This window comes from Poecile atricapillus, chromosome 33 (assembly GCF_030490865.1).
Source record: "Poecile atricapillus isolate bPoeAtr1 chromosome 33, bPoeAtr1.hap1, whole genome shotgun sequence".
NCBI lineage: Eukaryota > Metazoa > Chordata > Aves > Passeriformes > Paridae > Poecile > Poecile atricapillus.
In genome coordinates this window covers 1934398-2004046 of record NC_081281.1, presented here as the reverse complement: position 1 = coordinate 2004046, position 69649 = coordinate 1934398, and the positions used below count along the sequence as shown (strand labels likewise).

The window sequence follows — 69649 nt, the reverse complement described above, 5'->3', positions numbered from 1 at the left end:
CCCCAGTTGCCCAGTGCCCCCCCCATAGGCCCGGCCCCGCCCCCCCCCCGGTAGCCCCGACCCCGCGGTCACTCGCCCGCCCCTCCCCCCCGGGCGGACAAAGGCTCTTTGTGCCTCCGGACCGGCCGGGACAGAGCCTGGCGTGGGGCTGCCACGGACACACGGACACACGGACACACGGACACACTGACCCGCCACCCACGGACACACGGACACACGGACACACGGACACACTGACCCGCCACCCACGGACACACGGACACACGGATACACGGACACACTGACCAATTGACCCATGGACACACGGACACACGGACACACTGACCAGCCACCCACGGACACACGGACACACGGACACACGGACACACTGACCCGCCACCCACGGACACACGGACACACGGACACACGGACACGCTGACCAATTGACCCATGGACACACGGACCCACGGACACACTGACCAGCCACCCACGGACACACGGACACACTGACCAATTGACCCATGGACACACGGATACACGGACACACTGATCAGCCACCCACGGACACACGGACACACTGACCAATTGACCCACGGACACACGGACACACGGACAGACGGACACACTGACCAATTGACCCACGGACACACGGACCCACGGACACACTGACCAGCCACCCACGGACACACGGACACACGGACACCCTTACAGGTGCCGGTGCCCGGGGGACCCAGCCGAGCCCCCCCAGTGTCCCCGTTGGGTCCCCAAGTGACAGCGCCGGTGCCCGCACAACCCCACCGGGACTCTCCGGTGACCCCGCTGGGACCCCCAGGGCAAGTGCCAATGCCTGGACAGCCCCACCGGGACCCCAAGTGCCGGTGCCGGTACCCGGGGGACCCTTCCCGACCCCCCCGGTGCCCCTGCCGGGACCCCCAGCGCCGGTGGCAGTGCCCGGGGGACACCGCCAGGACCCCGGGTGTCGGTGGCCATTTCTGGACATCCCCCAGGGTCCCCCCCGGTGCCCCCACCGGGACCCCCAGCGCCCGTCTCGATGCCCGGACATCCCTTCATTCCCCCCGGTTGCCCCGCCGGGACCCCCATTGGGTGCCGGTGCCGGCGGGCGGGGTCCCCCGGCCCCCCCCCCGCCCCGTGCCCGGTAACGTGACCCGGTGCCGGCCGGCTCCTTTTCCACCCCATTAACCCCCGGCCCGCCCCCGGCGGCTCCTCCCCGCCCCGGGCCCCCCCGGTTCCACGGCGGGGGGGGGGGGGGGGACCCGTCCCGCCGCCGCGGCCCCGCCGAGCCATAAAGCCCATGGGGAGCCGGCCGGGCTGAGCACGGCAGGACCCGCGACCCCCCCAGCAAGGTAAGGGCGGCCGGGGGGGGTCCCTGGGGGTCTCCCGTTCCCTCCCGGGGGGTCCCGAGGGCTGCGGGCACCGGCCGGTGGTGCTGGGATGGCACCGGCACTGCAGAGGGGAGTCCCGTGCCCCCTTGTCCCCCCACCGGTGGCACCGCACCCCCGTTGTCCACATCTCTGTGTTGCCATCACCCCACAACCCTGTGATTCCGTGAGGCCACGTCCGTGTGTCCCCGTGTCCCTGTGTCCATCCATCCCTGTGTCCCCACATCCCCGTGTCCCCAAGTCCCTCACCCCCAAACCCTTGTGTCCCACATTCCCATATCCACATTTCTCTCTATCCCCGTGTCCCCATGTCCTGATGTCCCCACGTCACGTACCACCTGTGTCCCATGTTCCCACATATCCCAGTGTCCCCATATCCCCGTGTCCTGTTCCCCTATCACCATGTCCCCATGTCCCTGTGCCCCATAGCGATGTGTCCCCGTTCCGCTGTGTCCCTCTCCCATGTCCCCAACACCCTGTGCCCCACGTCCCCCATCCCCACATCTCCATGTCTCCATGTCCCATACCCTGAGGTCCTATGTCCGCAAGGCCCCTGTCTCCATATCCCATGTCCCTGTGTCCTCCATCCCCATGTCCCTCATCCCTGTGTCCCCTGTGTCCCACATCCCCATCCCATGTCCCTCATCCCTGTGTCCTCCATCCCCATGTCCCTCATCCCTGTGTCCCACATCCCCATCCCATGTCCCCATGTCACATATCCCCTATGTCGCCAAGGCCCCTGTCCCTTTATCCCCATGTCCCCCCACTCTTTTATCCCCTGTCCCTGTGTCCCCACATCCCCCCTCCCCATGTCCCCGAATCCCTGTGTCCCCCCCATCCCACTGATCCCATTCCCTGTGGATCCTCCCCTCTCCCGGTGCAGGGACCTGGGGGGACAATGGGTGGGGGGAGGGGACACACAGCAACCCCCAGACCCCCTTGGTTGTCCCCCAGGCCTGGCTGGGATGGCCCCTCCCCCAGCTGAACTGGGATGTGGGTTATGCCAGAATTTGGGTTATCCCAGGTGTGGGTTATCCCAGGTGTGGGTTATCCCGGAGTTCGGGTTATCCCAGGTGTGGGTTATCCCAGAATTTGGGTTATCCCAGGTGTGGGTTATCCTGAGTATGGGTTATTCCAAGTGTTCCAGGTGTGGGTTATCCCGGAGTTTGGGTTACCCCAGGTGTGGGTTATCCTGGAGTTTGGGTTATCCCAGGTGTGGGTTATCCCAGAGTTTGGGTTATCCCATGTGTGGATTATCCCAGAGTTTGGGTTACCCCAGGTGTGGGTTATCCTGGAGTTTGGGTTATCCCATGTGTGGGTTATCCCAGAGTTTGGGTTATCCCAGGTGTGGGTTATCCCGGAGTTTGGGTTATCCCAGGTGTGGGTTATCCTGGAGTTTGGGTTATCCCAGGTGTGGGTTATCCCAGAGTTTGGGTTATCCCATGTGTGGATTATCCCAGAGTTTGGGTTATCCCAGGTGTGGGTTATCCCGGAGTTTGGGTTATCCCATGTGTGGATTATCCCAGAATTTGGGTTATCCCAGGTGTGGGTTATCCCAGAGTTTGGGTTATCCCAGGTGTGGGTTATCCCAGAGTTTGGGTTATCCCAGGTGTGGGTTATCCCGGAGTTTGGGTTATCCCAGGTGTGGGTTATCCCGGAATTTGGGTTATCCCAGGTGTGGGTTATCCTGAGTATGGGTTATTCCAACTGTTCCAGGTGTGGGTTATCCCAGAGTTTGGGTTATCCCAGGTGTGGATTATCCTGGAGTTTGGGTTATCCCAGGTGTGGGTTATCCCGGAGTTTGGGTTATCCCAGGTGTGGATTATCCTGGAGTTTGGGTTATCCCAGGTGTGGGTTATCCCGGAGTTTGGGTTATCCCAGGTGTGGGTTATCCTGGAGTTTGGGTTATCCCGGAGTTTGGGTTATCCCGGAGTTTGGGTTATCCCATGTGTGGATTATCCCGGAGTTTGGGTTATCCCAGGTGTGGGTTATCCCGGAGTTTGGGTTATCCCATGTGCGGGTTATTCTGAGTGTCCCAGGTGTGGGATATCCCAGGATGTGGGTTATTCCAAGTGAGGTTTATCCCGGAATGTGGCTCATCCCAGGTGTTTGGGTTATCCTGGAATTTGGGTTATCCCAGCTGTGGGTTACCCCAGGTATGAATTTTCCTGGGTCTGAGTTATCCCAAGCGTGGTTTATCCCAGCTGTGGGTTATCCCTGGCATGAGTTATCCCAGATGTGGATTATCCTGGATGTAGGTTATCCCAGGTGTGGATTATCCTGAATCCAGGTTATCCCATGTATGAGTTATTCCAGATGTGGATTACCCTGGATGTAGGTTATCCCAGGTGTGGATTATCCTGGGATGTGGGTTATTCCAGGTGTGGATTATCCCAGGTGTGGATTATCCTGGGATGTGGGTTATTCCAGGTGTGGATTATCCCAGGGGTGGATTACCCCAGGTATGGGTTATCCAGCTGTAGAATTATCCTGGGTGTGGATTATCATGGATGTGGATTATCCCAGGAGTGGGTTATCCTGGGTTATCAGGCGTGGGATATCCTGGGTGTGAGTTATTGCAGGTGTGGGTTATTCCAGGTGTGGGTTATCTTGGGTGTGAATGATCCCAGGTGTGGGATCTCCCAGGTTTGAGTTATTCCAGGTGTGGGATCTCCCAGGTTTGGGTTATCCTGGGTGTGGGTTATTCCAGGTGTAGAATATCCCAGGTGTGGGTTATTCCAGGTGTGGGTTATCCCAGGTGTGGGTTATTCCAGGTGTAGAATATCCCGGGTGTGGGTTATTCCAGGTGTGGGTTATCCCAGGTGTGGGTTATTCCAGGTGTGGATTATTCTGGGTGTGGAATATCCTGGGTGTGGGTTATCTCAGGTGTGGATTATCCCAGGTATGGGTTATCCCAGGTGTGGGTTATTCCAGTTGTGGGTTATTCCAGGTGTGGGTTATTCCAGGTGTGGGTTATTCCAGTTGTGGGTTATTCCAGGTGTAGAATATCCCGGGTGTGGGTTATCTCAGGTGTGGATTATCCCAGTTGTGGGTTATTCCAGGTGTAGAATATCCCAGATGTGGGTTATTCCAGGTGTGGGTTATCCCAGGTGTGGGTTATCCCAGGTGTGGGTTATTCCAGGTGTGGGTTATCCCAGGTTTGGGTTATTCCCAGGTGTGGGTTATTCCCAGGTGTGGGTTATTCCCAGGTGTGGGTTATTCCAGGTTTGGGTTATTCCAGGTGTGGGTTATTCCAGGTGTGGGTTATCCCAGGTGTGGGTTATCCCAGGTGTGGGTTATCCCAGGTGTAGAATATCCCAAGTGTGGGTTATTCCAGGTGTGCGATATCCCAGGTTTGGGTTATCCTGGATCTGGGTTATCCAGGCATTCTTTATCCTGGATATAATTTTAGGGTCATCCCGGTGACTGTGAGGGGGGTCCCAGGACCCCCATCCTGGGGGGCACCCCCGGGGTCACCATGGGGATGGGGGGCATCCCCCAGGATCCCCAGTGGGGCCATGGTGGGGACAGGGGTCCCCCAGGACACACAGAAGGGCCAGAGGAGGGACCTGGGACCCCCGTGGTGACCATGACAGTGACAGGGGACCCCTGGGACCCCCCATGGTGACCATGACAGTGACAGGGGGTCCCTGTGCCCCCACGGGGGCCATGGCAGTGTCAGGGGACCCCCGTGGTGACAGTGGCATTAACGATGGCGGTCCTGGTGCCCCCCACGCTGGCTCTGCTCATGTAGGTCCCTGTACCTCTGTGGTGACAGTGACAGTAATGAGGAGGGTCCCTGTGCCCCCCTCGGTGGCAGGGGCAGTGACAGTGGGGTCTCTGTGCCACTCTTGGTGGCCCTGGTGGAGTCGGGAGCACCTCAGGGCCCGGTGGTGGTGGCAGTGGGGGTTCCTTTGTCCCTTTCGGTGGCAGTGGGGGTCCCTGTGTCCCTCTTGGCGGCAATGGGGGTCCCTGTGTCCCCCTCGGTGACAGTGACAATAACGATCGGGGTCCCTGTGTCCTCCTCGGTGACAGTGGCAGTAACGATGGGGGTCCCTGTGTCCCTCTCAGTGACAGTGACAATAACGATGGGGGTCCCTGTGTCCCCCTCGGTGACAATGGGGGTCCCCGTGTCCCTCTCAGTGACAGTGGCAGTAACGATGGGGGTCCCTGTGTCCCCCTCGGTGACAGTGGCAGTAACGATGGGGGTCCCTGTGTCCCCCTCGGTGGCAGTGGGGGTCCCCGTGTCCCTCTCAGTGACAGTGGCAGTAACGATGGGGGTCCCTGTGTCCCCCTCGGTGGCCCTGGCGGTGTCGCGGGCCCCCCGGGACCCCCGCGCTGGCGGTGGCGGGCGCGCGGGGCTCTGCATCTTAACGAGGGCTCCGTCAAAGCGCCTTTGTCCCCCCCGCCAGCCCCATTGAAACCTCGGCTCCGGCCGCACAATGGCCCCACTGTCCCCTGTCCCAGTCCCTGTCCCCCCCCCCGCCACGGCCACCCCACCGCCACCCCCCGCGCCAACCACGCCGCACCCACCCCGCGTCCCCCTCCTCAACTGGGGGACCCCGCCGTGGGGTTGGGGGGGCCGGTCCCCCAACCCAGCCCCCCTCTAAATCCCAGTTACCCCAGTACGGAGCAGCCCCCGCGCCCCAGTTCGGGGGCGGGGGGGGCGCGGCTGGCGGGGAGCCCGGGCACGCCTGGCACCGCCGTGGCGTGGGAACGGTGCCCGCGCCGCCGGTGCCAGCGGGACGCAGGGAACGGGGACGCGTCCCTTGGGCCACCCCCCCCCTCCCCACCCCCAAACCCGCTTGGACCCCCCATGTAGGGCCGGGCCTCTGCGGTCACCCCCAAAGTAACCAGAACCCCCCGAGGGGAAACTGAGGCACGGGGGGGGGGGGGGTGTGTCGGGGGGGTTAATGGGTAACCGGTTGTGCCGCGGGCACCGGGAACAAGCTGCGGCTTGTCCCGAGCCGTGTCCGGCCACCGGAGCACGGCCGGGGGCCACGGGGGGCACGCGGCCCCCGAGGGGCCCTCGGAGAGGGTGGCGACCCCAAAAATGAGGCGGGGAAGGGGTGGGGACACCAAAAAAAGGGTGCGGGGAGCAGAAAGGGGAGGGGGGCGTCAGGAGCCAAAAGAAGAGAGGCAGAGCCCCAAAGAGGGGGGTCAGAACCACCCTAGAGGGGGGCAGGGGAGCCTGGGGTGTGCAGAGACCCCCAAAGCAGGGGGTGGGGGGCGTGGTGGCTTTGGGGACACGGTGGCTTTGGGGACACGGTGGCTCTGGGGACATGGAGGGGCCTTTAGGGGGCACAATGACTTCAGGGACATGGGAGGCCCTGGGCAACCCTGGGAGCTTGAGGACACGGTGTGGCTTTGGGGACACCTCGGGGCTCTGGGGACCCCCAGCAGCTCCAGGGACGTGGGGGGCTCTGGGGACACAGTGGCTCCAGGAACGTGGGGGGCTCTGGGGACACAGTGGCTCTTGGGGACACAGTGGCTCTTGGGGACACAGTGGCTCCAGGGACATGGGGGGCTCTGGGGACATGGAGGTCTCTGCAGACATGAGGGGTTCTGGGGACCCCCAGCAGCTCCAGGTGGTGGCTTTGGGGACACCCAATGGCTCTGTGGGGACACCCAATGGCTCTGTGGGGACACTCTGTCCTAACAGCCCATCACGGAAGGAGCAGCTCCGTGTCCTCTCTTTGGGGACACCGGTGTCCCCTCTGTCCTGGCTGTCACCATCCCTTCCAGGACCTTTCTCTGTGAGGGGACACGGCGCAGCCAGGACAGTGGCAGTGCCACCCGTGTCCCCCAGCTTTGGCCGGCACAGGGACACCAGGCTCCAAGGAGACCTCCCGGTGTCCCCGTGTCCCCGGCACGCTGCCCTTCCGCGGCGGAAACGGTGGCGGGGCCAGAGGCTGGCGGGGGCTGAAAGGGCCTTTTTTGGGATGGGGACACGGGGACATGGGGACACCGGGGACACCGGGGAGGCGCCTGGCGCTGCCCCCGGCCATTTGTCCCTGTCACCTCCCATTCATCCCCTTCCTCTTCCTCCCGGACGCCCGGGACACTTCCACGGCCACCGGAGCTGCCAGGGGACAGGGGAGGACATGGGCGGGGGGGACACGGAGGGGACACGGAGGGATTTGGGAATGGGGGTGGAGCACGTGGAGGGATGGAGGGACAGAGGGATGGACAGAGGGATGGACAGAGGGATGAGAGGATGGACAGAGGGATGGACAGAGGGATGAGAGGATGGACAGAGGGATGGACACAGGGAGATGGGGGTGGACAGAGGGAAATGAAGATGGACGGAGGGATGAGGGGATGGACAGAGGGATGGACAGAGGGATATGGGGAGGGACAGAGGGATGAGGGGATGGACAGAGGGATGAGGGGATGGACAGAGGGATGGACAGAGGGATGGACAGAGGGATGAGGGGATGGACAGAGGGATAGGGGGAGGGACAGAGGGATGGACAGAGGGATAAGGGGATGGACAGAGGGATGAGGGGATGGACAGAGGGATGGACAGAGGGATGAGGGGATGGACAGAGGGATAGGGGGAGGGACAGAGGGATGGACAGAGGGATAAGGGGATGGACAGAGGGATGAGGGGATGGACAGAGGGATGGACAGAGGGATGGACAGAGGGATAAGGGGATGGACAGAGGGATGAGGGGATGGACAGAGGGATGGACAGAGGGATGGACAGAGGGATGAGGGGATGGACAGAGGGATAGGGGGAGGGACAGAGGGATGGACAGAGGGATAAGGGGATGGACAGAGGGATGAGGGGATGGACAGAGGGATGGACAGAGGGATGGACAGAGGGATAAGGGGATGGACAGAGGGATGAGGGGATGGACAGAGGGATGGACAGAGGGATGGACAGAGGGATGGACAGAGGGATGAGGGGATGGACAGAGGGATGGACAGAGGGATGGACAGAGGGATGGACAGAGGGATGGACAGAGGGATGGACAGAGGGATGAGGGGATGGACAGAGGGATGGACAGAGGGATGAGGGGATGGACAGAGGGATGGACAGAGGGATGGACAGAGGGATGAGGGGATGGACAGAGGGATGAGGGGATGGACAGAGGGATGGACAGAGGGATGGACAGAGGGATGAGGGGATGGACAGAGGGATGAGGGGATGGACAGTTACGGGGATGATCCCCAGTTCCCTCTCCAAGGTGAAATGAGTCCGTCCAGCCTCAGCCCACACCAGGGAGGGAGGGGGTGTCCCTCACCTGTTCCCATGTCCCTCACCTGTCCCTCTCCTGTCCCTCACCTGTTCCCATGTCCCTCTCCTGTCCCTCACCTGTTCCCATGTCCCTCACCTGTCCCCATGTCCCTTTGATGACCCCCTCCACCTGTCCCTCACCTGTCCCTCACCTGTCCCCTCACGTGTCCCCGTGTCCCCGCAGATGACGTCCTCCACCAAGGTGTACTACAGCCAGACCACGCAGACCGACAGCCGCCCGCTGATGGGGCCGGGGCTGCGGCGGCGCCGGGTGCTGACCAAGGACGGCCGCAGCAACGTGCGCATGGAGCACATCTCGGACAAGCGCTTCCTGTACCTCAAGGACCTGTGGACCACCTTCATCGACCTCCAGTGGCGCTACAAGCTCCTGCTCTTCTCCGCCACCTTCGCCGGCACCTGGTTTGCCTTCGGCGTGGTCTGGTACCTGGTGGCCGCGGCACACGGCGACCTGCTGGAGTTCGAGCCGCCCGCCAACCACACGCCGTGCGTGATGCAGGTGCACACGCTGACCGGCGCCTTCCTCTTCTCCCTCGAGTCCCAGACCACCATCGGCTACGGCTTCCGCTACATCAGCGAGGAGTGTCCGCTGGCCATCGTGCTGCTCATCACCCAGCTGGTGCTCACCACCATCCTGGAGATCTTCATCACCGGCACCTTCCTGGCCAAGATCGCGCGGCCCAAGAAGCGCGCCGAGACCATCAAGTTCAGCCAGAACGCGGTGGTGGCGCAGCACGACGGCAAGACCTGCCTGATGATCCGCGTGGCCAACATGAGGAAGAGCCTCCTGATCGGCTGCCAGGTCACCGGGAAGCTGCTGCAGACCCACCTCACCAAGGAGGGCGAGAGCGTCCGGCTCAACCAGCTCAACGTGGACTTCCAGGTGGACACGTCCTCGGACAGCCCCTTCCTCATCCTGCCGCTGACCTTCTACCACGTGGTGGACGAGGCCAGCCCGCTGCGGGACGTGTCCCTGCGCTCGGGGGGACGGCGACTTCGAGCTCGTGGTCATCCTGAGCGGCACCGTGGAGTCGACGAGCGCCACGTGCCAGGTGCGCACGTCCTACCTGCCCGAGGAGATCCTGTGGGGCTACGAGTTCACGCCGGCCATCTCGCTGTCGGCCAGCGGCAAGTACGTGGCCGACTTCAGCCTCTTCGACCGCGTGGTGAAGGTGGCCGCGCCCTGCTGTCACCACGAGGCCGTCCGGTTCGGGGACCCCGAGAAGGTGAAGTTGGAGGAGTCGCTGAGGGAGGCGGAGCGGGAGGGGGAGGGGGCCCCGCTCAGCGTCCGCATCAGCAATGTCTGAGGGGGGACACAGAGGTGACATCGGCACCGGTGGCACCGGAGCAAGGGGTGGCAGCGGGCCCTGGGTGGCACCAGAGCAAGGGGGTGGTGGCAGGTGCTGGAGGTGTCGCCGTGTCTGGAGGTATCACCAGATTCGAGGGGACGCCAACATCTGGAGGTGTCACCAGCCCTGGAGGTGCCACCAGCTTCAGAACGTCACCAGCCCTGGAGGTGACACCAGCCCCAAAGGGACACCAACAACTGGAGGTGCCACCAGCCCTGGAGGTGTCACCAGCCCCAAAGGGACACCAACAATTGGAGGTGTCACCAGCCGTGGAGGTGCCACCAGCCCCAAAGGGACACCGACAATTGGAGGTGCCACCAGCCCTGGAGGTGTCACCGGCCCCAAAGGGACACCGACAATTGGAGGTGCCACCAGCCCTGGAGGTGTCATCGAGTCTGGAGGTGTCACCAATGCCTGTTACCAGCCTCAGAGTGTCACCAGCCCTAGAGGTGCCACCAGCTTCAGAATGTCACCAGCATCTGGAGGTGTCACCAGCACCTGGAGGTACCACCACCCTCAGAGTGTCACCAAGTCTGGAAGTGTCGCTAAGTTTGGAGTTTTCACCAGTTTTAATGGGCCACCAATGTCTGGAGGTGCCATTAGCCCCAAAGTGTCACCAATGCGTGGAGGTGCCACCAGCCCCAGAACTGTCACCAGCTCCGGGAGGTGTCACCAGCCTCAGAGTGTCAACAAGACTGGAGTGTCACCAACACCTGGAGGTAGCACCATGTGTGGAGGCATCACCAAGTCTGGAGGTTCCACCAACCCCAGGGGACACCAACGCCTGAAGGTGTCACCAACTCCTGGAAGTGTCACCAACATCTGGAGGTGGCACCAAGTCTGGAGGTTCCACCACCAGCCCCAAGAGCAAACCAATGTCTGGAGGTGTCACCAGCCCCGAAGTGTCACCACATCCGGAGGTGTCACCAAGTCTGGAGGTGTCACCAGCCCTGGAGATGCCACCACCCCCAAGGGGATATAAGTGTCTAAAGAAGCCACAGTCCCCAAATGTCACTGGTGCTGAGATGTCACCAGCCCTGGTGGTGTCACCAGTCCTTGGAGGTGTCACCAACATCTGGAGGTGACACCAGCCCCAAAGTGCCACCAGTGCCTGCAGGTGCCACAAATCCTCCAGTCCCCCGGGGTGTCGCCAGTTCCAAGGTACCACAAGCCCCTGGAGGTGCCACCAACGCCCGCAGGTGACACCAACCCTGAGGAGACACAGTCCTAAAGTGTCACCAATGCCCAGAAGAGCCACCAGCCAAGATTCCACCAGTGCCTGGAGTTGCCACCAATGCCTGGAAATGTCACTGACCCCTGGAAGTGCCACCATCTGCAGGTGTCACCAACACATGGAGGTGCCACCAACCCCAAAGTGCCAGCAATGCCTGGAAGTGCCACCAGTACCTGGAAGTGACACCAGCCCCGATGTGCCACCAACCCCTGGAGATGCCACCAAGTCCTGGAGATGACACCAGCCTCAAAGTGCCACCAATGCCTGAAAGCATCACCAATCCCTGGAGGTGCCACCAGTCCCAAAGTGCCACCAACATCTGGAGGTGCCACCAACACCTGGAAGTGCCACGAGCCCCAGAATGGCCCCAGTCCCTGGAGGTGCCACCAGTCCCTGGTGGCCCAAAGTGCCACCGTCCCCTGGAGGCAACATCAGCCCTGAAGTGCCACCAATGTCTAGAATTGCCACCAACCCCTCTGGAGGTGCCACCACCCCAAAAGTGTCACCAACCCCTGGAGATGTCACCAATCCCCAGGGGGCTGCTGCTCCCCCCTTCCCTCCCAGGGGAAACTGAGGCAGGAGACCCCCCCCCCCCAACCCCCCCCCTCAAGCGCTGGACCCCCTTCCCACCCCACCCCACTCCGGGCAGTGTCGGGGGGTCCCCCCGGGGTGTCACCGATAATCGGCCACCGTGTCCCCTCCCCCCCGGGCCGGGGTCCCCCCCCCCCGCCCGTCGCTGCTGCTTAACGTAGACCCCGCAATTAACGCGGCCCCCCGTGCCGGGGCAATTAGTGCCACTAATTAAAGGTGTCGGTAATGAGGAAGGAGCGGGACCCCCCCCACGGGACCCCCCAAAGCTGCCCCTCCCCCCCTCCCAGCGGGGGGGCTCGGTTTGGGGGCGGGGGGGGAGGGGCAGGAGTTCAATAAAGGTGACGTCGATGGTGGGGGGTGTCCCCGATGTCCCCGCAGTGTCCCCAATGTCCCCGCAGTGTTCCCAATGTCCCCGCAGTGTCCCCAATGTCCCCTCAGCCCCCAGGGACCCCCCCCCAGTGTCCCCAGAGGGTTCCAAATGTCCCCCCCCCCCAAGGGTCTCCCAATGTCACCAAGGTCCCCTCCCAGCGTCTCTCAGGGTCTCCTTCAGCCCCCAGGGTCCCCTCAATGTCCCCAGGGACCCCCACAATGTCCTCCCAATGTCCCCAGGGTCCCCTCAATGTCCCCAGAGACCCCCCAGTGTCCCCAGGGACACCACAATGTCCCCAGGGACCCTCCAGTGTCCCCAGGGACACCACAATGTCCCCAGAGACCCCCCAGTGTCCCCAGGGTCCCCCCAATGTCCCCAGAGACCCCCCCAGTGTCCTCAGGGACACCACAACGTCCCCAAAATGCCTTCTCATTGTCCCCAGGGATCCACCAATGTCCCTTCAATGTCCCCAGAGACTCCCCAGGGTCCCTTCAATGTCCCCAGGGACCCCCCCCAGTGTCCTCCCAATGTCCCCAGTGACTCCCTAATGTCCTCAGAGATCCCCCCAGTGTCCCCAGGGAGCTCCCAGTGTCCCCTCAATGTCCCCAGGGATCCACCAATGTCCCCTCAATGTCCCCAGAGACCTCCCAGGGTCCCCCCAGTGACCCCACAATGTCCTCCCAGTGTCCCCAGGGTCCCCTCAATGTCCCCAGAGACCCCCCCAGGGTCCCCTCAATGTCCCCAGAGACCCCCCAATGTCCCCAGGGACCCCCCAGTGTCCCCTCAATGTCCCCGGAGACCTCCCAGGGTCCCTTCAATGTCCCCAGGGACCCCCCCCAGTGTCCTCCCAATGTCCCCAGTGACTCCCTAATGTCCTCAGAGATCCCCCCAGTGTCCCCAGGGAGCTCCCAGTGTCCCCTCAATGTCCCCAGAGACCTCCCAGGGTCCCCCCAGTGACCCCACAATGTCCTCCCAGTGTCCCCAGGGTCCCCTCAATGTCCCCAGAGACCCCCCAGGGTCCCCCCCAATGTCCCCAGAGACCCCCCCAGGGATCCACCAATGTCCCTTCAATGTCCCCAGGGACCCCCCCAGGGTCCCCCCCAATGTCCCCAGTGTCCCCCCCCAGTGTCACCAGGCCGGGTAAAGGACACAGGTTTATTTCCAGTACCCTTCCCCACCCTCCCAGTACAGGGGGGCCACTGGGACCAGTGGGACACGAGTCCCCACCTGGTGGCACCAGCCCTGCCCCCTTCCAGAGCCCCCGGGGACAAAGAGGGGACAAAGAGGGGACAAGGAGGGGACAAGGAGGGGACAAGGGGGGACAAAAGGGGACAAGGAGGGGACAAGGAAGGGGGGACAAGGTTGGGGGGACAAAGGGGACAGGGAGGACGAAGGGGGGACAAAAAGGGGGACAAGGAAGGGGTGACAACAATGGAGGACAAGGGAGGACGATGGGGGACAAAGGAAGGGGACAATAGGGGGGACAAGAGGTGACAAAGGGGGGCACAAAGAGGGGACAGAAGCAGGAGGTGAAGGAAGTGGGGACACGGGGACCCCCCAAGTCCCAGAGGCAGCGGTGGCAGCGAAGGCACCGGGTGAGGCTTTACAAAAACCACAGCGAAAATCCCGCCGGAATTCCGGGAATCGGGAAAAAGAGTCCGGGGGGCGCAGGGAGCGCCACGTCACACCAGGAACGAGGAGGTCTGCTTGAACTCACCCTGTGGGGACACGGGGACAGCATGGGGACATGGGGACAGGGATGGGGACATGGGGACAGGGATGGGGACATGGGGACAGCATGGGGACACGGGATAGGGACACGGGGACAGCATGGGGACATGGGGACAGCATGGGGACATGGGGACAGGGATGGGGACAGGGGGACAGCATGGGGACACGGGATAGGGATGGGGACAGCATGGGGACACGGGATAGGGACACGGGGACAGACATGGGGACACGGGGACAGGGATGGGGACATGGGGACAGCATGGGGACATGGGGACAGACATGGGGACACGGGGACAGCATGGGGACATGGGGACAGGGATGGGGACAGGGGGACAGCCATGGGGACACGGGGACAGCATGGGGACACGGGATAGGGACACGGGGACAGCATGGGGACATGGGGACAGCCATGGGGACACGGGATAGGGACAGGGGGACAGCCATGGGGACAGCCATGGGGACACGGGGACAGCCATGGGGATAGCCATGGGGACATGGGGACAGCCATGGGGACATGGGGACAGCCATGGGGACAGCCATGGGGACATGGGGACAGCCATGGGGACACAGGATAGGGACAGGAGGACAGCCATGGGGACATGGGGACAGCCATGGGGACACGGGGACAGCCATGGGGACACAGGGACAGCCATGGGGACAGCCATGGGGACAGGGGACAGCCAGGGGGACACGGGGACAGCATGGGGACACGGGATAGGGACAGGAGGACAGCCATGGGGACACGGGGACAGCCATGGGGACAGCCATGGGGACATGGGGACAGCATGGGGACACGGGGACAGCCATGGGGACAGCCATGGGGACATGGGGACAGCCATGGGGACAGCCATGGGGACACAGGGACAGCCATGGGACATGGGGACAGCCATGGGGACAGGGGGACAGCCATGGGGACATGGGGACAGCCATGGGAGCACCAGTGGGGACAGGGAAACCCATGAGCCTCCTCCCTTCCCCCACCATCCCCAGGGACACTGGGGACATTAACAGGGACACAGGGACACCAGTGGAGACATCAATGGGGACATCAGTGGGGACATCAGTGGGGACATCAGTGGGGACATCAGTGGGGACACCATCACCCCCCATCCCCATCCCCACCCCCTCCTGCCAAGGGACACTGGGGTGTCCCCACTGTGACCCTCCTGGGCGGTGGCAGGTCCTGGTGTCCCCGTGGTGTCCCCGTGCTGTCCCCAGGGTGTCCCCAGGGTGTCCCCAGGGTGTCCCCAGGGTGTCCCCATGTCCTCACCTCGCTGCGCCGCGAGGGCTGGCTGTAAATCACCTTCTTCCCGCCGGCACTGCGGGAAAATCGGGATTGGGACGTGCCACCCCCTCTGTGTCCCCTCTGTCCCCACCACGGGACACCCCAAGGGACCAGGGGGACACCCGGGTGGCACCAAGGGGACACCAGGGGGGTGGGACCGCCCAGGATGAGGAGGTGGCTCTGGTGTCACTCACTCTGCTTTTTCTGGAAAAAAGGGAAAAAAAAATAAATCAGGGATCAGGGGAGGGGACCCGGGGGGAGGGGACACGGGGGGGGAGGGGACACGGGGGGGGGAGGGGACACGGGGGGGAGGGGACACGGGGGGGACATGATCAGGACACGGGGACATTCATGGGGACACATCCAGGGACACGGGGCCGTTCCCAAACCATCCCAAACTATCCCAGACCATTCCCAGGACCATGGGGCCATTCCCATTCCATTCCCAGTCCATCCCAGTCCATTCCCAGTCCATCCCAGTCCATTCCCAGTCCATTCCCAGTCCATCCCATTCCATTCCCAGTCCATTCCCAGTCCATCCCAGTCCATCCCAGTCCATCCCAGTCCATTCCCAGTCCATCCCATTCCATTCCCAGTCCATTCCCAGTCCATTCCCAGTCCATCCCAGTCCATCCCAGTCCATCCCAGTCCATTCCCAGTCCATTCCCAGTCCATCCCATTCCATTCCCAGTCCATCCCAGTCCATTCCCAGTCCATCCCATTCCATTCCCAGTCCATTCCCAGTCCATCCCATTCCATTCCCATTCCATTCCCAGTCCATTCCCAGTCCATCCCATTCCATTCCCAGTCCATCCCAGTCCATCCCAAACCACCCCAGACCATCCCAGTCCATTCCCAGTCCATTCCCAAACCATCCCAAACCATCCCAGGCCATTCCGGGGCCATGGAGCCACTCCCATTCCATTCCCATTCCATCCCAGTCCATCCCAGTCCATCCCAAACCACCCCAGTCCATCCCAGTCCATCCCAGTCCATTCCCAGTCCCTCCCAGTCTATCCCAGTCCATTCCCAGTCCCTCCCAGTCTATCCCAGTCCATTCCCAGTCCGTCCCAGTCCGTTCCCGGTCACTCACTGCCGAAGTAGCCGCGCCTGTGGGCGAACCAGATCCCGAAGCCGGCGAGCGCCAGGACCAGGAGCAGCAGCACCACGGCGGCCACGATCCCACCCACGTTCACCTCACCTGCGGGAAAACGGGATCGGGAGGGATCCCACGGGATCGGGAGGGAAAACGGGATCGGGAGGGATCCCACGGGACCGGGAGGGATCCCACGGGATCGGGAGAGAAAACGGGATCGGGAGGGATCCCATGGGATCAAGGAAGACCCCACGGGATCGGGAGGGATCGGGAGGGATCCCACAGGATTGGGAGGGATCCGAAGGGATTGAGAGGGATCCCACGGGATTGGGAGGGAAAACGGGATCAGGAGGGACCCCACGGGATCAGGAGGGACCCCACGGGATCAGGAGGGACCCCATGGGATCGGGAGGGACCCCATGGGAGCGGGAGGGAACCCACGGGATCGGGAGGGACCCCACAGGATCAGGAGGGACCCCACGGGATCGGGAGGGACCCCATGGGATCGGGAGGGATCCCACAGGATCAGGAGAGACCCCACGGGATCAGGAGGGATCCCAGCACAGACAGGGGAGATTTTGGGGTGCTCAGCTCCAAATAAGGCCGGGATTGGGGATGGATCCCAGCAGGGAGGGGGATCCCAGAGGGAATTTTGGGGTTTCCAGCTACAAATGGAGCAGGGATTGGGGTCAGATCCAATTGGAGAGGGGCTGGATCCCAGCAGGGAGCGGATCCCAGCGGGAATTCTGGGGTTCCTGACTCCAAGTGGGGCTGGGACTGGGGTCGGATCCACCTGGAGAGTGGCAGGGAGCGGATCCCAGCGGGAATTCCAGGATTCCCACCCCTGGCTGGGCTGGGATCCAGCCTGGCTCCCATTCCCTGTGGGATCCGCTGCGGTTCCTCCCTCATCCCCACACTCCCGCTATGCCGGGGCTCATTAACATAATTAATGAGGTGATAACGAGGGTGGGGCTGCTCCAAAGCCCAGAGGGGCCTGGAAAAGGGCCGGGAATGGGATCGGGGATGGGATCGGGGATGAGAATGGGATCGGGGATGGGATCGGGGATGGGATCGGGGATGGGATCGGGGATAGGATCGGGAATGGGATCGGGGATGGGATCGGGATTGGGATCGGGGATGGGATTGGGATCAGGAATGGGATCGGGGATGGGATTGGGATCAGGAATGGGATTGGGATCAGAAATGGGATCGGGGATGGGATTGGGATCAGGAATGGGAATGGGATTGGGGATGGGATCAGGGATGGGATCAGGGATGGGATTGGGGATGGGATCAGGGATGGGATCGGGAATGGGATTGGGATCGGGAATGGGATCAGGAATGGGATCGGGAATGGGATCAGGAATGGGATCAGGGATGGGATCAGGGATGGGATCAGGGATGGGATCAGGAATGGGATCAGAAATGGGATCGGGGATGGGATTGGGATCAGGAATGGGAATGGGATCGGGGATGGGATCAGGATTGGGATCAGGAATGGGATGGGGATCGCTCCTTACTGGCTTCCATGCGGAACACGTCGGATTTCTGGGGGGTCCCCACGTTGTTGGAGGCCTCGCAGTGATAATCGCCCGTGTCCCAGCCCCCCACCGGCTCAAAAACCTGGAACGGGGCAGGGATCAGGGAAAAGGGGGAAAACGGGAGAGAAAGTGGGGGAAATGGAGAGGAAACAGGAAAAGGGACAGGAAAAGGGGGGAAGGGAGAGGAAAATAGGGAAAAAGGACAGGAAAACATGGGAAAAGGGAGAAAAGGAGAGAAAACAGTAAAAAAGGAAAAATAAAAATATAATCAAAAATATAAATTTAATAAAATATAATAAAAAATTAAAAATAGGGAAAAGGGGCAGGAAAACATGGGAAAAGGGACAGGAAAAGGGGGGAAGGGAGAGGAAAACAGGGAAAAGGAACAGGAAAAAGGGAAATTGAGAGGAAAACAGGAAAAGGGACAGAAAAAGGGGAAAAGGGAGAGGAAAAAGGAGAAAAGGAGAGAAAACTGGGAAAAGGGGCAGGAAAAGGGAAATTGAGAGGAAAACAGGGAAAAGGGACAGGAAAAGGGAGAAAAGGAGAGAAAACAGGGAAAGGGGGAAGGAAAAGGGACAAAAGGAGAGAAAACTGGGAAAAGGGACAGGAAAACAGTGGAAAAAGGACAGAAAAAGAGAGGAGAGAAAACTGGGAAAAGGGGCAGGAAAAGGGAGAGAAAAAGAGAGAAAAGGAGAGAAAACTGGGAAAAGGGACAGGAAAACAGGGAAAAGGAGAGAAAACAGGGAAAAGGGAGAGGAAAACAGGGAAAAGGGGCAGGAAAACAGGGAAAAGGGAGAGGAAAAGAGAGAAAAGGAGAGAAAACAGGGAAAAGGAGAGAAAACAGGGAAAAGGGAGAGGAAACCAGGGAAAAGGAGAGAAACCAGGGAAAAGGAGAGAAACCAGGGAAAAGGGAGAGGAAAACAGGGAAAAGGGAGAGGAAAACAGGGAAAAGGGACAGGGCAAAGGGAGAGGAAACCAGGGCAAAGGGAGAGGAAAAGGGAGAGGAAAACAGGGAAAAGGGAGAGGAAACCAGGGCAAAGGGAGAGGAAACCAGGGCAAAGGGGCAGGAAAAGGGAGAGGAAAACTGGGAAAAGGGGCAGGAAAGCAGGGCAAAGGGGCAGGAAAAGGGCAAAGGGAGAGGAAACCAGGGCAAAGGGGCAGGAAAAGGGGCAGGAAACCAGGGCAAAGGGGCAGGAAACCAGGGCAAAGGGAGAGGAAACCAGGGCAAAGGGGCAGGAAAAGGGCAGGAGCACCCCCGGCACTGACCAGCTCCCCGGTGCGCGGGTCCAGGCTGTAGGAGGAGTTGCGGAAGGCGGGGCTGGATTTGGGGTCCGCGGGCAGCTCGGTGCCGTCCTTGTACCAGCGGAAGGTGGGAGGGGGCGAGCCCTGAGCCTCGGAGCAGCGCAGCACGGCCCGGGAACCAACCGTGGCTGAGCTGGGAACGTGAGCAAGCGGCTTCCCGGGGGGCACTGCGGACAGACGTGGGGACAGACGTGGGGACAGGGACATGGGGACAGGGACAGACATGGGGACAGGGACAGGGACAGATATGGGGACAGACATGGGGACAGACGTGGGGACAGGGACATCGGGACAGGGACAGACACAGGGACAGCCATGGGGACAGACGTGGGGACAGGGACGGGGACAGGGACAGACATGGGGACAGACGTGGGGACAGGGACAGACATGGGGACAGGGACAGACATGGGGACAGGGGTGGGGACAGGGACAGGGACAGCCATGGGGACAGGGATAGGGATGGAGTCATGGATGGGGACAGACGTGGGGACAGGGGTGGGGACAGGGACAGACATGGGGACAGCCATGGGGACAGCCATGGGGACAGGGACAGGGACAGGGATGGGGACGGGGACAGGGACAGACGTGGGGACAGACGTGGGGACAGGGACAGACATGGGGACAGACGTGGGGACAGGGACAGGGATGGGGACAGGGACAGGGATGGAGTCATGGATGGGGACAGACGTGGGGACAGGGGTGGGGACAGGGATGGAGACAGGGATGGGGACAGACACGGGGACAGGGGTGGGGACAGGGACGGGGGACGGGGACAGGGACGGGGACAGGGACAGCACTGCCTGGAGCCACCCTGGGGACAGGGACAGGACCTCCTGGAGCCACCCCCAGGACAAGGATGGGGACGGGGACAGGGACAGTGACAGTAACCAAGGGACAGGGACAGGGACAGCAGTGCCCAGAGCCACCCAGCCAGGGGACAGGGACAGGGATGGGGACAGGGATGGGGACAGGGGGTGGCCTCACCTTGGACGATGAGGTTGACCTCGGACTTGGTGATGTGGCTGCCATCCCCCACCACCTCGCAGATGTACTTCCCGCTGTCCTCCCGCGTCACCGACTGGAACCGGATCGACGTGCGGGAGAACTGCACCCGGTCCCGGTACGAATCTGGGGGACACCGGGCTGGGACCTGGCACCGACACCCCACAGGGACCCCCACAGGGACCCCCACAGACCCACAGGGACACCAGGGACCCCCACAGACCCACAGGGACCCCCACAGGGACCCCCACAGGGACCCCCACAGACCCACAGGGACCCCAGAGGGACCCCCACAGACCCACCAGGGACCCCCACAGACCCACAGGGACTCCCACAGGGACCCCAGAGGGACCCTCACAGACCCACAGGGACCCCCACAGGGACCCCCAGAGGGACCCCCACAGACCCACAGGGACCCCCAGAGGGACCCCCACAGACCCACAGGGACCCCAGAGGGACCCCTACAGACCCACAGGGACCCCCACAGACCCACAGGGACCCCCACAGGGACCCCCACACACCCACAGGGACACCCCAGTATGGCTCTGGGGGACACCAGGCTGGGACCTGGCACCAACACCCCACAGGGACCCCCACATGGACCCCCACAGACCCACAGGGACCCCAGAGGGACCCCCAGAGGGACCCCCACAGACCCACCAGGGACCCCCACAGGGACCCCAGAGGGACCCCCAGAGGGACCCCCACAGACCCACAGGGACCCCCACAGGGACACCCCACACCCCCATAGGGACAGCCCAGGGACCCCCACAGCCCCACAGGGACACCCCACAGGGACCCCCACAGGGACACCCCACAGGGACACCCCAGGGACCCCCACAGCCCCACAGGGACACCCCAGGGACACCCCACAGCCCCACAGGGACACCTCAGTGTCCCCCCAGTACAGCTCTGCAGGACACAAAGCTGGGCCCCACAGTGACACCTCCATGGCCCCACAGGGACCCCCCAATGTCCCCACAGGCTCAGGGCCCCCCGATATCCCCTCAGTGGTGTCCCCCCGGTGTCCCCTGATGTCCCCCCGGTGTCCCCGGTACCTGTGAGCTTCCCCTCGTAGAAGATGAGCACCAGGGAAGAGCCCTTCTGGAACTTCCACTCGATCCGGGGGTTGCTCCCGCTGGAGCGGAACGCGGCGCAGGGAATGTCCACGGCTGCAGGGAACAGAACCGGGATCAGCCAGAACAGAACCGGGATCAGCCAGAACCGGGGTCAGCCAGAACCGGGATCAGCCAGAACAGAACCGGGATCAGCCAGAACCGGGATCAGCCCAGAACCGGGATCAGCCAGAACCGGGGTCAGCCCAGAACCGGGATCAGCCAGAACAGAACCGGGATCAGCCAGAACAGAACCGGGATCAGCCAGAACCGGGATCAGCCCAGAACCGGGATCAGCCCAGAACCGGGATCAGCCAGAACAGAACCGGGATCAGCCCAGAACCGGGATCAGCCAGAACCGGGATCAGCCCAGAACTGGGATCAGCCCAGAACCGGGATCAGCCAGAACCGGGATCAGCCCAGAACCGGGATCAGCCCAGAACCGGGATCAGCCCAGAACTGGGATCAGCCCAGAACCGGGATCAGCCAGAACCGGGATCAGCCCAGAACCGGGATCAGCCCAGAACCGGGATCAGCCAGAACAGAACCGGGATCAGCCCAGAGCCAGGATCAGCCAGAACCGGGATCAGCCCAGAACCGGGATCATCCCAGAACTGGGATCAGCCAGAACCGGGATCAGCCCAGAACCGGGATCAGCCAGAACCGGGATCATCCCAGAGCCACGATCAGCCCAGAACTGGGATCAGCCAGAACCGGGATCAGCCAGAACTGGGATTGACCCAGAACTGGGATCAGCCAGAGCTGGGGTCAGCCCAGAACCGGGATCACCCCAAACCAGGATCACCCCAAAGTGGGACCACCCCAAACTGGGACCACCCAAAGCAGGCTGACCCCAAACCAATCCCAATCCCAAACTGGGACCACCCCAAAACCAGAATCACCCCAAACTGGGACCACCCCAAAATCAGAATCACCCCAAACTGGGATCACCCCAAACTGGGACCACCCCAAAACCAGAATCACCCCAAACTGGGATCACCCCAAACTGGGACCACCCAAACCGGGATGACCCCAAACCTCCCCCCTGGCTCGGGGGTGTCCCCTGGGGTGACGGGGCCGGTGACACCGTGGGGACCTTGGGGACACTCACGTTTGTGCTCCGGCACTTCCTTGTCCTCCGATGTCACCTGGGCCGTGCCCAGCGCGGCTGCCGAGGGAAATCGGGGCTGAGGCACCGGGAGGTCACCGAGAGCCCCGGGCACGGTCACCGGGCACGGCCCGGGAGCCGGAAAATCCCGTCCGGGCACCTCCGGCCCTGCCCAGTTTCTGCCCAGTTTCGCAGGAAAGCGGCCGGGAATGGCGCAATTCCCCCAGCTCGGCGTGGGGACACCCCCGTGTCACCCCCGTGTCACCCCCGTGTCACCCCCGTGTCCTCCCGTGTCCTCCCGTGTCCCCCCCGTGTCACATCCCTGCAGCCGGGACATCCCCGGTGCCGCTTTGGCGCTGTTGACTCATTCCAAGCGGGAATGTCACCGGGAATGTCACCGGGAATGCCACCGGGTGATGTCACCTCGGCTCGGCCGCCACCCTCCTGCACCACCTTTGCACCCCGAGCCGCTGCCAAGTGAAACCCGGGAGGGAAAATGGGGATTTGGGGGGGAAAAACCGGGATTTAGGGGGAAAAACCGGGATTTGTGGGGGAAAAACCGGGATTTGTGGGGGAAAAACAGGGATTTAGGGGGAAAAAACCGGGATTTGTGGGGGAAAAACAGGGATTTGTGGGGGAAAAACCGGGATTTAGGGGGAAAAAACCGGGATTTGTGGGGGAAAAACCGGGATTTAGGGGGAAAACTGGGATTTGTGGGGGAAAAACCGGGATTTAGGGGGAAAACTGGGATTTGTGGGGGAAAAACCGGGATTTAGGGGGAAAAAACCGGGATTTGTGGGGGAAAAACCGGGATTTAGGGGGAAAACTGGGATTTTGGGGGACTAATCGGAATTTGGGGGAGAAAACCCGGGATTTGGGGTGCAGAAATAGGAATTTGGAGTGCGAAAATTGGGATTTAGTGGAGGAAAATCGGGTTTTGGGGGAAAAAGGGTGGAAAAATAGGGATTTGGGGTGTGGGAATGGCGTGGAAACCCGGCCTAGAGTGGATCGGGGGAGCGGGGATGGAATTTTGGGGGTGTTTGGATGGATTTGGGGAATTAACAAAGGATGGGAATATCCCGTGGGATGGGGACAGCGGGAGGGAGTCGGGGCCTGCCAGGACCGGGTCTAAATCTGCCTGGATCGGGTTAATCCCGACCCGATTTGGGTCCAAATCAACCGGGATCGGGTTAATCCCGACCTGTTCCGGGTCCAAATAAACCGGGATCGGGTTAATCCCGACCTGTTCCGGGTCCAAATAAACCGGGATCGGGTTAATCCCGACCGGTTTCGGGTCCAAATAAACCGGGATCGGGTTAATCCCGACCCGATTTGGGTCCAAATCAACCGGGATCGGGTTAATCCCGACCGGTTTTGGGTCCAAATCAACCGGGATCGGGTTAATCCCGACCTGGTTTAGATGGAATCATTTGGGATCGGGTTAATCCCGACTCAGGCCGGGTCCAGCCCGGCCGGGATCGGGTTAATCCCGGGATTGTTGAACACAATGGAGGGACAGGAAAGGCACCCCCGCCACTCCCGGGGCCGGTCCCGGTGCCTCCGGTCCGGATGCGCCGCCGGAACCCCCCGAATTCCCGGGATTTGGGGGGCCCGGAGGGTTCGGGACCGGCTCATCCCGGTGCTCCCCGGGAATTCAGGGGGTTCCGGGGGATCCCCGGTCCCGGTATCGGCACCTCCCACCCCGGTACGAACGGGGAACGGTCCCGGGGCGGAAACACCGAGACCCCCCCGGTACCGGCTGGGGGGGACCGGGGGGTCCCCATCGCCTCTCGGTACCGGGACCGGCCCGGGTGCCCCCCCAAACCCTCCCCGGTACCAACACGGTCCGTGAGGACCCCCCTGGACCGGCACCGGGACCGGCACCGGGACCGATCCAAGGGACCCCCCCCCCTGCCCGAACCCCCCTCCGGTGACCCCGGCCCGGTCCTGCCCCCCCCCCCCCCCACCCCGGGCCGATCCCGCTCGTTCCCAGACCCCTCCCCCGGTACCGACCCCGGTCCCCACGTGCTCCCCGGTACCGGCCCCGGTCCCCACGTGCTCCCCGGTACCGACCCCAGCCCTCGCCGGTACCCACCGACCCCCAGCGGAGCCCCCATTTTCTTCCCCCCTCCTTTCTGGAGCCCCCTCCCCATCTCCCGCTCCCCCCGGTTCCTCCGAGCCCCCTCCCCAATTCCCCCCCGGTTTCCCCATCGCCCCCTCCCCAATTCCCGCCTCCCTCGGTTCCCCGAGCCCCCTCCCCAATTCCCGCTCCCCTCCGGTTCCTCCGAGCCCCCTCCCCAATTCCCAGCCCCGGTTCCGCCATCGCCCCCTCCCCAACTCCCCCCAGGACCCCTCCCCAATTCCCGGCGCCCTCCGGTTCCCATCGCCCCCTCCCCAATTCCCCCCCGGTTCCCATCGCCCCCTCCCCAGCTCACCGAGCCCCCCCAGCAGCAGCAGCAGCAGCCCCAGGCCGCTCCCGGGGTGCGGGTCCCGGTAGCCCCGGTGGCCCCGGTGGTCCCGGGGGTCCCGGCCCCGCTCCGCTCCCGCCATGGCGCCGCCGCCCCGCGCCAGGTGCGCCCGCCCCGCCCCCACCGGCCCCGCCCTCACCGGCCCCGCCCCGCCCTCACCGGCCCCGCCCCGCCCTCACCGGCCCCGCCCTCACCGGCCCCGCCCCGCCCCCACCGGCCCCGCCCTCACCGGCCCCGCCCCGCCCCCACCGGCCCCGCCCCGCCCTCACCGGCCCCGCCCCGCCCCCACCGGCCCCGCCCCCGCCGCACCCACCGGGCGGGCCGGCCACGCCTTCCCCGCCAGGTGCCGCGAGGCCCCGCCCCCTCCGCGCTGTTATTGGTTGTCCTGACTGTCAGTTTAAAGCGCTGCTCGCTGATTGGCCGGGAAGGTCCCGCCTCTGTGGTTTGATTGGCTGAGAGGACGGGCGTGGGAAGGGCGGGGAGCGGCGGCCAATGGGAGAGCGCGCTGCAACTTCTGGCCAATGGGAGCGCGCGGGGGGCGGGGCCTGGAGTTGCCATGGCAACAGTGCCCCGGCCGGGGCTCCCAGTTCGGACCAGTGACCACCAGTGACCCCCCAGTGACCATCAGTGACCCCCCCAGTGACCACCAGTGACCACCAGTGACCACCAGTGACCACCAGTAACCCCCCAGTACAGACCAGTGACCCCCCAGTGACCACCAGTGACCCCCCAGTGACCACCAGTAACCCCCCAGTGACCACCAGTGACCCCCAGTACAGACCAGTGACCACCAGTGACCACCAGTGACCCCCAGTGACCACCAGTGACCCCCCAGTGACCACCAGTGACCACCAGTGACCCCCCAGTTCGGACCAGTGACCCCCAGTGTCCCCCAGTCACCACCAGTGACCCCCAGTGACCCCCCAGTTCGGACCAGTGACCACCAGTGACCACCAGTGACCTCCCAGTGACCCCCCAGTGACCACCAGTGACCACCAGTGACCCCCCAGTGACCACCAGTGACCCCCCCAGTGACCACCAGTGACCCCCAGTGTCCCCCCAGTGACCCCCAGTGACCCCCCAGTACAGACCAGTGACCACCAGTGTCCCCCAGTGACCACCAGTGACCCCCCAGTACAGACCAGTGACCACCAGTGACCACCAGTGACCACCCCAGTGACCCCCCAGTTCAGACCAGTGACCACCAGTGACCCCCCAGTGACCACCAGTGACCCCCCAGTGACCCCCAGTGTCCCCCAGTGACCCCCCAGTGACCCCCCAGTAACCCCCCAGTGACCACCAGTGACCACCAGTGACCCCCCAGTGACCCCCCAGTGACCACCAGTGTCCCCCAGTCACCACCAGTGACCCCCAGTGACCCCCCAGTTCGGACCAGTGACCACCAGTGACCACCAGTGACCTCCCAGTGACCCCCCAGTGACCACCAGTGACCCCCCCAGTGACCCCCAGTGGCCCCCAGTTCAGACCAGTGACCCCCCAGTGACCCCCAGTGACCCCCCCAGTGACCACCAGTGACCCCCAGTGACCACCAGTGACCCCCCAGTGACCACCAGTGACCCCCCAGTTCAGACCAGTGACCACCAGTAACCTCCCAGTTCAGACCAGTGACCACCAGTGACCCCCCAGTTCAGACCAGTGACCACCAGTAACCTCCCAGTTCAGACCAGTGCCCCCCCAGTGCCCCCAGTACAACCCAGTCCCCTCCCAGTAAGGGGTCACTGGTGGGGGCAGGAGAATTTGAGGTTCCCTGGGTGGATTCAGGAGAATTTTGGGGGAAATCCTGGAAGTTTTGGGGTTTCTGGATAAAATCAGGAATTTTTTTAGGATCCCTAAAGGAATTTGTGAGAATTTTGGGGTCTTTTTGGGAATTCTTGGAAGTTTTGAGGTTCCTGGATGGAACCAGGAATTTTTTTAGGATTTCTGAATGAATTAATGAGAATTTTGGGCTCCTTTTGGGGGAATTCCTGGCAATTTTGTGGTTTTTGGATAAAATCTGGATTTTTTTAGGGTCCCTGAATGAATTCAGGAGAATTTTGGGGTCTTTTTTTGGGAATTCTTGGAAGTTTTGGGGTTCCTGGATAAATCAGGAATTATTTCAGGATTTCTGAATGAATTTGGGAGAATTTTGGGGTTCCCCTGGATGGATCCAGAGGAATTTTGGGGTCCCTCGTGGGTGGGGGGGTTGGGAAGAACCTGGAGGACCTAAAAAAAACAAATCCCTATTTTTATTTCTTTTCCGCTTTTCTTTTTTTTTTTTTTTTTTTCCTTGGAATTTTTGGGTTTTTTTTGTTTTTTTTGCAATTCCGAGAGTTTTAAAAAAAAAAAAAAAAAAAATCCCAAAACCCCGCGAGGGGGGGGAGGGGTGGGGGGGAGGGGTGGGGGGTGGGGGAGGGGTAAAAAGGGGGGGGTGGGGGAGGGGCGTGAGGGTCCCAACACCCCCAAACCCCCCCAAATCCCCTCCCCCAACCCCAAAACCCCACGGGGGGGGGGGGAGGGGAGACCCCAAATCCCCTTTTTTGGGGGGGGGGGGAGGGGTCCCAAATTTTAGGGGGGGGGGGAGGGGGAGGGGTCCCAAAATTTTGGGGGTGGGGTGGGGGAGGGGCCCACCGGGCCGAGAGCGTGGGGGGTGAATTTTGGGGGGGGGGGAGGGGAACATTTGAAGGGATTTTGGGGTGAATTTGGGGGATTTTGGGAATTTTTGGGGTGAAGGGGGGGTCTCGGAGCCCCCCGAGACCACGCGGGAGGGGGTGGGGGAGGGGCCACACGGTCATGATTGGGTGGGGGAGGGGCAGAACCGAGTGCGGGGGGGGGAGGGGGAGATTCCAGGGTGGGATTTTGGGGTGCGGGGGTGAATTTGGGGGGGTTTTGGGGGTCCCTGGGGAGGGTTAAGGGTCCCGGGGGGGGTTGGGGTGCGGGGGGTGGATTTGGGGGGGGTTTTTGGGGGTCCCGGGGGGGTTTGGGGGTCAGTGGGTGTCGTTTTTGATGACGATCTCCAGCCCGTGCTGGCGCAGCTGCGCCCGCAGCAGCAGGTTCTTGTTCTTCAGCTCCTCCACCTGAATTTGGGGGGGGTCCCGGGGGGGTTTTGGGGGGTCAGACACCCCAAAATATCCTCCAGGACCCCAAAACACCTCCCCAGTATGCTCCCAGTACAGCCCAGTGCTCCCAGTAACCCTCAGTAACTGAGGTTCTTGTTCCTCAGCTCCTCCATCTGAATTTGGGGGGTCCCAGGGGGGTTTGGGGGGTCCCGGGGGGGTTTGAGGGGTTCAGACACCCCAAAATATCCTCCAGGACCCCAAAACACCTCCCCAGTACGCTCCCAGTACAGCCCAGTGCTCCCAGTAACCCTCAGTAACTGAGGTTCTTGTTCCTCAGCTCCTCCATCTGAATTTGGGGGGTCCCAGAGGGGTTTGGGGGGGTCCCAGAGGGGTTTGGGGGGTCCCAGGGGGGTTTTGGGGGGTCAGACACCCCAAAATATCCTCCAGGACCCCAAAACACCTCCCCAGTACGCTCCCAGTACAGCCCAGTGCTCCCAGTAACCCAAAACCACAGCAACAGGTTCTTGTTCCTCAGCTCCTCCATCTGAATTTGGGGGGGGTCCCGGGGGGGTTTGGGGGGTCCCAGGGGGGCTTGGGGGGTCCCAGGGGGGTTTGGGGAGTCAGACACCCCAAAATATCCTCCAGGACCCCAAAACACCTCCCCAGTATGCTCCCAGTACAGCCCAGTGCTCCCAGTAACCCTCAGTAACTGAGGTTCTTGTTCCTCAGCTCCTCCATCTGAATTTGGGGGGGTCCCAGAGGGGTTTGGGGGGGTCCCAGGGGGGTTTGGGGGGTCAGACACCCCAAAATATCCTCCAGGACCCCAAAACACCTCCCCAGTATGCTCCCAGTACAGCCCAGTGCTCCCAGTAACCCAAAACCACAGCAACAGGTTCTTGTTCCTCAGCCCCTCTGCCTCAATTTGGGGGGTCCTGGGGGGGTTTGGGGGGGTCCCGGGGGGGTTTGGGGGGGTCAGACACCCCCAGGGATCCCAAAATATCCCCCAGGACCCCAAAATACCCGCCCAGTGACCCCAAATCCCTCCCCAGTGCTCCCAGTAACTCCCAGTTCCCCACCTGCTACCTCATTGTCCGTGGAGCCAGCCGAGGCTCCAGTCCCATCCCAGTCCCATCCCAGTGCTCCCAGTCCCATCCCAGTGCTCCCAGTCCCATCCCAGTGCTCCCAGTCCCATCCCAGTGTCCCCAGTCCCATCCCAGTGCTCCCAGTCCCATCCCAGTCCCATCCCAGTGCTCCCAGTCCCATCCCAGTGTCCCCAGTCCCATCCCAGTGTCCCCAGTCCCATCCCAGTGTCCCCAATCCCATCCCAATGATCCCAGTCCCATCCCAATGACCCCAATCCCATCCCAATGATCCCAATCCCATCCCAGTCCCATTCCCAGTGCTCCCAGTGCTCCCAATGCTCCCAGTCTCACCTGCTGGTGCAGGACCTCGTTGTCCATCTGCAGCTGGTCCAGCCCCATCCCATCAATCCCAATCCCATCCCAATGACCCCAATCCCATCCCAATGATCCCAGCCCCATCCCAGTGATCCCAATGATCCCAATCCCATCCCAGTCCCATTCCCAGCCCCATTCCCAGTGCTCCCAGTGCTCCCAGTCCCATTCCCAGTGCTCCCAGTTGCTCCCAGTCCCACCTGCTGGCGCAGGACCTCGTTGTCCATCTGCAGCTGGTCCAGGCCCAATCCCATCAATCCCAGTCCCATCCCAGTGTCCCCAGTCCCATCCCAGTGCTCCCAGCCCCATCCCAGTCCCATTCCCAGTGCTCCCAGTCCCACCTGCTGGCGCAGGACCTCGTTGTCCATCTTCAGCTGGTCCAGTCCCATCCCAGTGTCCCCAGTCCCATCTCAATGATCCCAGTCCCACCCCAGTGATCCCAATGATCCCAGCCCCATCCCAGCCCCATTCCCAGTTGCTCCCAGTTGCTCCCAGTCCCACCTGCTGGCGCAGGACCTCGTTGTCCATCTGCAGCTGGTCCAGTCCCATCCCAGTGTCCCCAGTCCCATCCCAATGATCCCAATCCCATCCCAGTCCCATTCCAATGATCCCAATCCCATCCCAGTCCCATTCCCAGTGCTCCCAGTGCTCCCAGTCCCATCCCAGTCCCATTCCCAGTGCTCCCAGTGCTCCCAGTCCCACCTGCTGGCGCAGGACCTCATTGTCCATCTGCAGCTGGTCCAGCCCCAATCCCATCGATCCCAAACCCATCCCAGTGCTCCCAGTCCCATCCCAGTGCTCCCAGTCCCATCCCAGTCCCATCCCAGTGCTCCCAGTCCCATCCCAGTGCTCCCAGTCCCATCCCAGTCCCATCCCAGTGCTCCCAGTCCCATTCCCAGTGCTCCCAGTCCGCTCCCAGTCCCATCCCAGCCCCATTCCCAGTGCTCCCAGTGCTCCCAGTGTTCCCAGTCCCACCTGCTGGCGCAGGACCTCGTTGTCCATCTGCAGCTGGTCCAGGCCCTGCAGCTCCTCGCTCAGCCGCAGGTTGCTCTGCCGCAGCTCCTGGATGTAATCGCAGGCCTTGGACAGGATCCCGCCCTTGCTCTGGGAATTCCGGGGTTCCGGGGTCAGCTCGGGAATTCGGGGATCCCGAAATCCCAAATCCATGACTGGGGGGGAGGGGAGGGCTGGGACCTGTCCGGATTTGGTGTTTTCCATGGAGCAGTCGGGGATGATCTTGGAGAGCTGCACGATCCAGTTGTTGATCTTGTCCCGGCGCCGGCGCTCCACTGGGAATGGGAATTCCCATGGGAATGGGGGATTGGGAATGGGGGATTGAGAATGGGAATTCCCGTGGGAATGGGGAATTGGGAATGGGAATTCCCATGGGAATGGGGGATTGGGAATGGGGGATTGAGAATGGGAATTCCCGTGGGAATGGGGATGGGAATGGGGGATTGGGAATGGGGGATTGGGAATGGGAATTCCCGTGGGAATGGGGATGGGAATTCCCGTGGGAATGGGGGATTGGGAATGGGAATTCCCATGGGAATGGGGATGGGAATTCCCGTGGGAATGGGAATGAGAATTCCCGTGGGAATGGGGGATTGGGAATGGGAATTCCCATGGGAATGGGGGATTGGGAATGGGGAATTGGGAATGGGAATTCCCATGGGAATGGGGAATTGGGAATTCCCAGTGGGAATGGGGGATTGGGAACGGAAATTCCCATGGAAATGGGGGACTGGGAATGGGAATTCCCATGGGAATGGGGGATTGGGAACGGGAATTCCCGTGGGAATGGGGGATTGGGAATGGGAATTCCCGTGGGAATGGGGGATTGGGAATTCCCAGTGGGAATGGGGGATTGGGATTGGGAATTCCCAGTGGGAATGGGGGATTGGGAATGGGAATTCCCAGTGGGAATGGGGGATTGGGAATGGGGGATTGGGAATGGGAATTCCCATGGGAATGGGGAATTGGGAATTCCCAGTGGGATTGGGGGATTGGGATTGGGATTTCCCAGTGGGAATGGGGGATTGGGAATGGGAATTCCCAGTGGGAATGGAGGATTGGGATTGGGAATTCCCGTAGGAATGGGGATGGGAGTTCCCAATGGGAAAGGGGGATTGGGATTGGGATTTCCCAGTGGGAATGGGGGATTGGGAACGGGAATTCCCATGGAAATGGGGGATTGGGAATGGGGGATTGGGATTGGGAATTCCCATGGGAATGGGGGATTGGGAATTCCCATGGGAATGGGGGATTGGGAATTCCCATGGGAATGGGGGATTGGGAATGGGGGATGGGAAGGAGAATTCCCATTGGGAATGAGGGAATTGGGGGATTGGGATGAGCCCGGATCGGGATCGGGATCAGCCCCGGTACCTTCATTGTGCTGTGCCCGGCGCTTCTCGTCCCGCGTGGCTCGGGGAGCCTCCGACTTCCTGCAGGGAGGGGAACAGGTGAGAACAGGTGAGAACAGGTGAGAACAGGTGAGAACAGGTGAGAACAGGTGGGAACAGGTGGGGACAGGTGGGGACAGGTGGGAACAGGTGAGGACAGGTGAGAACAGGTGGGAACAGGTGAGAACAGGTGAGAACAGGTGAGAACAGGTGGGAACAGGTGGGGACAGGTGGGTACAGGTGGGAACAGGTGAGGACAGGTGAGGACAGGTGAGAACAGGTGAGAACAGGTGGGTACAGGTGAGAACAGGTGAGAACAGGTGAGGACAGGTGAGAACAGGTGAGAACAGTGAGAACAGGTGAGAACAGGTGAGAACAGGTGAGGACAGGTGAGAAAAGGTGAGGACAGGTGAGAACAGGTGGGAACAGGTGAGAACAGGTGAGAACAGGTGAGGACAGGTGAGAACAGGTGAGAACAGGTGAGAACAGGTGAGGACAGGTGAGAACAGGTGAGTACAGGTGAGTACAGGTGAGTACAGGTGGGAACAGGTGAGGACAGGTGAGAACAGGTGAGAACAGGTGAGGACAGGTGAGAACAGGTGGGTACAGGTGAGAACAGGTGAGAAAGGTGAGAACAGGTGAGGACAGGTGAGAACAGGTGAGAACAGGTGAGGACAGGTGAGAACAGGTGAGAACAGGTGAGGACAGGTGAGAACAGGTGAGAACAGGTGGGAACAGGTGGGAACAGGTGAGGACAGGTGAGAACAGGTGGGTACAGGTGAGAACAGGAGGGTACAGGTGGGTACAGGTGGGTACAGGTGAGAACAGGAGGGTACAGGTGGGCACAGGTGGGTACAGGTGAGAACAGGTGAGAACAGGAGGGTACAGGTGGGAACAGGTGAGTACAGGTGGGTACAGGTGAGAACAGGTGAGGACAGGTGGGAACAGGTGAGGACAGGTGGGTACAGGTGGGTACAGGTGGGTACAGGTGAGAACAGGTGGGTACAGGTGGGTACAGGTGGGAACAGGTGAGAACAGGTGGGAACAGGTGGGTACAGGTGGGAACAGGGGAGAACAGGAGGGTACAGGTGGGAACAGGTGAGAACAGGTGAGAACAGGTGGGTACAGGTGAGAACAGGGGAGAACAGGAGGGTACAGGTGGGAACAGGTGAGAACAGGTGAGAACAGGTGAGAACAGGTGGGTACAGGTGGGTACAGGTGGGTACAGGTGGGTACAGGTGAGAACAGGTGAGAACAGGTGGGTACAGGTGGGTACAGGTGGGTACAGGTGGGAACAGGTGAGAACAGGTGAGAACAGGTGAGGACAGGTGAGGACAGGTGGGAACAGGTGGGTACAGGTGGGAACAGGTGAGAACAGGTGGGTACAGGTGGGAACAGGTGAGAACAGGTGAGAACAGGTGAGAACAGGTGGGTACAGGTGGGTACAGGTGGGAACAGGTGGGTACAGGTGAGAACAGGAGGGTACAGGTGGGTACAGGTGAGAACAGGTGGGTACAGGTGGGTACAGGTGAGAACAGGTGGGTACAGGTGGGTACAGGTGGGTACAGGTGAGAACAGGTGGGTACAGGTGTGCACAGGTGGGTACAGGTGGGAACAGGTGGGTACAGGTGGGTACAGGTGGGTACAGGTGAGAACAGGTGGGTACAGGTGGGTACAGGTGGGTACAGGTGGGTACAGGTGGGTACAGGTATGTCTGAGTGTACCTCTGGTATGCCCCAGGTGTATCCAGGTGCCCCCAGGTGTATCCCAGGTACCCCCAGGTGTATCCCAGGTGTATCCCAGGTGTATCCAGGTACCCCCAGGTGTATCCCAGGTACCCCCAGGTGTATCCCAGGTGTATCCCAGGTGTATCCAGGTGCCCCCAGGTGTATCCAGGTACCCCGAGGTGTATCCCAGGTACCCCCAGGTTCCCCCAGGTGTATCCCAGTACCCCCAGGTGTATCCCAGGTACCCTCAGGTGTATCCCAGGTGCCGCCAGGTGTATCCCAGGTGTATCCCAGGTGTATCCCAGGTGTATCCCAGGTGTATCCCAGGTGCCCTCAGGTACTCCCAGGTGTATCCCAGGTACCCCCAGGTGCCCCCAGGTGTATCCAGGTGTCCCCAGGTACTCACGGGGAGTAGGGGTGGGCGCGGGGGGCGATGGAGCGCTGGGCTCCCCCCGGGAGCACCTCCTGTGGTGACATCATCACGAAAAACTGCCCTGAGAGACCAGAGCCACAGGTGAGACCCCAAACCCACAGGTGAGACCCCAAACCCCACAGGTGAGACCCAAAACCCCCACAGGAGAGACCCAAAACCCCACAGGTGAGACCCCAAACCCCACAGGTGAGACCCAAAACCCCACAGGTGAGACCCCAAACCCCACAGGTGAGACCCCAAATGCATCCACATGACCCTAACCCAACTCTGGTGAGCCCAAATCCTGTCCAGGTGAGTCCCAACCCAACCCAGGTGATACCAAACCCACACCAGATGACCCCAAACCCAACCAGGTGACCCCAAACCCACCCAGTGACCCCAAACCCCGTCCAGGTGACCCCAAACACAACCAGGTGACCCCAAACCCCACCCAGATGACCCCAAACCCCATCCAGGTGACCCAAACCCAACCAGGTGACCCCAAACCCACCCAGGTGAACCCAAACCCAACCGGATGATCCCAAACCCTTTCCAGGTGACCCCAAACCCACCCAGATGACACCAAACCCTCTCCAGGTGACCACAAGCCCACCCAGGTGACCCCAAAGCCAACCAGGTGACCCCAAACCCTTTCCAGATGACCCCAAACCCAACCAGGTGATACCAAACCCACTCAGATGACATCAAACCCTTTCCAGGTGACCACAAGCCCACCCAGGTGACCCCAAAGCCACCCAGGGGACCCCAAACTTTGTCCAGGTGACCCCAAACCCAACCAGGTGATACCAAACCCTATCCAGATGACCCCAAACCCATCCAGGTGACCCCAAACCTCACCCAGGTGCCACCACGGCTCACCTGTGGGCGTGGGCTGGCCCAGCAGCGCCTCGGAGCTCTGCGTGGTGACCACGGCGGTGGCGGCGGTGGCGGCGGTGGCGGCGGCGCCGTCGGCCACGCCCGCGGCAGGGAAGTAGGTGTAGTGCGTCTCGCTGGGCGCCGCCTCCGAATCCACCGCGTCCTCGCTCGTGAACGCGCCCTGGATCACCGCCTGCGCGGGGACAGGTGAGACACCGCGGACAGGTGAGACACCGGGGACAGGGGGGACACCGGGGACAGGTGAGACATGGGGGACAGGGGGGACACCGGGGACAGGTGAGACACCGGGGACAGGTGAGACACCGCGGACAGGTGAGACATGGGGGACAGGGGGGACACCGGGGACAGGTGAGACACCGGGGACAGGTGAGACACCGCGGACAGGTGAGACATGGGGGACAGGGGGGACACCGGGGACAGGTGAGACATGGGGGACAGGTGAGACATGGGGGGACAGGTGAGACATGGGGGGGGACAGGTGAGACACCAGGGACAGGTGAGACACCGGGGACAGGTGAGACACCGGGGACAAGTGAGACACCGGGACAGGTGAGACACCGAGGACAGGTGAGACACGGGGGGGACAGGTGAGACACCGGGGACAGGTGAGACACTGGGGACAGGGGGGGACACCGGGGACAGGTGAGACACGGGGGACAGGGGGACACGGGGGGACAGGGGGGACACCGGGGACAGGTGAGACACCGGGGACAGGTGAGACACCGGGGACAGGGGGGACACCGGGGACAGGGGGGACACCAGGGACAGGTGAGACACCGGGGACAGGTGAGACACCGGGGACAGGTGAGACATGGGGGACAGGTGAGACACGGGGGGGACAGGTGAGACACGGGGGACAGGTGAGACATGGGGGACAGGTGAGACACGGGGGGGACAGGTGAGACACCAGGGACAGGGGGGACACCGGGGACAGGTGAGACACCGCGGACAGGTGAGACATGGGGGACAGGGGGGACACCGGGGACAGGTGAGACACCAGGGACAGGTGAGACACCGGGGACAGGTGAGACACCGGGGGGACATGGGGGGACAGGTGAGACACCAGGGACAGGTGAGACACCAGGGACAGGTGAGACATGGGGGGGGACAGGTGAGACATGGGGGGACAGGTGGGACACCGGGGACAGGTGAGACACCAGGGACAGGTGAGACACCAGGGACAGGGGGGACACCGGGGGACAGGTGAGACACCAGGGACAGGTGAGACACCAGGGACAGGTGAGACACCGGGGACAGGTGAGACACCAGGGGGACAGGTGAGACACCGGGGACAGGTGAGACACCGGGGACAGGTGAGACACGGGGGACAGGTGAGACACCAGGGACAGGTGAGACATGGGGGGACAGGTGAGACACCGGGGACAGGTGAGACACCGGGGACAGGTGAGACATGGGGGACAGGTGAGACACCGGGGACAGGTGAGACATGGGGGACAGGTGAGACACCGGGGACAGGTGAGACATGGGGGACAGGTGAGACACCGGGGACAGGGGGGACACCGGGGACAGGTGAGACACCGGGGACAGGTGAGACATGGGGGGGACAGGTGAGACACCGGGGACAGGTGAGACACCAGGGACAGGTGAGACACCGGGGACAGGGGGGACACTGGGGACAGGTGAGACACCAGGGGGGACATGGGGGGGGACAGGTGAGACATAGGGGACAGGGGGGACACCGGGGACAGGGGGGACACCGGGGACAGGTGAGACACGGGGGACAGGTGAGACACCAGGGACAGGTGAGACACCGGGGGGACATGGGGGGACAGGTGAGACACCGGGGACAGGTGAGATATGGGGGGGACAGGTGAGACACCGGGGACAGGTGAGACACCGGGGACAGGTGAGACACCAGGGACAGGTGAGACACCGGGGACAGGTGAGACACGGGGGACAGGTGAGACACCGGGGACAGGTGAGACACCGGGGACAGGTGAGACACCGGGGACAGGGGGGACACCGGGGACAGGTGAGACACGGGGGACAGGTGAGACATGGGGGGGGACAGGTGAGACACCGGGGACAGGTGAGACACCAGGGGGGACACCAGGGGGGACAGGTGAGACACCAGGGACAGGTGAGACACCGGGGACAGGTGAGACACGGGGGACAGGTGAGACACCAGGGACAGGTCAGACATGGGGGGACAGGTGAGACACCGGGGACAGGTGAGACACCGGGGGGACATGGGGGACACCAGGGACAGGTGAGACACCGGGGACAGGTGAGACACGGGGGGGACAGGTGAGACACCAGGGACAGGTGAGACACCAGGGACAGGTGAGACATGGGGGGGACATGGGGGGACACCAGGGACAGGTGAGACACCAGGGGGGACACCAGGGGGGGACAGGTGAGACACCGGGGACAGGTGAGACATGGGGGGACAGGTGAGACATGGGGGGACAGGTGAGACACCAGGGGGACAGGTGAGACATGGGGGGACAGGTGAGGGACACAGGTGGGACACAATGGGGACAGGTGAGACACGTGAGGCATGGGTGAAGCACAGGTGAGGCACAGGTGAGACAGATGAGGGACAGGTGAGGCACAGGTGAGACATGTGGGACACAGGTGGGACACAGGTGAGACAAGTGAGGCACATGTGAGGTACAGGTGAAGCAGGTGAGGCACAGGTGAGACACAGGACACAGGTGGGACAGGTGAGGCACAGGTGAGGTACAGGTGAGGCAGGGGAGACACAGGACACAGACGGGACAGGTGAGGCACAGGTGAGACACAGGTGAGGCAGGGGAGACACAGGACACAGGTGGGACAGGTGAGGCCCAGGTGAGGTACAGGTGAGGCACAGATGAGACACAGGACACAGACGGGACAGGTGAGGCACAGGTGAGGCACAGGTGAGACACAGGACACAGGTGGGACAGGTGAAGCACAGGTGAGGGACCGTGTGTGGCCCCGTGACACACCTGGGTCACCACCTGGGCGGGGCACAAGTGACACAGGTGAGGAACAGGGGGCACAGGTGAGACAGGGGAACAGGGGGGTGTGACCCTGTGCCACACCTGGACTGGGTGTGGCACAGGTGAGGCACAGGGTGGTGGCATGGGCGTGGCCAGGTGCCACACCTGGACTGGGTGGGGCACAGGTGAGGCGCAGGGTGGTGGCATGGGCGTGGCCAGGTGCCACACCTGTCACATGGACTGGGTGGGGCACAGGTGACACAGGGGGCGTGGCAGTGGGCGTGGCCAGGTGCCACACCTGTGTCATGGACTGGGTGTGGCAGAGGTGACAAAGGGGGGTGTGGCAGTGGGCGTGGCCAGGTGCCACACCTGTCACATGGACTGGGTGTGGCACAGGTGGGATGGGGACAGGGGGTGTGGCAGTGGGCGTGGCCAGGTGACACACCTGTGTCATGGACTGGGTGGCTGGGTAGCCGCTGATGGCGCTGGTGCCCTCGGTCTGCGCGTCCAGCTGCCCGTCAGCCACCTGGATCACCCGGTACATCACCTGGGACAGGTGGGACAGGTGAGATACAGACCCCAAACCCCTCAGTGCCACCACCTGGATCACCCAGAACCTCACCTGGGACAGGTGGGACAGAGACCCCAAACCCCTCAGTGCCACCACCTGGATCACCCAGAACCTCACCTGGGACAGGTGGGACAGGTGAGACACAGACCCCAAACCCATTCCCAGTGTCCCCTGAATGCCCTGGTGTCACCACCTGGAACATCACCTGCCACAGGTGTGCCACCCCACAGTGTCCCACAGGTGTCCCCAGGTGTGCCACACCTGCTCTTGGGTGGAACCAAAGCCCCCCAAGGTCACCCCAGGTGTATCTCAGGTGTGTTCAGGTGGCCCCAGGCATACCCAGATATCCCCACCTGTATCCAGGTGCATCACAGGTGTACCCAGGTTCCTCCCCAAGTATATCCAAGCCTCCCCAGGTGTATCCAGGTGCATCCCAGGTGTATCCCAGGTGTGTCCAGGTGTATCCCAGGTGTGTCCAGGTGTATCCAGGTGTGTCCAGGTATATCCCAGGTGTGTCCAGGTGTACCCAGGTGTTCCCAGATGCCCTCCAGATGTATCCCAGGTGTACCCAGGTGTACTCCAGGTGTACTCCAGGTGTATCCCAGGTGTCCCCAGGTGTATCCCAGGTGTCCCCAGGTGTATCCCAGGTGTCTCCAGGTGTATCCCCAGGTGTACTCCAGGTGTCCCCAGGTGTACTCCAGGTGTGCCCAGGTGTCCCCAGGTGTCTCCAGGTGTGCCCAGGTATACTCCAGCTGTATCCCAGGTGTGCCCAGGTGTCCCCAGGTGTGCCCAGGTGTCCCCAGCTGCCCCCAGGTGTCCCCAGGTGTCCCCAGGTGTGGTACCTGTGTGCCGCCGCCCTCGGTCCTGAACACATACTTGACGCCGGGGTCGGGGAAGGTGGCGGCCGATTGGATGCTGGCGATGGCCACGCTCGTGGGGTCCTCCCCGGTGGCCACCGAGCCTGGGGACAGCCAGAGTGGGGAGGGGCACCCAAAAATGGGGGAGGAACACCCCAAACTGGGGGAGGGGAGCACCCCAAACTGGGGGAGGGGAGCACCCCAAACTGGGGGAGGGGAGCACCCCAAACTGGAGGGAGCACCCCAAACTGGGGGGGGAGCTCTCCAAACTGGGGGGAGGAGCACCCCAAACTGGGGGGAACACCCCAAACTGGGGGAACACCTCGAACTGGGGGGAGCACCCCAAACTGGGGGGGTGGAGCACCCCAAACTGGGGGAAACACCCCAAACTGGGGGGGGAGCTCTCCAAACTGGGGGGAGCACCCCAAACTGGGGGGGGAGCTCTCCAAACTGGGGGGAGCACCCCGAACTGGGGGGGTGGAGCACCCCAAACTGGGGGGTGGAGCACCCCAAACTGGGGGAGGGGAGCACCCCAAACTGGGGGGGGAGCACCCCAAACTGGGGGAGGGGAGCACCCCAAACTGGGGGGGGAGCACCCCAAACTGGGGGGGTGGAGCACCCCAAACTGGGGGGAGCACCCCAAACTGGGGGGAGCACCCCAAACTGGGGGAGGGGATCACCCAAACTGGGGGGTGGAGTACCCCAAACTGGGGGAGGGGAGCACCCCAAACTGGGGGAGGGGAGCACCCCAAACTGGGGGGAGCACCCCAAACTGGGGGGGGAACACCCCAAACTGGGGGGAGCATCCCAAACTGGGGGGAGCACCCCAAACTGGGGGGAACACCTCGAACTGGGGGGGTGGAGCACCCCAAAATTGGGAAGGGGGCACCTCAAATTGGGGAGAACTAAAAGTGGGGAGGGGGTGCCCCAAATTGGGGGGGAGGGAGCATTCTGAAGTGGGGAGGGGGCAGCACAGCAGGGGGGCATTCCCCTCCCCCCAACCCCTTCATAGGCCCCCCACATTCTCCAAACACCCCCCAGCCCCCCCAAACCCCCCCAGAACCCCCCCATAACACCCCACAGACCCCACAGCACCCCACAGACCCCAAACCCCCCCAGAACCCCCCCATAGCACCCCACATACCCCAACCCCCCCCTGAACCCCCCCATAACACCCCACAAACCCCATAGCACCCCACATACCCCAAACCCCCCCTGAACCCCCCCATAACACCCCACAGACCCCATAGCACCCCACATACCCCAAACCCCCCCTGAACCCCCCCATAAACCACAAAACCCTCAAAAAAAACCCCATAATCCCATCACAGCCCCCCCAAAACTCCCCCAAAGACCCCAAAACCTCCCCAAATCCCCCCCAAACCCCCATTTCAGGGTCCCCCCTCACCTTCCTGGATCTGCACTGTCCCCTCCTCCGTCTCGGCTGCTTTTTGCTGCCTGAGGGTGGCGGGACCCCAAAGTGAGGGGGGGTCCCTGAACCCCCAAACCCCCCGAACCCCAAATGAAGGACCCTCCCAAATCACCCACCCCTCGTGTATCCCACCCATGGGGCACTTTTGGGGGGTCCTGGGGCAGTTTAAGGGGTCCTGGGGCAGTTTAAGGGGTCCTGGAGCCATTTTGGGAGTTCCAGATTGGATTTGGGGTGTCCTAGGGTGGCTTTGGGGGTCTGGGGCCATTTTAGGGGGGGGTCTCTGGTCACTTTTGGAGGGTCCTGGGTCATTTTGAGGGGTCCCAGAGCAGATTTTGGGGTCCCAGGTGAGTTTTGGGGATGCCAGGTTGGATTTTGGGGGTCCCAGAGTAGATTTTGGGGTCCCAGGTGAGTTTTGGGGATGCCAGGTTGGATTTTGGGGGTCCCAGGTGAGTTTTGGGGTCCCACTCACCCCTTCATGGCTCGGCTCCCTCGGGCATCAGCGGGGCGGGAGCGGAGGAGCCTCACGGCTTTCAGAGCCCTGTGGGGACAGCGGGGTCAGGGACACGGGGACATGGGGACATGGGGACAGAGGGACATGGGGACATGGGGACAGGGGGACAGGGGGTCAGGGATATGGGGACATGGGGACAGAGGGACAGGGGGACAGCGGGTCAGGGACACGGGGACATGAGGGCACGAGGACAGAGGGACACAGGGACATGAGGACAGAGGGACAGGGGGACAATGGGGTCAGGGACATGGGGACACAGGGACAGAGGGACAGGGGGACAACGGGGTCAGGGACATGGGGACACAGGGACAGAGGGACAGAGGGACAGGGGGACAGAGGGACAGGGGGACATGGGGACAGGGGGACAGCGGGGTCAGGGACATGGGGACATGAGGGCACAGGGACAGAGGGACACAGGGACATGAGGACAGAGGGACAGGGGGACAGAGGGACAGGGGGACAACGGGGTCAGGGACATGGGGACACAGGGACAGAGGGACAGGGGGACAGGGGGACAGCGGGTCAGGGATATGGGGACAGAGGGATAGGGGGACAGAAGGACAGGGGAACACAGGAACAGCAGGGTCAGGGACATGGGGAGATGAGGACACAGGGACAGAGGGACAGTGGGGTCAGGGACATGGGGACAGCAACACAGCGAGGTCAGGGACACCAGGACATGTGGGCAGAGGGACAGGGGGACAGCAGGGTCAGGGACATGGGGACATGGGGACAGAGGGACAGGGGGACAGAGGGACAGCAGGGTCAGGGACATGGGGACAGGGGGACAGGGGGACAGAGGGACAGCAAGGTCAGGGACATGGGGACAGCAACACAGCAGGGTCAGGGACATGGGGACATGGGGACAGAGGGACAGGGGGACATGGGGACAGCAGGGTCAGGGACAGGGGGACATGAGGCCACGGGGACAGCAACACAGCGGGGTCAGGGACACCAGGACACGGGGACAGCAGGACATGGGGACACTGCAGACAATGGGGTTAGGGACAAAGGGACACAGGGGACATGGGGATGAGGGACAGCAGGGTCAGGGACGTTGGGAGACACACAGGGACACCAGCACACAGGGGCAGCAGGACATGGGGACAACAGGACACAGGGACACACGGACACCGGGATACAGGGACACCAGGGTATAGGGACACTGGGGTCAGGGACATGGGGACAAGGGACATGGGGGTACAGGGACACCGGGACACAGGCACAATGGGGCTGGGGACACTGGGGTCAGGGACATGGGGGTACAGGGACACCGGGACACGGGCACAATGGGGTTGGGGACACTGGGATATGGGGACATCAGGGTCAGGGACATGGGGACACAGGGATACAGGGATAAAGACACACAGGGGGACAGGGACATGGGGACAGAGACCCAGGGATGGGAACAGGGACATGGGGATGGGGACAGGGACACAGGGGACACCAGGATGGGACACCAGGAGGGGACACCAGGAGGGGACACCAGGATGGGACACTGGGATGGGGACACTGGGATGGGACACCAGGATGGGACACTGGGAGGGGACACCAGGATGGGACACTGGGATGGGACACCGGGATGGGACACTGGGATGGGGACACTGGGATGGGACACCAGGATGGGACACTGGGAGGGGACACCAGGATGGGACACTGGGATGGGACACCGGGATGGGACACCAGGAGGGGACACCAGGAGGGGACACCAGGAGGGGACACCAGGATAGGACACCGGGAAGGGACACTGGGAGGGGACACCGGGAAGGGACACTGGAGGGGACACTGGGATGGGACACCGGGATGGGGACACTGGGAGGGGGACACAGGGATGGGGACACTGGGATGGGGACACTGGGATGGGACACTGGAGGGGACACCGGCCACCCTGACCAGACCACCAGCATGGGCCACTGGCCACCACAAGGGACACCGGCCACCACAAACAGCCACCGTGATGGGACACTGGCCACTGTGACCAGCCACCGGCCACCACAACTGACCACTGGCCAAGGGACACCTGTGACATTTCCAGGCGTCCCCCCACTTCCCCACTCCATCCCAGGTGACATGTCCCCAGACCCAAACAATTTGTCCCCAAACCCAAACAATTTGTCCCCAAACCCACCAGCTGGCCCAGGGTGACACTCTGGGGTCCCCAAGCTGGCCATAACCTCCCCCCAGTGGGGACACCCTCAGTGAGTGTCCCCAGTGTCACCTGGGCCGGGGACACCCCGAGCAGTGGCAGTGACACCGTGTCCCCCCTCCCTGGGGGTTGTCCCTTGTCACCTCCCCCAGGATGAGGGAAATGGGGGGGGGGACACTGGAGGAGATGACAAGCTGGGGGTCACTGAGGGGGGGTGACAGATTTGGGGACATGAATGAGGGGTGGGGACAGAGTGAGGACAGACAGTGACACAGTGGAGGGACATTTATTGGGGTGACAGAGAAGGGGGGGACACCAAGGGGTGTGACAGCGACCGGGGGGACACGCGTGAGGGGGGGGTGACAGTGACAGAGCCAGGGGAGCGACACAAGGCGGGGGGGGGGGGTACAGGAAGGGAGGGTGACAAAACTGGAGGGGCGGTGACAGTGCCAGAGCTGGGGGGGCAGGAAGGGGGTGACAGAGTGGGAACACACAAAGGGGGGTGACACCAAGGGGGGGTGACAGTAACGGAGCGGGGGTGACACCAAGGGGGGGGTGACAGACCCGGGGGCGGACACGGAAGGAGGGAGGGTGACAAAGTGAGGGGTGGACACCAAAGAGGTGACAGCGACAGAACGGGGACACCGCCACGGGGCGGGGGGCGCCAGGAGAGGGGAGGGGACACAAAAGGGGTGACAAAATGGGGAGGAGGGAGGGGGGGCACAGCGTGGGCGACACTGCCACAGCGGGGGGGGGGGGGGGGCAGGGCGGCGAGACCCGAAACGGTGACAAAGTGGGGGGAGGGGAGGGGTTGACACCGACACACGGCGGGGGGAGGGGACACCACCGAGGGGTGACAGTGACAACCCGCTGCGCGCGCCTGAGGGGGGGTCACCCTCTCCGCCCCCCCCTCCCCCCCCCCGCCCCACCCCGCGGGCCCGGCGGGCGCGGCCGCTCCTTCCCCACGGCCGGGGCCGTCGCGGGGTCGCGGTGTCCCGTTCCCGGCGAGGTTCGCCCCGCGGGGCCCCCCCGGGCCGCCCCCGGTACCTCTCGGCCTCGGGCCCTGCGCGCCTTCGGCCCCTTGTCTCGCCATGGGCCCCGCACATGCGCACGGCGCCGCCGCGCCGCCATCTTGGCCGCGGGCGGAAGTTCCCCCCTCACGCGGCCCCGGCCCGGCTTCGCGCCGCCATCTTGGGCCGGGGCGCCGCTCCGCGCAGCGCCGCGCCGCCATCTTGGCGCCGGGCACGGCCGCCCTCACGGCCGGCCGCCATCTTAGCGCGCGGGGCCGCGCGCGGCGCCATCTTACACGGCGAGGCCCGCGGCGCTTCCGCCGCCCCGCCGCCATCTTGGGTGAGGGCGGCGCCATGCTGGAAGCGGGCGGCGCTCGGTGAGGGCCGGGACGGGGGAGCGGGGACGGGGCCGGACCTTCCCGGGGGTGCGGATTCACCTCCCGACCCATCGGTACCCGAGGGGTTTGGGAGCTGCGCCCGGAGATCCCGGCCCGCCCCCGTCGTGAGGGCGATGCGGGCGCCGCCATGTTGAGGCAAAGATGGCGGCGGTGTAAACAAAGGCCGGGGTTTATTGCTGGCCTTGTGTCCCCTCAATGTCCCCTCAGTGTCCCCTCAGTGTCCCCTCAGTGTCCCCTCAATGTCCCCTCAGTGTCCCCTCAGTGTCCCCTCAGTGTCCCCTCAATGTCCCCTCAGTGTCCCCTCAGTGTCCCCTCAATGTCCCCTCAGTGTCCCCTCAGTGTCCCCTCAGCGTCCCCTCAGTGTCCCCTCAATGTCCCCTCAGTGTCCCCTCAGTGTCCCCCTGTCCCCTCAGTGTCCCCTCAATGTCTCCTCAATGTCCCCTCAATGTCCCCTCAGTGTCCCCTCAGTGTCCCCTCAGTGTCCCCGCAATGTCCCCTCAGTGTCCCCTCAGTGTCCCCTCAGCGTCCCCTCAGTGTCCCCTCAATGTCCCCTCAGTGTCCCCTCAGTGTCCCCCTGTCCCCTCAGTGTCCCCTCAATGTCTCCTCAATGTCCCCTCAATGTCCCCTCAGTGTCCCCTCAGTGTCCCCTCAGTGTCCCCTCAGTGTCCCCTCAATGTCCCCTCAGTGTCCCCTCAGTGTCCCCTCAGTGTCCCCTCCTGTCCCCTCAGTGTCCCCTCAATGTCCCCTCAGTGTCCCCTCAGTGTCCCCCTGTCCCCTCAGTGTCCCCTCAATGTCTCCTCAATGTCCCCTCAATGTCCCCTCAGTGTCCCCTCAGTGTCCCCTCAGTGTCCCCTCAATGTCCCCTCAGTGTCCCCTCAGTGTCCCCTCAGTGTCCCCTCCTGTCCCCTCAGTGTCCCCTCAGTGTCCCCTCAATGTCCCCTCAATGTCCCCTCAATGTCCCCTCAGTGTTCCCTCAGTGTCCCCTCAGTGTCCCCTCAATGTCCCCTCAGTGTCCCCTCAGTGTCCCCTCAGCGTCCCCTCAGTGTCCCCTCAGTGTCCCCTCAATGTCCCCTCAATGTCCCCTCAATGTCCCCTCAGTGTCCCCTCAATGTCCCCTCAGTGTCCCCTCAATGTCCCCTCAGTGTCCCCTCAGTGTCCCCTCAGTGTCCCCTCAGTGTCCCCCTGTCCCCGTGTGTCTTCATGTCCCTGTAGATCTGTGGAGCCGAGTCCCCATAGCCACACGTGCTGCTGTCCCCATATCACAGTGTCCCCAATGTCCCCAATGTCCCCAATGTCCCAAATGTCCCAAATGTCCCCAATGTCCCCATGTTCCCAGTGTCCCCCTGTCCCAGTGTCCCCAATGTCCCCAATGTCCCCAATGTCCCAAATGTCCCCATGTCCCCAATGTCCCCAAATTCTCCCAATGTCCCCAATGTCCCCAATGTCCCCAATGTCCCAAATGTCCCCAATGTCCAAATGTCCCCATGTTCCCAGTGTCCCCCTGTCCCAGTGTCCCCAATGTCCCCAATGTCCCCAATGTCCCCAATGTCCCAATGTCCCCATGTTCCCAGTGTCCCCCTGTCCCAGTGTCCCCAATGTCCTTTTATCTCCGTGTACCCAGGTCCCCATGTCCCCATTTCTCCCTGTATCAGTGTCCCCAATGTCCCCAATGTCCCCTGTCCCCAATGTCCCAAATGTCCCAAATGTCCCCAATGCCCTCAATGCCCCCAATGTCCCAAATGTCCCCAATGTCCCCAATGTCCCCTGTCCCCAATGTCCCCAATGTCCCCAATGTCCCCAATGTCCCCTGTCCCCAATGTCCCCAATATCCCAAATGTCCCCAATGTCCCCACAGCCCTGTTGTCCCCAATGTCCCCTGTCCCCATGTTCTTTATCCCCAACGGTTCCCTGTCCCAATGTCCCCAAATGTCCCCAAATAAGGCAAAATTTCCATTAAAAAAATCCATTTTTGGTGTTTGATCTTTGCATCTCCGAGAGACGTCCAAGGGCTGGAAAAATCCAATTCTGGGCCTCGTTAAAGGTCAGTTGTTAATTAGATATAAATTATATTGCTGTATCTAATCACCTTAAATAATATGTAATAATAATAATAATAAAATAATTAAATATTCTTATAAATATTTAATAATATTATTTGTGTGTAGATAGGAAACAATATATGTTTATACTTCAATTTATTACATAGTTGTTATGCATGGTATTTAATTTGTGTATTTGCATATATTTGCATATAATGGTACTACTTATAAATAATCTCTTAATTAAAAATAGTAAAATGTTTATGTAGTTCTGGGTTGGATTTTGCAACCAAAATCTGACATAACAAACAAAAAGCTATAAAAAATATAGAATGAAATTGGCACATAAATAATGAATATCTATGTGACTATATTGTGTTGTTAGGGATTATATCTGTATAATTTAAATAATAAATATTTATATTATATTATATTATATTATATTATATTATATTATATTATATTATATTATATTATATTATATTATATTATATTATATTATATTATATTATATTATATTATATTATATATAATAAAAATAAAATGTAATAAAATAAAATAAAATAAAACAAAACAAAACAAAATAAAATGAAGTAAAATAAATATATAAGTTAAATAAATATATATAATAAACATAATAAAATAAAAATTAATAATAAAATAAATAAAAAACTATAAATACTAACATAAAATAAAAATAATATTAAAAAGTACAATATACTATAAATAAATATATAAAAAAAATACATAAATAAACACCAACAACCAACCAGCGTCTCTCGCACTGGAATCATCACCTTGTTATTGTCATTATTATTATTTTATTATCATTTTATTATCATTTTATTATCATTTTATCACCATTTATTTGCACTCAGCCCTGGGGGGGCCCTGTCCACGCTCAGCGCTCGCCTCCCCCCAGGGCTGCACTCGGGGGTCCCGGGGGGTCGCAGGGGGATTTGGGGGGGTCCCGGGGGGTCCCAGGGAAATTTGGGGGGGTCCCAGAGGGACTTGGGGGGGTCCCAGAGGGATTTGGGGGGGTCCCGGGGGGTCGCAGAAGGATTTGGGGGGGTCCCAGGGGGATTTGGGGTTGTCCCAGGTGGATTTGAGGGTGTCCCAGGGGGATTTGGGGGGGTCCCAGGGGGATTTGGGGGGGTCCCAGGGGGATTTGGGGGGTCCCGGCAGGGCACAGGCGAAGTGGGGCTTGGGGGGCACCACGGGCACGGCCCGGGCCAGCAGCACCCGCGCCCCCAAAATGGGGAGGGGGCGGCGGGAACTGCGCGGGGGGAACGGCCCCAGCGATTTGGGGCGCCTGTCCCGGATCAGATTTGGGGGTCCCAGGGGGTCCTGGGATTTGGGGGACTCAGCCAGGATCGGCTCCAGGGATTTGGGGCGCTCGTCCCGGGTCAGATTTGGGGGTCCAGGAGCGTCCCAGGGTTTGGGGGTCTCAGCCAGGATCAGCCCCAGGGATTTGGGGGGGTCCCAGGATTTGGGGGGCTCGGCTGGGATCGGCTCCAGGGGTTTGGGGGGGTCCCAGGATTTGGGGGGCTCGGCTGGGATCGGCTCCAGGGATTTGGGGGGGTCCCAGGATTTGGGGGGCTCGGCTGGGATCGGCTCCAGGGGTTTGAGGCTCTCATCCCACATCAGCTCCAGGGGTCCAGGAGGGTCCCGCGATTTGGGGGGCTCACCCCAGATCGGATCCAGGGCTCTGGGGGCCTCATCCTGGATCAGCTCCAGGGATTTGGGGGGCTCCAGGGATTTGGGGGCCTCATCCTGGATCAGCTCCAGGGATTTGGGGGGCTCCAGGGATTTGGGGTGCTCAGCCAGGGTCAGCTCCAGGGATTTGGGGGCCTCATCCTGGATCAGCTGCAGAGATCCAGGGGGGTCACCCTGGATCAGCTCTGGAGGCCTGGGAGCCTCTGGGAATTTGGGGGGCTCCAGGGATCTGGGGGGCTCATCCCAGATCGGCCCCATGGATTTGGGGGGCTCGTCCTGGATCAGCTCCAGGGCTCCAGGGAGCTCCAGGGATTTCGGGGGGTCAGCAGAGATGGGCTCCAGGTTTTTGGGGGGCTCATCCTGGATTGACTTTATGGGTCTCAGGGGCTCAACTTGGATCAGTTCCTGTGGTCCGGGGGTCTCCGAGGGCCTGGGGGGCTCCGGGAATTCGGGGTGCTCGTCGTGGATCAGCTCCAGGGGTTTGGGGGCCGCTCCAGGGGCCAGGGCAGGGGGAGAGGTCGGGGTGACCCCGGGGGTGACATCGGCCCCTTCCGGGACAGCCCCGGGGGGCTCGGGGGGCTCTGCCAGGGGCGGGGCCGGAGGAGACCCCCCTAAATCCCGGGAATCGCCCTCCCCCGGGATGAGGGGCTGGGATCCAGCTCCGTCCGCTCCCCCGTTCCCAGCGGGACCCCCGAGCTCTCCTCCCTCCCCCCAAAACCCAGCCCTGGGGCTGGAACCTCCCTCTGCAGCCCCCTCCCCTCCACCCCCTTCCCCACGGGGGGGGTCCCGCACTCCCGGACCATCCTTTTCCAGGGCTGTTTGGGCCAGAATCTCTGGGATCTCCGGGATCTCTGGGATCTCTGGGATCTCCGGGATCTCTGGGATCTCCGGGATCTCCGGGATCTCCAGGATCTCCAGGGCTGTCCCCGTGCCCAGGGGTCCCTCAGGGGTGTCCAGGGCAGTCCCCAGCGGGCTGAGCTCGTCGTGGGCGCTCAGGAAGATTTCCTCAGGGTCGGAGTCGGGGTCGGAGGCTCCGGGGGCCAGGAAGAACATGTCCTGCTCCGTGCACTCCTCGATGGACAGGTAACTGTCCGGCTGCTCCGGCCAGCGCTCACCTGGCTGCGGGTGGGGACACAGGGATGGCACCCCGGGAATGTCACTGTGTCCCCCCCGTTCATCCCATCCCCATCCCATCCCCATTCCCATCCCATCCCATCCCATCCCATCCCATCCCATGGATCCCATCCCATCCCATCCCATCCCATCCTATGGATCCCATCCCATCCCATCCCATCCCATCCCATCCCATCCCATCCCATCCCATCCCATCCCATCCCATCCCATCCCATCCCATGAATCCCATCCCATCCCATCCCATCCCATCCCATGAATCCCATCCCATGGATCCCATGGATCCCATCCCATGGATCCCATCCCATCCCATCCCATGGATCCCATCCCGTTCCACACCCTCCTCCCACCGGTCCCACCCCGTCCCCAAATCCCGGGAATGCCGCCGGCTGCTCACGTTCATGAACCCGCTCTCCATCCCCTCCTCCACGGCCGGGAACCCTTCCCCTATCCCGGGAGTCCCATCCTCGATCCCGGGAGTCTCATCCTCGATCCCGGGGGTCCCATCCTCGATCCCCGGGGTTCCATCCTCGATCCTGGGTGTCCAATCCTCGATCCCCGGGGTCCCATCCTCGATCCCGGGGGTCTCATCCTCGATCCCGGGGGTTCCATCCTCGATCCCGGGACTCGGCGCCGCCGCCTCCGTGTCCCCGCCGCCCTCCAGCCACGTCTCGGGGCCGTCCAGGAAGGCGAAGGAATCGCGGAGCTCCAGGGAGAGCCGCGTCTGCTCCGCATCTCCTGCGGGCAAAACCGGGAGCGGTGGATCCCGGGATCCCACTCGATCCCGAGATCCTCCCAATCCCAGTGTCCCCCCAATGCCGGGGTCCTCCCGATCCCAGTGTGCCCCCAATCCCGGGATCCTCCCAATCCCAGTGTCCCCCCAGTCCCGGGATCCTCCCGATCCTCCTCATCCCAGTGTTCCCCCGATCCGAGGGTCTTCCCAATCCCGCTGTATCCCTGATCCCAGTGTTCCGCAGACCCTCCTGTCCTCCCGATCCCGGTGTGTCCCCGATCCCGGTGTCCCCCCAGTCCCGATGTCACGATAATTCCGCTGTCCCCCCTCTCCCGGTGTCCCCCCTATCCCGGTATCCCCCTGATCCCGTTATCTCCCCGATCCCGGTGTCCCCACTCTCCCGGTTTCCCCTCTCCCCCGGTGTCCCCACTCTCCCGGTTTCCCCTCTCTCCCGGTGTCCCCCGGATCCCGCGGGGGTCCCACGCCGGGGTCTCACCGGAGCGGGGCCGGGGGTCCCGGGCGGGCTCGGGGGCGCTGCCGGGGGGAGTTTCCCGTTCCAGAGCTGGGCAGGGGAGCCCCCGGGTGAGGCGGGACAGGTTGGAGGTGATGTGGAAGGGGACGGTGACCGAGAAGGGGCCCGAGATGTGCAGCCCCGCGCATTTCTCGGCACGGGAGCGGCCGCAGACCCCCGGCCCCGCCCGGGGGGCTTTGGGGGTGGTGGGCTCGGACTTGGTGCTGCTCTCGGCCGCCGCTTCCAGGGGCTCCTCCAGGCTCTCGTCCAGCTCCGGGTGCGGTTCCGGGGGAGCGGAGGCAGCGTCCGAGCTGTGCTGCCGCTGCGGCCGCAGCTTCATCGACAGCTTCGGCAGCAGCCGGGCAGAGTCCGCGCCTGAGGAGGGGAGAGTCCGGAGCGGGCCCGGGCTGAGGGGGATCCCGGGGGATCCCGGGGGATCGCGGGGGATCGCGGGGTGCGGGGGGGATCCCGGGGTCCAGAGGAAGAGTCAGGGACAGGAGGAGATCCCAGAACCCCGAGGGAGGGTCAGGGTCCCTGTGGGATCCCAGAGTCCCATCCCATCCCATGGATCCCATCCCATCCCATGGATCCCATCCCATCCCATGGATCCCATCCCATCCCATCCCATCCCATGGATCCCATCCTATGGATCCCATCCCATGGATCCCATCCCATCCCATGGATCCCATCCCATCCCATGGATCCCATCCCATCCCATGGATCCCATCCCATGGATCCCATCCCATCCCATCCCATGGATCCCATCCCATCCCATCCCATCCCATCCCATCCCATGGATCCCATCCCATCCCATGGATCCCATCCCATCCCATCCCATCCCATGGATCCCATCCCATCCCATGGATCCCATCCCATGGATCCCATCCCATCCCATCCCATGGATCCCATCCCATCCCATCCCATCCCATCCCATCCCATCCCATCCCATGGATCCCATCCCATCCCATGGATCCCATCCCATGGATCCCATCCCATGGATCCCATCCCATCCCATCCCATGAATCCCATCCCATGGATCCCATGGATCCCATCCCATGGATCCCATGGATCCCATCCCATCCCATGGATCCCATCCCATGGATCCCATCCCATGGATCCCATCCCATCCCATCCCATCCCATGGATCCCATCCCATCCCATCCCATCCCATCCCATCCCATTCCATCCCATCCCATCCCATCCCATCCCATGGATCCCATCCCATCCCATCCCATCCCATCCCATCCCATCCCATCCCATGGATCCCATCCCATGGATCCCATCCCATCCCATCCCATCCCATCCCATCCCATCCCATCCCATCCCATCCCATCCCATCCCATCCCATGGATCCCATCCCATCCCATCCCATCCCATCCCATCCCATCCCATGGATCCCATCCCATGGATCCCATCCCATCCCATCCCATCCCATCCCATGGATCCCATCCCATCCCATCCCATCCCATCCCATCCCATCCCATCCCATCCCATGGATCCCATCCCATCCCATCCCATCCCATCCCATGGATCCCATCCCATCCCATGGATCCCATGGATCCCATCCCATCCCATGGATCCCATCCCATGGATCCCACCCCATCCCATCCCATCCCATCCCATCCCATGGATCCCATCCCATGGATCCCATCCCATAGATCCCATCCCATCCCATGGATCCCATCCCATGGATCCCATCCCATCCCATCCCATCCCATCCCATCCCATCCCATCCCATCCCATGGATCCCATCCCATGGATCCCATGGATCCCATCCCATCCCATCCCATCCCATCCCATCCCATCCCATCCCATCCCATCCCATCCCATCCCATCCCATCCCATGGATCCCATCCCATCCCATGGATCCCATCCCATCCCAGCTCCACTTCCCCCATCCCTGCTCTGGCCCAGCTCCCACCTCAGGCTCAGGGACAATCCCAAGGGATGGGACAGTCCCTCCCTGGTGTCGGGGACTCCCAAGGAATGGGAGGGACAATTCCAAAGGGTCAGGGGGACAATTCCCAAGGGATCGGAGGGATAATCCCGAGGGGTCAGAGGCTCCCTCTTACCTGGGGGTCCGGAGGGGCCGGAGCTGAGCGAGTCCATGCTCTTGGCCGGCCGCAGACCGACCTTCTCACACTTGTCTGGAACGGGGCAGGAAGAGGGGATTGGGGGGGTTTGGGGACACGTCCCCCCAGTCCATGGGATCCCCCCGGAATTCCCACCTTTCTCCTCCGCCTTCCCCGGCTTCCGCTTGGCCTCGTGCCCGGAGCGGCCCAGGTTGAAGATGGATCTCCACTTCTTGGCCTTCAGGGAGCCCTTGCTCCTGTGGGGACACCTGGGATACACCTGGGGACACCTGGGCACACCTGGGATACACCTGGGGGTACCTGGAGACACTTGGGGTACACCTGGAGACACCTGGGGTACCTGGGATACATCTGGGGGCACTTGGAGACACTTGGGGTACACCTGGGGGCACCTGGGATACACCTGGGATACACCTGGGGGCACCTGGGATACACCTGGGATACACCTGGGGGTACCTGGAGACGCTTGGGGTACACCTGGGGGCACCTGGGATACACCTGGGGACACCTGGGATACACCTGGGGGCACCTGGAGACACTTGGGGCACACCTGGAGACACCTGGGACACACCTGGGACACACCTGGGATACACCTGAGGGACATCTGAGCTCACCTGAACACACCTGGGGGGTCACCTGGGGGACACCTGAGCACACCTGGGGGACACCTGGGGGACACCTGAGCACAACTGAGGGACACCTGGGGGCACCTGAGCACACCTGGGGGCACCTGAGCACACCTGGGGGACACCTGAGCACACCCCAGGTGTGGGGACACCCGGCTCACAGTCAGTCGGGACCACCTGAGCCAGGCCTGGGGTTTGGGGGTCCCTGGGAGTCCCTGGGGTAGGGTGGGGGTGTCACCTGTCCCACCTGTGCCAGGTGAGCCGTACCTGTGCTCGCCGAGCTCGATGATGGTGTGGTAGGGTCTCATCTGGGGGGGGCCGTCACCCAGCACGGCCGGGACGTGCAGAGGGGGAGCCCCCCCGGGCAGGAGCAGCGAGCGACGGGGACAGTCCCCACCTGGGACCCCAAAAACGTCACAGGGTCACCCCAGAGAGCCCAGCCTGGGATCGGGAATGTCGGGGGGATTCCCCACCTGGAGACCCCCAAAATGGGGTGTTCATATCCCCATGGGATTGGGAATGATGGGGGGATTCCCCACCTGGAGACCCCCAAAATGGGGTGTTCATATCCCCATGGGATTGGGAATGATGGGGGGATTCCTCATCTGGAGACCCCCAAAATGGGGGGTTCATATCCCCATGGGATCAGGGAATGATGGGGGGATTCTCCACTTGGAGGCCCCCAAACTGGGGTGTTCATATCCCCCCCAGGATCAGGGAATGTCTCCCACCTGGAGACCCCCAAACTGGGGTGTTCATATCACCCATGGGATTGGGAATGTTCAGGGGATTCCCCACCTGGAGACCCCAAAATGGGGTGTCAATGTCCCTCTGGGACCCCCCAATGTCCCCCAATGTCCCCTCAGGGAGGATCAGGGAATGTCAGGGGCAACCCCCACCTGAAGACCCCAAAAAAAGTGTGGGTGTCCCACCAGGAACCCCCAGCCTGGGATCGGGAATGTTGGGGGGATTCCCCACCTGGAGACCCCCAGATCGGGGTGTCGGTGTCCCCCCGGTGTCCCCCCCGTGTCCCCCCGGTGTCCCCACGTGTCCCCCCGGGTACCTCGGAGCGGGGCGTCCCCGAAGAGCTGCTCCACGTGGGTGAGGATGAACTCCACCACGATGGACTGGACCCGCACCTCCATGAACGCCGCCGTGCCGTTAAAACCGGACACCTCGATGTCCCTCGAGCTGGGGGACAGCGGGGTCACCTCGGGGTGGGGGACAGCGGGGGGACAGCGGGGTGAGGGGACAGGGGGGTCACCTCGGGGTGAGGGGACAGGGGGGTCACCTCGGGGTGAGGGGACAGGGGGTGACAGCGGGGTCACCTCGGGGTGAGGGGACAGCGGGGGGACAGCGGGGTGAGGGACAGCGGGGTCACCTCGGGGTGAGGGGGACATGTAGAGTCACCTCGAGCTGGGGGACAGCGAGGTCACCTCGAGCTGGGGGACAGCGAGGTCACCTCGAGCTGGGGGACAGCGGGGTCACCTCGGGATGAGGGACAGCGAGGTCACCTCGAGCTGGGGGACAGCGGGGTCACCTCGGGGTGAGGGACAGCGGGGTCACCTCGAGCTGGGGGACAGCGAGGTCACCTCGAGCTGGGGGACAGCGGGGTCACCTCGGGGTGAGGGACAGCGGGGTGATGGACATGGGGGAATGGGGGAATGGGGAAAGGGAAATGGGGAAGGGGACAGGAATGGGATCAGGAAGGGGACAGGAATGGGATCAGAGTGATGATGGGGACAGGGGAATCATAGGGACAAGGGAGATATTGAGGACATCTGGGGGGTGGTGACAAGTTTGGCAGGGACAGGGGAATGGGATCAGAGGGATGGCCAGGGCTGAGGGTGCCAGGAATGACAGTGCCAGGACTGAGGGTGACAGTGACAGGACTGACGGTGACAGGAATGACAGTGACAGGGCTGACGGTGACAGGGCTGTGGGTGACAGGGCTGACGGTGACAGGGCTGAGGGTGACAGGGCTAAGGGTGACAGGGCTGAGGGTGACAGTGCCAGGACTGACGGTGACAGGAATGACAGTGCCAGGGCTGAGGGTGAGAGGGCTGTGGGTGACAGTGCCAGGACTGACAGTGACAGGGCTAAGGGTGACAGGTCTGACGGTGACAGGACTGACGGTGACAGGACTGAGGGTGACAGGTCTGAGGGTGACAGGTCTGAGGGTGACAGGACTGAGGGCGACGGTGACAGGACTGACGGTGCCAGGGCTGAGGGTGACAGGACTGACAGTGACAGGACTGACGGTGACAGGGCTGATAGTGCCAGGTCTGAGGGTGACAGTGACAGGACTGACGGTGACAGGACTGACGGTGACAGGACTGACGGTGACAGGTCTGATAGTGCCAGGTCTGAGGGTGACAGTGACAGAACTGACAGTGACAGGTCTGACAGTGACAGGACTGACGGTGACAGTGACAGGACTGACAGTGCCAGGTCTGAGGGTGACAGTGCCAGGTCTGAGGGTGACAGTGACAGGACTGACAGTGCCAGGTCTGAGGGTGACGGTGACAGGACTGATAGTGCCAGGTCTGATGGTGACAGTGCCAGGTCTGAGGGTGGCAGTGACAGGGATGACAGTGACAGGACTGAGGGTGACGGTGACAGTGACAGTGACAGGATTGACAGTGCCAGGACTGACAGTGCCAGCCTCGCTGGCCCGGGCCCGCTGGCGCTCACCGCAGCAGGTTGGGGGCCCACACGATGGCCAGGTTCCGCGCGTGCATGTTGGTGCGGCCGCTGTGGCCGGCCATGCGCAGCAGGTGACGCATCAGGAACTCCAGAGTCCTGCAACAGCCGCGACACCTCAGCCACCACTGCCACCCGCCCGGGGACACCGCGAGGGGACACCACGAGGGGACACCGCGAGGGGACACCGCGAGGGGACACCGCCCAGGGGACACTGTGAGGGGACACCGCGAGGGGACACCACGAGGGGACACCGCGAGGGGACACCGTGAGGGGACACTGCCCAGGGACACTGCAAGGGGACACCACGAGGGGACACAGTGAGGGGACACCGTGAGGGGACACTGCCCAGGGGACACCGTGAAGGGACACCGTGAGGGGACACTGTGAGGGGACACCATGAGGGGACACTGCCCAGGGACACCGTGAGGGGACACCATGAAGGGACACCGTGAAGGGACACCGCCCAGGGGACACTGCCCAGGGACACCACAAGGGGACACCGCGAGGGGACACCGTGAGGGAACACTGTGAGGGGACACTGCCATGGGGACACCGCCCAGGGGACACCGCGAGGGGGACACCGTGAGGGGACACTGCCGAGGGGACACTGTGAGGGGACACTGTGAGGGGACACCGTGAGGGGACACTGTGAGGGGACACCATGAGGGGACACTGCCCAGGGACACCGTGAGGGGACACCATGAGGGGACACTGCTGAGGGGACACCACGAGGGGACACCACGAGGGGACACCGTGAGGGGACACCGTGAGGGGACACCGCCCAGGGGACACCGCGAGGGGACACAGTGAGGGGACACCACGAGGGGACACCGCAAGGGGACACCACCCAGGGGACACCGTGAGGGGACACTGTGAGGGGACACTGCCCAGGGGACACCGTGAGGGGACACCATGAAGGGACACCGTGAAGGGACACCGCCCAGGGGACACTGCTGAGGGGACATTGCTGAGGGGACACCGCCCAGGGGACACTGCCCAGGGACACCACAAGGGGACACCGCGAGGGGACACTGTGAGGGGACACAGTGAGGGGACACTGCCGAGGGGACACTGTGAGGGGACACCGTGAGGGGACACTGTGAGGGGACACCATGAGGGGACACTGCCCAGGGACACCGTGAGGGGACACCATGAGGGGACACTGCTGAGGGGACACCACGAGGGGACACCACGAGGGGACACCGTGAGGGGACACCGTGAGGGGACACTGCCCAGGGACACCATGAGGGGACACCGCCCAGGGGACACTGTGAGGGGACACCACGAGGGGACACCACCCCGGGGACACTGCGAGGGGACACCACTGAGGGTACACCACCCAGGGGACACTGTGAGGGGACAGCGTGAGGGGACACCACCCCGGGGACACCACCGGCGCCGTGGGGACGTCCCCACCCCCCTTCACCTGTAGTGGGGCACCGGCAGCTCCTTGAGCACCTCCTTGATCTTCACCAGCCGAGCCTCCTCCATCTGGATGGCCACGGCGTCCTGCGGGGACAGCGCGGTGACACGGCCACCCGCGGCGCTGGGGACGCTTTGGGGACATCCGGGGACATCCGGGGACACCTGGGGACATCCGGGGACATCTGGGGACATCTGGGGACAGGGACTCACGGCGAACTTGTCGTAGAGCTGGTAGGTGAGCAGGGGGTTGGGCAGCTCGCGGCAGTAGGCCTTGCACAGGGAACTGACGCAGTGAACGTCCTGCAGGTAAACGTCCCGCGACAGGTCCGGGCTGCGCTGCGCCTCGAACTCCTGCCTGGGAGCGGGATTGGGATTGGGATTGGGATTTGGGAATATGGGATTGGGGATTGGGATTGGGATTTGGGAATATGGGATTGGGATTGGGATTGGGATTTGGGAATATGGGATTGGGGGCTGCGCTGCGCCTCGAACTCCTGCCTGGGAGCGGGATTGGGATTGGGATTGGGATTGGGATTGGGATTTGGGAATATGGGATTGGGGTCTGCGCTGCACCTCGAACTCCTGCCTGGGAGCGGGATTGGGATTGGGATTGGGATTGGGATTTGGGAATGGGGTCTGGGCTGCGCCTCGAACTCCTGCCTGGGAGCGGGATTGGGATTGGGATTGGGATTTGGGATTTGGGAATGGGGTCTGCGCTGCGCCTCGAACTCCTGCCTGGGATTGGGATTGGGATTGGGATTGGGATTTGGGATTGGGATTGGGATTGGGATTGGGGTCTGGACTGCGCCTCGAACTCCTGCCTGGGATTGGGATTGGGATGGGGATTGGGATTTGGGAATATGGGATTGGGGTCTGCGCTGCGCCTCGAACTCCTGCCTGGGAGCGGGATTGGGATTGGGATTGGGATTGGGATTTGGGAATATGGGATTGGGATTGGGATTGGGGTTGGGATTTGGGAATATGGGATTTGGGATTGGGGTCTGCGCTGCGCCTCAAACTCCTGCCTGGGATTGGGATTGGGATTGGGATTGGGATTGGGATTGGGATTGGGATTTGGGATTGGGGTCTGCACTGCGCCTCGAACTCCTGCCTGGGATTGGGATTGGATTGGGGTCTGCGCTGCGCCTCGAACTCCTGCCTGGGATTGGGATTGGGATTGGGATTTGGGATTGGGATTTGGGATTGGGATTGGGATTGGGATTTGGGCTGCACCTCGAACTCCTGCCTGGGAGCGGGATTGGGATTTGGGATTGGGATTGGGATTTGGGAATATGGGATTGGGGTCTGCGCTGCGCCTCGAACTCCTGCCTGGGATTGGGATTGGGATTGGGATTGGGATTGGGATTGGGATTTGGGATTGGGGTCTGCACTGCGCCTCGAACTCCTGCCTGGGATTGGGATTGGATTGGGGTCTGCGCTGCGCCTCGAACTCCTGCCTGGGATTGGGATTGGGATTGGGATTTGGGATTGGGATTTGGGATTGGGATTGGGATTGGGATTTGGGCTGCACCTCGAACTCCTGCCTGGGAGCGGGATTGGGATTTGGGATTGGGATTGGGATTTGGGAATATGGGATTGGGGTCTGCGCTGCGCCTCGAACTCCTGCCTGGGATTGGGATTGGGATTGGGATTTGGGATTGGGATTTGGGCTGCACCTCGAACTCCTGCCTGGGAGCGGGGTTGGGATTGGGATTGGGATTGGGATTTGGGATTGGGATTTGGGCTGCACCTCGAACTCCTGCCTGGGAGCGGGGTTGGGATTGGGATTGGGATTGGGGATTGGGATTTGGGAATGGGGTCTGGGCTGCACCTCGAACTCCTGCCTGGGAGCGGGATTGGGAATGGGAGTGGGATTGGGATTGGGAATGGGATTGGGATTGGGATTGGGGATTTGGGATTTGGGATTTGGGCTGAGCCTCGAACTCCTGCCTGGGAGTGGAGTTTGGGATTTGGGATTGGGGATTTGGGAATGTGGGATTGGGATTTGGGAATGTGGGATTGGGATTTGGGAATGTGAGATTTGGGATTTGGGAATATGGGATTGGGGTCTGGGCTGCGCCTCAAACTCCTGCCTGGGAGCAGGGATTGGGATTTGGGATTGGGATTTGGGATTGGGGATTGGGGTCTGGGCTGTGCCTCAAACTCCTGCCTGGGATATTGGGATCCCTGGACTGGGATTGGAGATGTGGGGTTACGGGGATGGGGATATGGGGTGTGGGGTGTGGGATGTGGGGTGTGGGATGTGGGGTGTGGGGTGTGGGATATGGGGTGTGGGATATGGGGTGTGGGGTGTGGGGTGTGGGATATGGGGTGTGGGATATGGGGTGTGGGATATGGGGTGTGGGGTGTGGGGTGTGGGATATGGGGTGTGGGATAAGGGGTGTGGGATATGGGGTGTGGGGTGTGGGATATGGGGTGTGGGATATGGGGTGTGGGGTGTGGGGTGTGGGATATGGGGTGTGGGATATGGGATATGGGGTGTGGGGTGTGGGGTGTGGGATATGGGGTGTGGGATATGGGGTGTGGGATATGGGGTGTGAGTGTGGGACACTCATGGAGCCATGGGGACACAGGGACAGGGGGATATGGGAATACAAGATGGGACATGGGAACGTGTGAGCAAATGGGACAAGGGACAGGGGAATGGTGGGGTCATCATCCCTGCGAGGATGGGATGGGATCCATGGGATGGGATGGGATGGGATGGGATGGGATGGGATGGGATGGGATGGGATGGGATGGGATGGGATGGGATGGGATGGGATGGGACGGGATGGGAGGGGATGGGATCCATGGGATCCATGGGATGGGATGGGATGGGATGGGATGGGATGGGATGGGATGGGATGGGATGGGATGGGATGGGATCCATGGGATCCATGGGATCCATGGGATGGGATCCATGGGATCCATGGGATGGGATGGGATGGGATGGGATGGGATGGGACGGGATGGGATGGGATCCATGGGGTTGGGTGGGATCCATGGGATGAGATGGGATGGGATCCATGGGATGGGGTGGGACGGGATGGGATGGGATGGGATCCATGGGATCCATGGGATGGGATGGGATCCATGGGATGGGATGGGATGCGGCCCTGGGGTTGGGATGGTGGGGACACTGAGGTGACAGGAAAAGGCGGGGATTGGGGACAGGGGAATGGTGGGGACAGGGGTGGCAGGGACAGGGGGATGTGCCAGGGACACTGAGGATGTGGGGAATGATGGGATAGGAGGATCCTGGGGACAGGGGGACACGGGGCTTTTGGGGACACGGGAGACACCGGCAATTCTGGGTTCCCTCAGGAACAGCGGAGAAAAGAACTCGGGAAAAGAACAAAAGAGGAGAAAAACTGCCCCAAAACCGGGGAGAGTGAAAGAGAAGGGGCAGGGAAAACTCCAGACCAATAAAGAGGGGAAAAAGGGAAGGAAAAGAGCGGAGGAAGGGGGACCGGAGCGGGATGGGGGGAAGGGGCCGGGGGATGGGGGATGGGGGCTGGATCCGGCAGCTCGGCAGGGGGTGGGGGGAGGGGGGACTGGGGGGGGGGGGGTGGTTCTGTGGCCCATCCCCCCCGCCCCTGTCACCCCGAGTCCTGTCCCATCCCTGCTCCCACCTTTTCTCATCCCATTCCCGTCCCCTCCCTCCCTCCCTCTCAGTCCCAGCAGCCTCCAGACTCCACCCCCATCCCATCGATCCCGATATCCCCATCCCGATATCCCCCCATCCCCATCCTGATCCTGACCTCTGCTCCATCCCGCCCACTCCATCCTCATCCTCATCCTGATCCCGATTCCCCGCCCCGTTCCCATCCCAATCCTGATCCCCCCCTCCGTCCTTGTCCCAATCCCACCCTGTTCCCATCCCAGTCCTGCCTCAATCCCACCCCAATCCCTGCTCCATCCCGATCCCAATCCCTGCCCGGTCCCCATTCCCACTCCCAATCCCACCCCAATCCCTGCTCCATCCCGATCCCAATCCCTGCCCGGTCCCCATTCCCACTCCCAATCCCACCCCAATCCCTGCTCCATCCCGATCCCAATCCCTGTCCCATTGTGATCCCTGCCCCATTCCCGCCCCGATCCCTGCCCCATTCCCACTCCAATCCCTGTCCCATCCCCATCCCAATTGCTTCCCATTCCCATACCACTCCCAATCCCACTCCTGATCCCTGTCCCGTTTCCATCCCGATCCCTGCCCCATCCCGATCCCATTCCCACCCTGACCCCTGTCCCATTCCCTGTCCCATTCCCTGTTCCGTTCCCTGTCCCATTCCCTGTCCCATTCCTATCCCGTTCCCATCCCGATCCCTGTCCCATTCCCGTCCCATTCCCATCCCATTCCCACCCTGACCCCTGTCCCATTCCCTGTCCCATTCCCTGTCCCATTCCCTGTCCCGTTCCCTGTCCCGCAGGTCCCGTTCCCTGTCCCGTTCCCATCCCGTTCCCTGTCCCGCAGGTCCCTGTTCCATTCCCATCCCATTCCCTGTCCCATTCCCATCCCGTTCCCATCCCGTTCCCTGTCCCGCAGGTTCCCGTTCCCTGTCCCATTCCCCGTCCCGTTCCCCGTCCCATTCCCCATCCCGTTCCCATCCCGTTCCCTGTCCCCGCAGGTCCCGGTCCCCGCTGACCGCAGCCGCTGGATGTTGGAGGACACCCCAGACAGGCGGTAGATGCCATCGACCACCCCGTGCTGCTCCACGAACTCCGTGCAGCTCCGGAGCACCTGCGGCACTGCGGGACACGGACCGCGATCCCTCAGGGTCCTGCTGATCCCGGATCCCTCAGGGTCCCACTGATCCTGGACCCTGTGGGATCCCACTGATCCCGGATCCCTCAGGGTCCCACTGATCCTGGACCCTGTGGGATCCCACTGATCCCAGATCCACAGGGTCCCACTGATCCCAGACCCCATGGGATCCCACTGATCCCAGATCCCTCAGGGTCCTGCTGATCCCAGATCCCATGGGATCCCACTGATCCCAGATCCACAGGGTCCCACTGATCCCGGATCCCTCAGGGTCCTGCTGATCCCAGATCCCATGGGATCCCACTGATCCCAGATCCACAGGGTCCCACTGATCCCAGACTCTCAGGGCCCTGCTGATCCCGGATCCCATGGGATCCCACTGATCCCGGATCCCTCAGGGTCCCACTGATCCTGGACCCTGTGGGATCCCACTGATCCCAGATCCACAGGGTCCCACTGATCCCAGACCCCATGGGATCCCACTGATCCCGGATCCCTCAGGGTCCTGCTGATCCCGGATCCCTCAGGGTCCTGCTGATCCCAGATCCCTCAGGGTCCTGCTGATCCCAGATCCCATGGGATCCCACTGATCCCGGATCCCTCAGGGTCCTGCTGATCCCGGATCCCTCAGGGTCCTGCTGATCCCAGATCCCTCAGGGTCCCACTGATCCCAGATCCCATGGGATCCCACTGATCCTGGATCCTGCAGGGTCCCACTGATCCTGGATCCTGCAGGGTCCTGCTGATCCCAGATCCCATTGGGTCCCACTGATCCCGGATCCTGCAGGGTCCCGCTGATCCCGGATCCTGCAGAGTCCCACTGATCCTGGATCCACCAGAGCCTGACTGATCCTGGACCTGACAGGATCCCAGCAAGCCTGGATCCTGCAGGATCTGAGGGATCCTGGATCCACCAGAGCCTGACTGAGGCCAGACTTGACAGGATCCCGCTGATCCTGGATCCCACAAGGGTCTGACTGATCCCGGATCAACCAGAGCCCAGCTGATTCCAGATCCAACAGGGTCCCACTGATCCTGGATCCACCAGAGCCCAACCGATCCTGGATCCTTCACTGCCTGCCAGCCCAGCTCCAGATCTGGATCCATCAACACCCACCTGGACCCAAAACCGAATCCTGGATCCAGCATCGCCCACCTGGGCCTGGACCCAGATCCCAGATCCAGCATCGCCCACCTGAACCCAAACCTGAATTCCAGATCCGGCATCGCCCACCTGGGCCTGGACCCAGATCCCAGATCCAGCACCTCCCACCTGAACCCAAACATGAATCCCGGATCCAGCATCACCCACCTGAACCCAAACCTGAGTTCTGGATCCAGCATCGCCCGCCTGGCCTGGACCCAAATCCTGGATCCAGCATCGCTCACCTGGGCCCAGCCCAGATCCCGGATCCAGCATCACCGACCTGAACCCAAATCTGAATCCTGGATCCAGCATCACCCACCTGAGCCTGGACCCAAATCCGAGATCCAGCATCGCCCACCTGGGCCTGGACCCAGATCCCAGATCCAGCATCACCCACCTGAACCCAAACACGAATCCCGGATCCAGCACCTCCCACCCGAGCCTGGACCCAGCCCCACCGGCACCAGGGATGGGGAGGACCTTGGCCAACACCCCCTGGACATCTCCACAGGGTCCCTGCACCTGTCTCGGGCCACCAACTCCACAAGGACGGAGCCACAGCGGGGCCATCGGCTCCTTGGGGACAAGGGCACAGACTGGCCGGGAACGAGGCCACTGAGCCCACAGGGATGGGGCCACTGACCCTGCAGGGGTGGGGCCACTGACCCTGCAGGGATGGGGCCACTGAGCCCACATCAGGGTCACCGGTCCCACAGGAACGAGGCCACAAAGGCCAAAGGATGGGAGCACAAAATCCACAAGGATGGAGCCACCAAATCCCAAAGGATGAAGTCACCAACCCCACAGGATCAGAGCACCAAATCCCAAAGGAATGAGGACACCAACTCCACCGGGATGAGGCCACCAAATCCCAAAGGATGGAGCCACCAACTCCAAGGATCAGACCACCCAACCCCTCAGAGCCGACCCCCTGAGATCGGAGCCCGACCAAGCTCCAGTCCCCCCCAAATCCCGGCCGAGCCTCGGTGGCCGCGGCGCTTCCTGGAGCCCCGGTGACGCAACGCGTGGCGCAAGTCCCCCTCGAGTCCCCTCCGGGGCCCCTTCCCCGCTTCCGTGGGTGGCCCCGGTGGCCCCGGTGGCCCCGGGGGGCTCGGGGGGTGTCCTGGGGGGGTGGCACTCACCGTCCTGCCCCGAGCGCTGGAGATGCTCCAGGAGGTCGCAGCCGAAGAGCCGCTCCCGGGAGCCGCCCTTGCGCCTCGCCCGCTGCCGGGCCTTGAGCGCCAGGGACATGGGGACAGGGACACGGCCGGGGACAGCGCTGGGGACACGCCTGGGGACACGGGGGACACGCCAGGGGGGTCCCAGCGCTGTCCCCGCGGGGGTGGCACAGGAAGGCGGAGGCCGCGCTCGAGGCGCTTCCTGCTCCCCACGGCCACGAAACCGCGGCGAGGGCGGGGACGCCTGCGCACACGCGTGTGCAAGGGACACACCCTGGGGACACGGGGACATGTGGGTGTGCAAGGGACACACCCTGGGGACACGTGAGTGTGCAAGGGACACACCCTGGGGACATGTGAGTGTGCAAGGGACACGCCCTGGGGACATGGGGACATGTGAGTGTGCAAGGGACACACCCTGGGGACATGGGGACATGTGAGTGTGCAAGGGACACACCCTGGGGACACGTGAGTGTGCAAGTGACACGCCCTGGGGATATGTGAGTGTGCAAGGGACACGCCCTGGGGACACGGGGACATGTGAGTGTGCAAGGGACACATCCTGGGGACATGTGAGTGTGCAAGGGACACACCCTGGGGACACGTGAGTGTGCAAGGGACACACCCTGGGGACACGGGGACATGTGAGTGTGCAAGGGACACGCCCTGGGGACAAGTGAGTGTGCAAGGGACACGCCCTGGGGACACGTGAGTGTGCAAAGGACACACCCTGGGGACACAGGGACATGTGAGTGTGCAAGGGACACACCCTGGGGACATGGGGACATGTGAGTGTGCAAGGGACACACCCTGGGGACATGGGGACATGTGAGTGTGCAAGGGACACACCCTGGGGACATAGGGACATGTGAGTGTGCAAGGGGACACACCCTGGGGACACAGGGACACGTGAGTGTGCAAGGGACACACCCTGGGGACACGGGGACACACACACGTGCAAGGGGACACGCCCATGTGAGAGGAGGCTGGGGACACGCGCGTGTGCGAGGGTGGCACGACCCTGCGCACGCTCACACACACCCTCGTTCACACTCACACACGCTCTCGTTCACACTCACACACACCCTCGTTCACACTCACACACACCCTCGTTCACACTCACACACGCCCTCGTTCACACTCACACACGCCCTCGTTCACACTCACACACCCTCGTTCACACTCACACACACCCTCGTTCACACTCACACACGCCCTCGTTCACACTCACACACGCCCTCGTTCACACTCACACGCCCTCGTTCACACTCACACACACCCTCGTTCACACACACACGCCCTCGTTCACACTCACACACACCTGTTCACACTCACACACACCCTCGTTCACACTCACACACACCCTCGTTCACACTCACACGCCCTCGTTCACACTCACACACCCTCGTTCACACTCACACACCCTCGTTCACACTCACACACACCCTCGTTCACACTCACACACGCCCTCGTTCACACTCACACACCCTCGTTCACACTCACACACCCTCGTTCACACTCACACACACCCTCGTTCACACTCACACGCCCTCGTTCACACTCACACTCACCCTCGTTCACACTCACACACCCTCGTTCACACTCACACACCCTCGTTCACACTCACACCCTCGTTCACACTCACACACCCTCGTTCACACTCACACACGCCCTCGTTCACACTCACACACACCCTCGTTCACACTCACACGCCCTCGTTCACACTCACACGCCCTCGTTCACACTCACACACACCCTCGTTCACACTCACACACACCCTCGTTCACACTCACACACCCTCGTTCACACTCACACACGCCCTCGTTCACACTCACACACCCTCGTTCACACTCACACCCTCGTTCACACTCACACACCCTCGTTCACACTCACACCCTCGTTCACACTCACACACCCTCGTTCACACTCACACACGCTCTCGTTCACACTCACACACCCTCGTTCACACTCACACGCCCTCGTTCACACTCACACACACCCTCGTTCACACTCACACGCCCTCGTTCACACTCACACACACCCTCGTTCACACTCACACACACCCTCGTTCACACTCACACACACGCCCTCGTTCACACTCACACACGCCCTCATTCACACTCACACGCCCTCGTTCACACTCACACACCCTCGTTCACACTCACACACGCCCTCGTTCACACTCACACACCCTCGTTCACACTCACACACCCTCGTTCACACTCACACCCTCGTTCACACTCACACACACCCTCGTTCACACTCACACCCTCGTTCACACTCACACACCCTCGTTCACACTCACACACACCCTCGTTCACACTCACACACGCTCGTTCACACTCACACACACCCTCGTTCACACTCACACACCCTCGTTCACACTCACACACACCCTCGTTCACACTCACACGCCCTCGTTCACACTCACACACACCCTCGTTCACACTCACACACACCCTCGTTCACACTCACACACGCCCTCGTTCACACTCACACACCCTCGTTCACACTCACACACCCTCGTTCACACTCACACGCCCTCGTTCACACTCACACACTCTCGTTCACACTCACACACACACTCGTTCACACTCACACACCCTCGTTCACACTCACACACACCCTCGTTCACACTCACACGCCCTCGTTCACACTCACACACACCCTCGTTCACGCTCACAAATGCTCTCGTTCACACTCACACACCCTCGTTCACACTCACACACCCTCGTTCACACTCACACACGCCCTCGTTCACACTCACACACCCTCGTTCACACTCACACACCCTCGTTCACACTCACACGCCCTCGTTCACACTCACACGCCCTCGTTCACACTCACACGCCCTCGTTCACACTCACACACCCTCGTTCACACTCACACACGCCCTCGTTCACACTCACACACCCTCGTTCACACTCACACGCCCTCGTTCACACTCACACACACCCTCGTTCACACTCACACACGCCCTCGTTCACACTCACACACGCCCTCGTTCACACTCACACACGCCCTCGTTCACACTCACACACGCCCTCGTTCACACTCACACACCCTCGTTCACACTCACACACGCCCTCGTTCACACTCACACACCCTCGTTCACACTCACACACACCCTCGTTCACACTCACACACCCTCGTTCACACTCACACACTCTCGTTCACACTCACACACCCTCGTTCACACTCACACGCCCTCGTTCACACTCACACACCCTCGTTCACACTCACACACGCCCTCGTTCACACTCACACACACCCTCGTTCACACTCACACACCCTCGTTCACACTCACACACCCTCGTTCACACTCACACACACCCTCGTTCACACTCACACACACCCTCGTTCACACTCACACACACCCTCGTTCACACTCACACACACCCTCGTTCACACTCACACACCCTCGTTCACACTCACACACCCTCGTTCACACTCACACACACCTGTTCACACTCACACACACCCTCGTTCACACTCACACACCCTCGTTCACACTCACACACCCTCGTTCACACTCACACACGCCCTCGTTCACACTCACACGCCCTCGTTCACACTCACACACGCCCTCGTTCACACTCACACGCTCTCGTTCACACTCACACACCCTCGTTCACACTCACACGCCCTTGTTCACACTCACACACACCCTCGTTCACACTCACACACCCTCGTTCACACTCACACACGCCCTCGTTCACACTCACACACCCTCGTTCACACTCACACACACCCTCGTTCACACTCACACTCACACCCTCGTTCACACTCACACACCCTCGTTCACACTCACACACGCTCTCATTCACACTCACACACACCCTCGTTCACACTCACACTCACCCTCGTTCACACTCACACACGCCCTCGTTCACACTCACACACACCCTCGTTCACACTCACACACACCCTCGTTCACACTCACACTCACACCCTCGTTCACACTCACACACACCCTCGTTCACACTCACACACACCCTCGTTCACACTCACACACACCCTCGTTCACACTCACACACACCCTCGTTCACACTCACACTCACACCCTCGTTCACACTCACACACCCTCGTTCACACTCACACACGCTCTCGTTCACACTCACACACACCCTCGTTCACACTCACACACGCCCTCGTTCACACTCACACACCCTCGGTCACACTCACACACGCCCTGCACACGCCCTGGGGTTCACACCCGCGCTCGCACACTCACCACACACTCACCGGCCGTTGCACACGCCTTTGCACGCCCTTTCCCAGGGCCCCGAGCGCTCTCGCACACTTCCTCACCCTCCCTTGTGGGCAGCCGTGGCGGTTTGCACGCCCCCTTGCACACTCCTGGTGTGGTTTGCACACTCCTGATCATCCTTGCACACTCCTGGTCATCCTTGCACACTCCTGGTGTGGTTTGCACACTCCTGTTCACCTTTGCACACTCCTGTTCACCCTTGCACGCCCCCTTGCACGCTCGTTCCCGCCCTTGCACCCCCAACCCCGCCCCAGACGCTCCGCCCTTGCACCCACAGTGCCACCCCCGTGTCACCTCTGGTGTCACCTCCTGTGTCACCCACCTGTCACCCACCTGTCACCCCCGTGTCTCCGTGTCACCCCCGTGTCACTGCATGTTCCCCGTGTCACCTACACGTCTCAGTGTCACCACTGTGCCACCTGTCTCACCCCCGTGTCCCCCCCGTGTCCCCCCCGTGTCCCGTGTCCCCCGTGTCCCCAGTGTCCCCACGCTGTCACACTCGTGCCCAGCCCCGTGTCCCCAGCGTCCCCCCCCGTGTCCCCCCTGTGTCCCCAGTGTCCCCAAGCTGTCACACGCATGCCCAGCCCCGTGTCCCCAATGTCCCCACGCTGTCACACGCGTGCCCAGCCCTGTGTCCCCCCGTGTCCCCC

General features: G+C 62.0%; 5 protein-coding genes across 6 annotated transcripts; 1 reads left to right on the top strand and 4 right to left on the bottom strand.

Moving 5' to 3' along the window:
* Window positions 1-1221: 1221 nt before the first annotated feature.
* KCNJ10 (potassium inwardly rectifying channel subfamily J member 10) lies at window positions 1222-10098 on the top strand. The gene is given in 3 exon segments (XM_058860408.1): window positions 1222-1343; window positions 8807-9622; window positions 9624-10098. Coding segments are annotated over 2 exon segments (1140 nt in total). The 5' UTR covers window positions 1222-1343; the 3' UTR covers window positions 9948-10098.
* A 3234-nt stretch (window positions 10099-13332) lies between these two features.
* F11R (F11 receptor) lies at window positions 13333-24961 on the bottom strand. 2 transcript variants are annotated; one of them, XM_058860430.1, is made up of 9 exons: window positions 24800-24961; window positions 22368-22424; window positions 21200-21313; window positions 20124-20267; window positions 19104-19306; window positions 17817-17919; window positions 16290-16401; window positions 15186-15234; window positions 13333-13902 (listed from the first exon to the last, which is right to left on the bottom strand). In XM_058860430.1, the coding sequence occupies exons 1-9, from the start codon at window positions 24912-24914 to the stop codon at window positions 13867-13869; spliced, it is 933 nt and encodes a 310-aa protein (XP_058716413.1). In that variant the 5' UTR covers window positions 24915-24961; the 3' UTR covers window positions 13333-13866. The 2 variants fall into 2 exon arrangements, with proteins under 2 accessions (XP_058716413.1, XP_058716412.1); XM_058860429.1 differs by lacking the exons at window positions 13333-13902; window positions 15186-15234 and adding an exon at window positions 15376-15404 and having other exon boundaries at window positions 16294-16401.
* Window positions 24962-27765: 2804 nt separating this feature from the next.
* On the bottom strand, window positions 27766-44393 carry USF1 (upstream transcription factor 1). The gene is made up of 11 exons (XM_058860417.1): window positions 44296-44393; window positions 41061-41129; window positions 40568-40617; window positions 39145-39263; window positions 38177-38278; window positions 34766-34955; window positions 33881-33968; window positions 31731-31789; window positions 30537-30631; window positions 30318-30446; window positions 27766-27906 (listed from the first exon to the last, which is right to left on the bottom strand). Exons 1-11 carry the CDS (start codon window positions 44352-44354, stop codon window positions 27817-27819), a joined length of 1050 nt encoding a protein of 349 aa, XP_058716400.1. The 5' UTR covers window positions 44355-44393; the 3' UTR covers window positions 27766-27816.
* LOC131590379 (uncharacterized) lies at window positions 41461-43580 on the bottom strand. Its single transcript, XM_058860409.1, has 2 exons — window positions 42969-43580; window positions 41461-42914 (listed from the first exon to the last, which is right to left on the bottom strand). The coding sequence occupies exons 1-2, from the start codon at window positions 43271-43273 to the stop codon at window positions 42104-42106; spliced, it is 1116 nt and encodes a 371-aa protein (XP_058716392.1). The 5' UTR covers window positions 43274-43580; the 3' UTR covers window positions 41461-42103.
* A 12-nt stretch (window positions 44394-44405) lies between the features above and the next one.
* Window positions 44406-64926, bottom strand: ARHGAP30 (Rho GTPase activating protein 30). The gene is made up of 14 exons (XM_058860215.1): window positions 64694-64926; window positions 62286-62388; window positions 57847-57991; window positions 57638-57720; window positions 56200-56307; window positions 54569-54696; window positions 53773-53902; window positions 53015-53115; window positions 52859-52933; window positions 50772-51161; window positions 49940-50280; window positions 49188-49530; window positions 47879-48992; window positions 44406-44673 (listed from the first exon to the last, which is right to left on the bottom strand). Exons 1-14 carry the CDS (start codon window positions 64800-64802, stop codon window positions 44406-44408), a joined length of 3438 nt encoding a protein of 1145 aa, XP_058716198.1. The 5' UTR covers window positions 64803-64926.
* Between the last annotated feature and the right edge of the window lie 4723 nt (window positions 64927-69649).

What these genes read in the sequence shown, in the direction of transcription:
- F11R (XM_058860430.1), bottom strand. Translation starts at nt 24,914, where the DNA reads ATGGCGGGAGCGGAGCGGGGCCGGGACCCCCGGGACCACCGGGGCCAC. An exon ending in GCTGCTGCTGGGGGGGCTCG is followed by an intron (nt 22,425 to 24,799) that starts GTGAGCTGGGGA and finishes TTCCCTCGGCAG; the next exon opens with CCGCGCTGGGCACGGCCCAG. An exon ending in GGAAGTGCCGGAGCACAAAC is followed by an intron (nt 21,314 to 22,367) that starts GTGAGTGTCCCC and finishes TGTTCCCTGCAG; the next exon opens with CCGTGGACATTCCCTGCGCC.
- LOC131590379 (XM_058860409.1), bottom strand. Translation starts at nt 43,273, where the DNA reads ATGGCCAGCTTGGGGACCCCAGAGTGTCACCCTGGGCCAGCTGGTGGG. An exon ending in TGGCCGGTGTCCCCTCCAGT is followed by an intron (nt 42,915 to 42,968) that starts GTCCCATCCCAG and finishes TCCCCCTCCCAG; the next exon opens with TGTCCCCATCCCGGTGTCCC.
- USF1 (XM_058860417.1), bottom strand. Translation starts at nt 44,354, where the DNA reads ATGTGCGGGGCCCATGGCGAGACAAGGGGCCGAAGGCGCGCAGGGCCC. An exon ending in GGGCCAGCCCACGCCCACAG is followed by an intron (nt 33,969 to 34,765) that starts GTGAGCCGTGGT and finishes CTGGTCTCTCAG; the next exon opens with GGCAGTTTTTCGTGATGATG. An exon ending in ACGAGGTCCTGCGCCAGCAG is followed by an intron (nt 27,907 to 30,317) that starts GTGGGACTGGGA and finishes CCCCAAATTCAG; the next exon opens with GTGGAGGAGCTGAAGAACAA.
- ARHGAP30 (XM_058860215.1), bottom strand. Translation starts at nt 64,802, where the DNA reads ATGTCCCTGGCGCTCAAGGCCCGGCAGCGGGCGAGGCGCAAGGGCGGC. An exon ending in AGCTCTACGACAAGTTCGCC is followed by an intron (nt 57,721 to 57,846) that starts GTGAGTCCCTGT and finishes CTGTCCCCGCAG; the next exon opens with GACGCCGTGGCCATCCAGAT. An exon ending in GGGAGTGCGGGACCCCCCCC is followed by an intron (nt 48,993 to 49,187) that starts GTGGGGAAGGGG and finishes CGCCCCTGGCAG; the next exon opens with AGCCCCCCGAGCCCCCCGGG.